Source organism: Hypanus sabinus, chromosome 21, assembly GCF_030144855.1.
Source record: "Hypanus sabinus isolate sHypSab1 chromosome 21, sHypSab1.hap1, whole genome shotgun sequence".
Lineage (NCBI taxonomy): Eukaryota > Metazoa > Chordata > Chondrichthyes > Myliobatiformes > Dasyatidae > Hypanus > Hypanus sabinus.
In genome coordinates this window covers 37,923,136-37,987,243 of record NC_082726.1, presented here as the reverse complement: position 1 = coordinate 37,987,243, position 64,108 = coordinate 37,923,136, and the positions used below count along the sequence as shown (strand labels likewise).

Below are 64,108 nucleotides of genomic sequence, written 5' to 3'. Positions count from 1 at the left end.
AAAGTAAAACCTGGTCTGTATTTTATCTTCAGTACACTGGACTTCTTAATCCATCTTTGGATCTTCTGAATTATATTACAAATCATTTTACAAGAGTATTAGCTTGTCATTCCATAACATTCTAAATGCACTATAGTCAGTCTGTAAGCTTTATTCCACCTTTGCTCATTTTGCAAATACAAAGTGCACTTAACTAATGCATGATTGCTCCATTTGAACAATCGCTGAAGGGTGGATAAAAACAACGAGTTTGTAGTGAAGCATATAGTTTTGCAGTTACTGAGATTCTGGATTGTGTTGGCATAATCAAAGACATCTTGCAAAATTAGGCAGCAAAGTAATTTGCTGTTGTATTAATTTATAAATTTGTCTGGCAAACTTCAGTTACTGAAGGAGATCTCATGCTGAAATGTAACCAAACTACGCTGGAGTGGAGCCTCAGGATATTTAACACGTGTGCGTTGAAACTGTAATTATGTTTTTCTATGAACTAATTATCGGACTGTACAGTATTCTATTGTCTAACTAGTTCACTGCTTCAGGGATATTTTGTCATCAAGCTCTGTTACACCTGTTTAAAAAGGTCCTTGGTGCTACTGATTTACATAACTTGAAGAACCAGCTTTGAACAAGATATCACAATATTTATTTACAGTTCTCTCACTTCTATTAGATCCAGGATGTTTAATCTAAATGTAGGAAAACACAAACATTGTAAATTGTTCAGCCACTTTCGAGGGTGTATGCCAGTATCAGGATCTTCTCCAATAATTCAACCAAACATGATGCCGGATTATGATGTCTTTGGTGTCAGATATTTTCAGCACATGCACTTTCCATGGGGTCACTAGGTTCAGAAGATATGGATGACAAAGTGATGATTTCTCCTCCATCCCTAGAAAAGCACTCCAATATTCCGTAGCTTGACTGACTGAGGGTTAGTTAGCACAAATCAGGAGACGTAATCATCTCGCAGCGTGTAATTCACTTCCATTTTACAGAAGGCTACTGAGGCTCAGTGTGCATTTTGCAGTTTCATTCAGAGATTTATCCAACTCCTTTTTTTTGAAACTGGAAGGAAGAAGCTGCCCAGCCTTGTTTCTCATTTGATATGCTCACATCTACTGGTGGAGAATTGACCTGAGCAGTAGTCCTTTGGGAGGGGGAGAGGCATTGCTATGCTCAGGGATCCATGTGGGAGCTCTGCATTCCTATATATCAAAGAGAAATCCAGTTTACTTGAGCAGCACTCTTCTGCCTTCCATCTAGTTATTTAATTATTTGTTGAGATATAGTGCAGAATAGGCCCTTCCAGCCACGCTGCCCAGCGTCCCCTCAATTTAATCCTAGCCTAATCACTGGACAATTTGCAGTGACAAATTAACCTGTCAACCAGTATGCCTTTGGACTGTGGGAGGAAACCAGAGCACCCAGAGGAAACCCACATGGTCACAGGGAGAACGTACAAACTCCTTACAGGCAGTGGTCTCTAAGGACTGTAAAGCTAACCACTCTGTTACCATGCCTTCATCAGCATCTTGCTGTGGAATGACACACCTATGGTGTAGCTCCATTCAAACCATTCCATTTGTAGAGCTGTTCATACTAGGTCTGTCCCTTCCTGTTTAGGCTCCTTCTTTTCCTTTGAGCATTTCAGCTTGTTCCACCCGCCCTCCCCCCAGTTTATCATCTACTAAAGTACAGTAAACATTTTCTGAATGAGATATCATCATTTTCTTAGTTTCTACTGCAAGTGGCTTCTCAGCTTCAATTTCAACATCCGTGTCTCAATTCACCATCTCCTCATACTTCAATATTCTTCTACCCTCTGTTAATTTCTCCATTGGTTTCAGTTCAGCTTTCTATATTCACCATCAGTCTGTTGACCTCATCAACTCTGAACCAGCTTCTTTTCCCTCCTTCCCATTTTTGATGACAGATTTTTGACTGGAAACATTAATTCTATTTCTCTTCCCATAGATCTGGCCTGACCTATGAAGTATTACCAGGATTTTCAGTTTTTTAAATTTTAGACTTCCAGCATCTGCATTTTTAAAAACATTTTGATGCTGTGGGTGGTCAAGGATTAAGTAGGTCAGGCAGCAGGGTGGAATTGATGCCAGCGATGATTGAAGCTATGATCTTATTGAAATGCAGAGCAGACTTGAGGGGCTGGGTGACCTACTTATGCTCTTATTCATTGTGCTTTTATCTCATATGATCTCATTATTTCCATGGTCTCCATCACAGATAGAGCTATTTCTGCTCGCTTTCTGTATCTTCCTTGGAGGTGCATTCCTGGAAAATGACTTTTTCAATAACCTTCACCAACCAAACTACATTGTCTTTAGCTTTCCTTTTATTCTGACACATTGCAGCTGCCGATCTGCACAACCACATCCATGTCTCCAGTTAGGATCCTCCAAAGTAAATTTTAGTATCAAAGTACATACATGTCACCATATACAACCCCAACATTCATTTTCCTGCGGGCATACTCAGCAAATCTGTAGAATAGTAACTATAACAGGATCGATGAAGACAACAAATGGTGTAAATGCAAATAAAAATAAATAGCAATAAATAATGAGAACCCAAAATAATGAGATAAGGAGTCATTGAAAGTGAGATCATTGGTTCTGGGAACATTTCAATAATGGGGCATGTGAAGTTGAAAGCAGTATCCCCTTTTGTTCAAAAGCCTGATAGTTGAGGGGTAGTAACTGTTCTTGAACCTGCTTTTAGACTCCTCTGAAACCATTAGTCTCCCTCCGTATGGCTGTTACAACGCTGTTAACCTCACCCCTCCTCTCAGTCTAGGAGATGGACATACAATGGAAAACTAGTTGTTATCTGACTAGTCTGTGAGTCCCCTTTCCCAGACCCAGAGAACCATCCTGGAAAACTGGCAAACACGAGGAAATCTGCAGATGCTGGAAATTCAAGCAACTCACACAAAATGCTGGTGGAACACAGCAGGCCAGGCAGCATCTATAGGAAGAAATACAGTTGACGTCGACAGTGCTTCTCCCTATAGATGCTGCCTGGCCTGCTGTGTTCCACCAGCATTTTGTGTGTGTTGCTGGAAAACTGGGTAAGGTTTACCTTACCTGATCATTGCTTGAGTTGATGCTGGGTTTATTCCAACCAATTTTATTCTATATTTCATAGTAAGTAACTTAGTACAACTAATTGTTTACTAGGCCATTTTAAAGGGTAGTTAAGAATTAATCACTTGTTGTGGGTCTTATGCTCCGTATAAACCAGTTTGGACACAATGATAGCACATTTTCTTCCTTTAAGACTTGAACGAAATAGGTTTTTCATTACTCATCCCAGTCTGATATTGCAGACAGTGAAGTGGAAAGTGTAGGAAACGATGATGGAGTTTGTGCATATCTAAACACCAGTATGGATCCATTAGGGGGATTCATTTGATTCTGCAACGGCGTGACTTTCTCCTTTTCCTCTCTATAAAATAACGTTCAAAGACAAATGTATCATTGTTAAATGAAGAATATTAAATAAAAAGTCATATGATGATTTGAGGCATTGACTTATTTCAGAGGGTGATAACATTTTGTGGGATTTGTGAGTTCAATCAAAATAAGGATCATATTTCCATTTTCTTCTCCCTTTTGTAAAGGTGCAAACTTTTCAACTATGGCATACTATCATTTAGTCTTTGTATCAGAAATGATGGCTGCTGGGAGAACTGTTCCACCTTTGGCACCATGAATTATTTTACAACGATAGTATGATTCGGTGCTGGTTTTATCTGCAACCACTGAGGTTTTTGCAATGGTAGCTTCTCATTGGCTAACTTGTTTCTATGACTAAATTATTCAAATATGTTTCCAGTTTCTCCACCAATCCATACGCAGACTCCGGAGTCTTTCCTCGGAGAAAAGGCAAGTGTTCTTTTCCGAGTTTTTCTGAGCCGTATACCACACTGGAAATAATTTTATAGTAGGTTTAAATTTAATATCTATTTGGTTTTGTCATGTTAATGTGTTATTTAAGTATTTTAAGAAAAGTGGAGACGATACAGTAAATTATCTTTTTTTTTGTTTTAAACAGAATATTTTACTGAGCTATGGCAGCCAAAGGCGTGGTAAGTGGTACCAGAATTCAGTTGTCAGAAATAGCAATTTGTACACTGCTAGTCTGCAGTGATTCATCAGATTCTGGTAGGCGTAGTATTTCTACACATCGCTCTTTTACAATCTTTAACTACTCCACCTCATTTCCAGAAAAAAAATGCTGCAATTATTACAGGCAAAGCAGCTACTATTAACACTCCTTAATTTGAAAACAACCTTTTATTTTGCAACACACACTCAAAATTCTGGAGGACTTTAATTTGGTTGACACTCATCATTAATAAATTAGGCTTAAAAGCAGGGTTCTCTTGAAACTGCTGTTACAGAAAACTACTTGTGTGATGCAAGGTGCAGTGTTAACAATTACCTGTTTATTTGCCTTTCAAAAGTAATAATTATGCTGGCACTATTAAATCATGGTGAGTATACACTTGATTGCTTGTGTGTAGTTAGGCTGTCTATTTCTGATTTTGGTCCTACTGAATCGCGTAGAAACTAGGTGACGAATACTCAGTGGCGAGTCTCTCACCCCAGCCTGCACTGTTGCTACCAAACCTGTTCTGTCTCCCTACACTCTGCCCTAACAGTGAAATACTGAGTTGTATGTTTGCTGATGAAGTGGGCGGTAAATATTAACAGGGCTATGTATAAAGAAGACTTTAACAATTGGAACGCTTGGAAAACGTGGTGGGAAACCGGTGGTTGGGCCACACCCAAAATACTTCACAATCTAAAGACAATTTCCTGATTGCCAATTCCCAACATTGGAGAGAAAAGCTTATGACTTTGAAAATCATTCAGTCTGGGTATTTTTTTTTTGGGGGGGGGTTAATGACCTATTCTTTAAAGTTTTTAACAATACTGCCATTGATGGGATATAAATAACTGTTTTTGCTTTTGGCTTTCAGTATGAGGGCAGTACACAATGCAGTCAGATGAGTTGTGAGCAGAATTAGGATAAGAATCAAGAATGAATTCCTGCTTCTTGTCATTACCCACATCATGGATTTTCTTTGCTTCAGATGTTTATGCAGCAGCTAAATCTAGTTTAATCAAAACTTTAAAGGTCTGTAGAATGAAATGTTCCCATGTGTCATTTAGCAAATGACTAAAGTCACAGTTAATGTTTCCCAAATACTGCTTACTTAATAGCTCTTGCACTCTTTCCAGGCAGTTTGCAGCTAGATAGTTGTAGATTTTTTTCAGTTTTAAAAATCAAAACTGCCTGATTTTTTTAAAAACCTAAATGTGGATTGAATCTTTTGATTACAAGCTGGTAAAGATCTTAAGTTTTGTTCTATAAAGTGTGGATAAAGCCTGATCATAGAGCTGATTTTTAAAAAACTTTGGATAGCAATGTTTGTGGACAACCAACTATATTTCCAGTTAGGGATATTGGAATTAATAGAGATAACCAACAAATATGAAAAAATTTAAAGGGCAAATCTGAATTTGCGTGAATTCTCAGGAGTCTGCCATTTAACGAAACATCTTGGATCAGGAATTGTGCTTAGGAAGAAAGACTAGATTGGGTAAACATCGAGATTATAATGTCTGCTGCTGAAAGATAGTAATCAACTTTTTTTTGTTCCACTAATGTACTGGTAACTGGGAGTGATGTAGACACTTTCAAGATATCAAGTAGTTGTGATCTAGACTGTTAAAACATTAGGCAGATTCAGTAAAACTTTGAAAAAGAAGTTGAATGCATACAAGTAAATCTCTCAAGCTACAAGAAAGACCAAGGGAACTGGAATAGAATAACTGTCATAAGGTAAACCTATGAATGATATACTGACATCCCAACATCTGTCAAACTGGAAATATGACACAATTGTATTGGGTAAAGGCTGATTGCCTCAAATATTTTTATCTTTGAGGAGTAGTGACTTCTGATGAAGTTCCAGTCATATTTAAATTGTTGAGTTATAGTCCATCAGCACCATTTCTCCCATGGTATCTTGTAGCATGATGTGCTGAGAATAACAAGAGAAGGCAAGCTGGTGATCTTGATTTGTCCCTAGAGTGTGGGTAGCTCCAGGATGACTTGGTGGTTTCTTTGTTTACTGAGGAGAGAAGTGCTTAGTTTTTTTCATGACCAGTCTCTTGAACTATGAACTTGAACTATGAGAGCTGCATGGCAGAGCGAGGGTCTAGTCACCCTTAGCTCAGATGTGACCACTTGATTTTCTAGAGTAAATGAACAAGGTTGAATGAATGAGGTGGTATGGATTCTTGTAATGGGCAAGCATGAGATGACTATGTTTTGTTTTGAAGGCATGCTCTAATCTACAGTGGACCAAACCATAGGTGAGCCAACGTAGGAACAAAATATGGAAAACAAGTGGTTATAAATGCTGGAATCAGAAACAGAAGTAAACTGCTGCAAAAACTCTGTCTCCATTCTACTCATCATTCTCAAATTCACCCATTGACTACCAACTAGCCTCACTCCTCCCTTTTACTTCTGTGTCTGTTATCTTCCCTCACAATCTGCTGAAAGGTCAAACATCCCCTTACCTCAGCAGATGCTGCCCAGCCCATTGAGTTCTTCCAACAGTTTGATTTGTTTTCACTCCAGGCGCATAGTATGTCTTTGTTTGTGAGCTACCCTGTTGAATAATCTTGTAGAATCTGAAATGAGAAAATCGCTCCCCCTTTCAGGATTGCCCTATTACCTTGTTTTTCACTCTCCTCTTCCCCCCCCCCCCTTAAATCTACTCAACAGCTTTTTTTCTCTTCAAACCTGCCGAAGGGTTTCGGCACAAAACCATCGACTGTACTCTTTTCCATAGATGCTGCCTGACCTGCTGAGTTCCTCCAGCATTTTATGTGTGTTTCTTGCAATCTGAGTTCACCTGGATTGAGAAGGTATCACCTTTGAACAGTTGGATCTTTTATGATCAGGGATGGAGTGATGGCCAGAGAACAGTTTGTAGCCAAAGTGATGTTTGTGGCTTTACTGAAAATAGTTGTTTGCTTGTTGGAGGAGTAACTTTAAGGTAATATGAAAAGTTGGCTTAATTTTTAAGTGCTGTTTGCATTCTCAAATTGCTTTTTTTAATCTAATGAATCAGATTTATTATGACTGTCATATGTAGTGAAATTTATTTTGTGGCAGTAGTAGTGTGATACATTACATGATAATTTACAAAATGTATAAATGAGTAAATATAAGAAGAGAGCAAGACTAATGAAGTAGTGATCCAAGTCCAAGAAGCTGTAGTTGAAACATTGAGTGCCAGTTTTCGGGCTCCTGTACCCCTTGCTGATGGTGGTAATGAGAAGAGTGTCTTTAATTATAGATGGATTTTTGAGACAGAAGCTCTTGGAAGATGTCTTTGACGGTGGAAAGGCTAGTGTCTCTAATTAAACTGACTGAGTCTACAACCCTCTGCTGCTTTTTCCGAGTACTCGTGCTGGAACTTTCCATAAATGACCAGAGGCCCTGTCTTCAGGAGTTCTGCTCCTGGCGGCGGCGGCCGCAGCCCTGGCGTCTACGTTTGAACCCGAACCTACCACTCGGTGTGCAACTCCGATGGGCCTTGCTTCAGAGCCCAAACGGATGTGCGCAGCGTTTTTAAACTGATTTGTTCGGTGCAGCAATTGGAGTAAAGTTTTAAGAGTACGATGTTTAACCGGCGTGCTGTTCGATTATAGTAAATGCGTACGGGGCTGGACTGAATCACACACACACAAACAGTGGGAGCCTGCCCGCTCTCCGCAAGGGTGTGGCGGAAGTGACTGATCCCACGGCGATCTCGCCGCTCCGTCGCGTAGAAGGGTTTTTTTGTTGTCCCGGTTCCCTGCGCCGTGTGCTTCTGTTCGGGGCATTATTGCCCGTTTCCCAGTGCAAGCTGCCTTGTCTTTAGTGGCCAGGCGTTGTCCCGTCGACTGCGCGCTCGCCATCCCCACCTCCCCTTCTACCTTGCGCTGGCAACGGCTTCTCGGTAGAACAATTCGCGTGGCGCTGAGTCTGTGCTCTAGCTCGGGATCCCAGCTCCGATATTGGTCTCGGAGTTAAGAGCCCTTCGACCCAATTCCTCCGTGCCGACTAAGCTGCCTACGTGACCTAGTCCTACATGTCTGCATTTGGTCCATTTCCCTCTCTAAACCGTTGCTAGTCATGTACCAGTTTAAATGTCGTCTTAACGTTGTACAGCATTTATACTGAACACTTCATTCCATTAACCCACCACCCTTGCATTCACTTACTAGGTTTCAGTGTCCCCCCCCCCCGCAATCAGATTTTTGAACGTCAATTAATACAACCTCACTATTATTTATTTCTTTTTAACCATTTACTGTTTATTTTATCGTGACTTAGTCGTATTTTGTCTTGCACTGTACTGCTGCCAAAAAACAAATTTCATTACATACACCAGTGAGAATAAATCTTATTGTTGTCACCATACACTTGTTTCAGCTCAATCAGCTTCCCAGACTGAATGGGACTTTTGACATTTCACTAATTTGGTTGCCAGTTAACATTGTGACACCTGAAATTGAGAGGATGGGGATGGTTTATAGAACCTGCTGAGTGCTTACAGGTCTGCATTTTTGCAGATGTGGTGCAGTAGGAGTATTAGAAAACTTGGCCCACTTATGAGAACTAGTTATTTCGCAATTTTCACAATAGGCAGTTGAATGACTTGGCACAATTATACCAACCAGCAAGTGTTTAATGCACTCCAAAATACAGAATTGGGACTATTTGTTTATCAGAAATAAATGGGGCATATGTGATACCTGCTAACATTTTGGATCGGTTGAAACTCTTGAAGGATCATTGGCCTGAACTGTTAGTTGGTTTCTCTTTCCACAGATGTTGCTTGATAACTGAATTCTTAGTTTTGGTTGCCAGGTTTGATTCTTGCTTGGCTAAGCCAGTAGTCTGAAATAGGACTCATGATTTTTTTCCCCATAGATGCTACCTGGCCTGTTGAGTTCCTCCAGCATTTTGAGTGTTTTGCTTGGATTTCCAGCATCTGCAGATTTCCTCTTGTTCATGATTTTTTTTTGTGATGCCATTTTAAGGATGCCTCACTTCCTAAGCACCACAATAGTTATTCCACACAGTGGTGGTATTTGAATGTGGGTTATACACTACACTCCCCTTAGGGCTAGGAACCTTGATCCTCCAATTATACCCTGTAGTACAGCCACCTTCCATTTGTGAATGCTTTCAGCTATGACAGCTAAATTGTGACATGATTTTCAATGTTACTTTGAAATATTTTAAGACCTGTTTGCTTTATTACCACTTTGAAATCTAACGCTGGGTGTGGCGTAGTTCAAGATAATTGATTGTTTAATGTCTTTTCCAGTATGCAAGTGTAAAGGAAAATGAAATGATTGCTGCCCTGGATCTGATGGAGCACAAAAAAAACTCAACAAGATAAAGAACGCAAAAATAAAAAAAATCACAACAAATATAAATACATAAAGTAACAATACATATGTTAATTGTATGTACGCAAAGTGATGCTCGGCACAAGAGTGTCTGTAATAAGGTGACTGGCAGGAAGTGATAAAGTAGTGGTGGTTGGGGGTGCGGAGGGGTAGATTAGTGGGTTGAAGTGTTGATTAGCCCTACTACTTGAGCAAAGTTTGGTGATCCTGGCGTGGATGCCACATAGCCCCCTTCCTGATGGGAGTGGGATAACCAGTTCATGAGTAGGGTGGGTGGGATCGTTCATGATGTTACTGGCCCCTTTCCGCATCTTTCTGTGTATTTACCCTTGCTGGTGTCGGTAATACTTTGGGTATGTCAAACTCAAATTATTAACCTGCTCAGTTAAGGAAAAACACCAGAGACACGAAATCACCTCTGAAACAGTTTTTATTCAGAGAGGAGTTCGCAGCCCCACGCACTTCGGGCGTAAGGTAGCCAACTCCCAATTTGTCGGTTTACAAAGGTCATACTTATACCCAAAAGCAGGGTACTACATTCGCAAATATGGTTACCGATTCGAATTCATCAATTGATTGGCTATTGCATAGCTAAGCATGCGAAATACTCAGAATTAGCAAATGTTAAAGCGTAATACTTGGAATTAATATTGACGCACTTCAAAACACTTGAAATAGGTATCCTCAAAATACCTTGCCAAGCACATTGTCTTGTGGTCGCAGGTTCCCTTTTCCTTGTGGTCTCCACATCTGGCCCGACACCTTATTCTAGCTCTCTCTCCTTACTTCCCCAATGACGTACCTCTCTCTTGTCCTGTCTACATATTTTGCTACACTTACCACTCGCCCACCCCCTCTACACGTACCCCTTACCCTTTTCACATTCTCAGGTAGTTTTCACTACACGTATGCCCTTCTTGTCTGCTGTGGTGAAGTTTCCATACCATGCCATGATGCAGCTTGTTAGCTCTGTACTGCGCATCTGCAGAATGATGTGAGTATAGATGTGCATAGTCCAGTTCTCCTCAGCTTCCTCAGAAAGTAGAGGTGTTGGTGACCTTTCCTGATTGTGTAGGATGTGTTTTGGGACCATGGGAAATTATGCAAGATGTGCAGTCCAGGAGTTTGAAACAGTTTGCAGTTTCCACTCCTGTGCTCCCGATGTAGAGATTGTTGCAAGTTCTTCCGAAGTCAATAACCATCTCCTTTATCTTGTTAACATTGAAGAAGAGGTTATTTTCTTGGCTCTTCCACCTCCTTTCTGTAGCCGTCTCATTATTGTCGGTGATGAACCCCACTATTGTTGTGTCATCAGCGAAGTTGACAGTGTGATTATTCGGCTGTTTGGCTGTGCAGTCATTGGTGAGCAGAGTGTACAGCCATAGGCTCAGCACACAGCCCGGGGGCGGGGGGGGGGGACCCATATTGACGATGATGGGGAACGAGAAGCAGTTGTGCATCCTGACTATCTGAGGTCTGTTGGTTAGGAAGTTCTGAACATGTATTGTCTACGTGAATCCCAGAATTGTCCATCTGCCTCTCCCTGCAGCTTTTGCCATGATTGTTCTTGACATAAAAAATAAAATGAGTTCTAACAAATGTACTTGACCTGAAACGTTGATTCCATTTCTCTTCCCACAAATGCAGTTTAAGGTGTCTAGTTCCAGGTTTTGTATTTTTGTAATGTCCTTGAGCTAACAAATGTTAGGACTGTAGTTTATAGCTGGAGTAAGATTTAAAACAAAAAAACTTACCTTTTGTAGTATTGCACAAATGTCTATTATTTCATAGATTTGCAACATGTGAGACAGTTTGTTTTGATATTGGTTCAAAGAAGTAGGACCAGCTGTTTCATTATTCAAATATAGGGTAGTGGATCGAGAAGTTGTTTAATTGTTTTGTGACCATCAATGTAATACTTGCCCTGCATCACCTTTGGAGAACAGAAAATTTCTTGTGTGTTATGAATTTAAATCTGGAAGCTTGCGCAGTAATTACACTTTAGTTACCCAGTGAATAATATGGTTTTGGAAACTGCGTGCTTTAATCTGTGTACTTCAGTGCTCTTTTCACAATAGTGTTTTACTTTGAGATGCAACATTTCAATGATTGGTCTGTTCTTAGGGTAAGACCAGAGGCACAGTCCATGATTTTCCTGACTTTGATGCCAATCAAGATGCTGAGACGCTACACAAGGCCATGAAGGGATTTGGTAAAGAGACAATGTTTTATTTTTCAGTGTTTTATTTGTGCACAGTGAATGATGTCAGGAGTTGTTGTTTGACTCAAAGAGCTTATTTATGTTCCATGCTCCGCATCTTGCTCTGTTGATTAGAGTCTGTTTTCCCGCATGGATTGCCCATTGATTTGCCCATCAGTGCATCTTTTCTATTAATGGGAATATAATGAGATTTAAGGAACTTGCTGATCTCTAGGTAATAATTCCCCTCCTGAATTCCTTAATTTATATTGTTTAAAACCATGGATCAAAATGTAGGAACCTTTTTTGATCTGGTTTGTTTTTTTTTTGGAGAGTAAGATAGACCAGTTAAATTGTAGTATCTATTGAACCACTTGCTTTGTTAGAATGTTTAAAACCAATTGGACCCTCTGCTAATCTGTTCCTGTTTAGCTTAATGTCCCACTAAACTATCACTGGGTAGACACTTCCAAAAATGGAGTCCAAGTGGAAATTACCCAATAAATATTATATCCAAGAATAAAATATGGAAGTTTTAAGTATTTTTACCAATTGCTGCAGGAAGAGACTTTTTTTCCTTTATTCACAACAATAGAAGCAGGTGTTCAGATGCCTCAGAGGAAACTTGTTGACTTTAAAATAGTTGAAAGTATTTGCACTCCTTCAAGTGAGAGTTGGTATTGGAATATGAAGCGAGCAGCCTCTGTTGACAAGTCAAGAATGGGTATAACCAGGCCAGGTAGTAGGTAAAGCTCCTCTGCTCCTGTCTGAGAAACACATTCACATTTTCTTTATAACAGTAATTCTTGAGTGGCTCAAAAGGTACAGATATGCAAATGCATATATATTTTTGGATAATTTTGATTCTTCAGTGATTGTTTGGTATGAATTATTTGCAAGTGTATTTTAAAATGTTATACTTGTTATTGGCAGGAACTGATGAAGATGCCATATTGAACCTACTGACGCAGAGAAGTAATGCCCAGCGGCAGCAAATTATTGCTGGCTATAAAACTGTGATTGGAAAGGTAAAGTAAAACCAACCATGGATTCACAGCTATCTGTATATTCAGAAACTGACTTGGAATTTGCTTTGCACCAAGGATTCCATGAAGGTCGATGTTACAACAGATACAAATGGTCTGGTTATTTTGGGATTTTCAGAAAGCCTTTGACAAGGTGCTGCACCTCAGTCTGCTTGACCAGATAAAGCCCACGGTATTGCAGGAAAGATAGAAAGATAGCTTGGATAGAAGACTGGCTGACTGGCAGGAGGCAAGAAGTCAGAATAAAGGTTCTTTTCAGGTTGGATGCGGGTGACAAGTGCTGTTCTGGAGAGGTCGGTATTGGGGCAGCATCTTTTTACGTTATATGTCAATGATCTGGATGATGGAATTGGTGGCTTTGTGGCCAAGTTTGCAGACAATAGAAAGATAGGTGAATGGGCAGGTAGTGTTGAAGCAGGGAATCTGCAGAAGGACTTGGTTAGATTGGGGAAAATAGGCAAAGAAGTGGCAGATGGAATATAATGTAGTGAAGTGTATGGTCATGCACTTTGGTAGAAGGAATAAACTTATGGACTATTTTCTAAATGGGCAGAAAATCAGAGGTGCTATAAGGATTCCCCGAAGGTTAACTTGCAGGTGGTGAGGAAGGCAAATGCAATGTTGGCATTCATTTCGAGAAGACTGGAAAACAAGAGAAAGGATGTGAAGCTGAGTCTTTATAAGGCGCTGGCAGACTAGACTCGGAGTATTGTAAGTAGTTTTGGGCCCCTTATCTACGAAAAGATATGCTGGCATTGGGGAGGGTCCAGAGGAGATTCACAAAAATGATTCCAGGAATGAAAAGGTTAACATATGTGGAATGTTTAGTTCTGAGCCTGTATTTGCTGGGTGTGCAAAGAATTAGGAAAGATCTCATTGAAATCTGTGGAACATTGAAAGGCCTAGATAGAATGGATGCGAAGAGGAGGTTTCCAACATGGGTGAATTTAGGACCAGAAGGCACAGCCTCCGAATAGAGGGACATTCACTTACAACAGATTCTTTAGCCGGAGGGTAGTGAATCTGTGGAATTCATTGCCACTGACTGTTTTGGAGGCAAAGTCATTGGTTATATTTAAAGCAGAGGTTGATTGGTTCTTGGTTAGTCAGGGTATCAAAGGTTATGGGAAGAAGGCAGGAGAATGGGGTTGCGAAGGATAATAAATCATCTCTGATGGAATGGCAGAACAGACTTGATGGGCCGAGTGGGGTGGCGGGCGGATGAGATGATCTCTCCCATTTCCCGCAGATCTGCCCTCACCACATCCGCCCGCCACCCCTTTCGGGATAGGGCTCCCCTTGTCCTCACCTACCACCCCACCAGCCTCCAGGTCCAGAGTATAATTCTCCGTAACTTCCGCCACCTCCAACGGGATCCCACTACCAAGCACATCCTTCCCTCCCCCCCCTTCTGCTTTCTGCAGGGATCGCTCCCTACGCGACTCCCTTGTCCACTCGTCCCTCCCATCCCTTCCCACCGATCTACCTCCTGGCACTTATCCTTGTAAGCGGAACAAGTGCTACAACTGCCCTTACACTTCCTCCCTCACCAACATTCAGGGCCTCAGACAATCCTTCCAGGTGAGGTGACACTTCACCTGTGAGTCAGCTGGTGTGGTATACTGTGTCTGGTGCTCCCGGTGTGGCCTATTATATATTGGTGAGACCCGACGCAGACTGGGAGATCGTTTCGCTGAACACCTATGCTCAGTCTGCCAGAAAAAGCAGGATTTCCCAGTGGCCACACATTTTAATTCCACGTCCCATTCCCATTCTGATTTGTCTATTCATGGCCTTCTCTACTGTCAAAATGAATCTAAACTCAGGTTGGAGGAACAACACCTTGCATACCGGCTGGGTAGCCTCCAAGCTGATGGCATGAACATTGACTTCTCTAACTTCCGTTAATGCCCCTCCTCCCCTTCTTACCCCATCCCTGACATATTTAGTTGTTTGCCTGTACTCCACCTCCCTCTGGTGCTTCCCCCCGCTCCGTTCTTTCTCCCGAGGCCTCCTGTCCCATGATCCTTCCCCTTCTCCAGCTCTGTATCACTTTCACCAATCACCTTTCCAGCTCTTAGCTTCATCCCACCCCCTCCGGTCTTCTCCTATCATTTCGCATTTCCCCCTCCCCCCACTACTTTCAAATCTCTTACTATCTTTCCTTTCAGTTAGTCCTGATGAAGGATCTCGGCCCGAAACGTCGACAGCCCTTCTCCTTATAGATGCTGCCTGGCCTGCTGTGTTCCACCAGCATTTTGTGTGTGTTGTTTGAATTTCCAGCCTCTGCAGATTTCCTCGTGTTTGCTCTATCATATCATTCCTGCTTTGACTAGATGTTCGTGTTGTTTCAGGTTTTGTGTGTTATTTGGTATGGTTTGGTAGGTTATTTTTTGGGATTAGGAACACTCAAATTTTTCCCATATAAATTAATGGTAATTGCTGCTTCACTTTATGGCATTTCAGATTACAAATGGTTTCATAGGAACGCTCTACCTTCGGAAAGCCGGGGTAAACCTGTAACCACATTGTCACCACCAAATTCAGTACATTAATTTTGGAGGAAAAGTGAATTACTCCTATACCTGATTGGTCTGATTTCATCCTGGATGGTGGAAAAGGAGGAGAAGTTGCATTAATGTTATATGGGGAAGGTGTGGTATGTGGGTCAGGAGTGTAGACCAGGGAGTCATGCTGAGAGCAATTCTCTCAGTACAGAAGGGGAAAGTACGTCTGCTGATGGAATCTTGTTGAAGCCTGCGTACTTTGTGAAAGGGTATCCGTTTAAATGTTGGGGTGGAAGGTAAGGACTTGCAGAAGGATGATTAAACCACTGTACTATCTGCACTTGGCCTTGTCCTTTTATAAGGAGTTTGTGCATGTGTACAATTGTTGGAACTGCTGAATGGACTGGATCTAGGAACTAGAAGTGATCATTTTTAAAACTTGAGACCTCCAATTTCAAATGTCTCTGAATAGCAGAACCAGGCATTGTCAATCCAAAGGGAATTCTGAAGAAACTTATTTCAGTGGTGAGAATACGTGCCATCGCAGAATAGTTGAGGTAATGCAATATAGATCTGTTTTGTGCACTTGATCAATACTTGTAGTTGGAGGCTTGTATTACACTTTGGTGAAGGACTGGTCTGTCTTTGTTGACAAGGCAATTGGGATTTCAGTAAAGAACAGCTGCAGCCTAGCACTTCACCTGAAAAAATGAAACAAAAATTCCATATGAAGCTGGTTCTGAAATGAGCAAACATCGTGCTTTAAAGAATATTCTTTGCCACCACCCCCAATGGTTTTGTAATGAATTTAATTACTTTCTTAAGACTTTGCAGCTAGATACAGAATAAGACACAATATTTGTAGGTTAGTTTTCCCAACTCTGAAACATTAGTGGAAGCAAAACTTGCCAGGTTGTGAATAGCATTAAACTTGGATTTTTGTGCATTTGTTTTGTTCTTGAAATATTGGCTTGGATCCTTTATCAAAGCTCAGAGAATACAAGACTTGAAGTCAGAAATTTGATGTTCCTAGTAAGCACTATCCTAACTTTCCTCTATCCTCCATTCCACTCTGCCAAACTACTGCCACTGCAGCTAAAGCCCAGGATGCAACCAAATTTGAATTGTACTTTTAAGCTTAAAATATGGACCACTGCAGGTAGGGAGGGTGGAGGACTGGACATTGGAAAGGAGGGGGGAATCTGCGAGGATTTTAGCACTGTTGTGCACCAAGATACCCTTCAGTTCTCAAATGGAGGTATTGCATATAGAATAATTTCATCCCCACCTCTGTCACAAATTACGCCAAGCACATACTGCTTGCTGAAATCTTTGCAAATATTTCAGTGACAAGAATTTCTAGGAATGGTGGTAATCATACTTCCCTAAGAGAAAGATCGAGAGGGGAGATTGAGGAAGGGGGAAATTTGATGCTTTTGTAGATCAGTAGAAAAGTACCAAAAACGCTGCATTTCCACATCCTTCTTGAATGTAAAATAGAATATAATTAGACTGAAATCACTTGCTGTCTTTTATGTCATTTTGTCTGAGGTATTCCATCTGACATGCCACAGCACTAATCTGTCCTGTTTGTTCCATAGGACCTGGTTGATGATCTGAAGTCTGAGCTGTCAGGAAAGTTTGAGTCACTAATTGTTGCTCTCATGCTCCCTCCTGATCACTACGATGCCAAGGAGCTGCACGATGCCTTAAAGGTAACCCGAATTTTACTTGTTTTCAATCTTCTAATTGGTCCATTCTCAATCAACAAGTGATGGAAAGTGTTGTTGACTTTACTGTCATGTGCACTTGTTCAGAAAAACAGTTTGGGTTTTGCATGTGGTGCAGAATTAACCTGGCAATCATAGCAATGAAAGCTAAAAATTGGTGAGGAGAGAATCTCTGCCCTCAGCATCAAGCCTGTGCTTGACCAAGTGTGGCATTGAGGAACCCTGGTGAATCTGAAGTTTGTGGGTATCCAGAAGCAAACATTTCCTATGCATAGCCCTGCCTTGCAAATGCTGTTGTTGGGTTTCAATCAACCCAATCCAAAGGCACCATTTTAAAATTTTCCTGGTGCAGTGCTCCAGGTTCAAATGTCTATTAACTTCTCTAGATGTGTAGTGGAGAGTATATTGACTGGCTGCAAACAGACTGGAATGGAAACAGCAATGCCCTTGAACGGAAAACCCTATAAAAAGTAGTGGATACAACCCTGTTCATCATGGGTAAAGCCATCCCAGCCATTGAGAACATCAACGTGAAATACTGTCACAGGAAAACAGCTTGCCCCATGAGGAACCCCCACCACCCAGGTCATGTCCCCTTCTCACTGCTGCCATCAGGAAGAAGGTACAAGAGCCTCGGGACTCTCCACCGTGTTCAGGATCAGATACTACTCCTTGGAGCATTGCCTCAGGCTCTTGAACCAAAGAGGATAACTTCATTCAATTTCACTTGCTCCATCAATGAAATGTTCCCACAACCGATGGACTCATTTTCAAAGGTTCTTCAGCGCATGTCCTTGCTAATTATTAATTTATTTATTACTATTTCTTTTTATATTTGTACAGTTTGTTGTCTTGTGCACTCTGGTCAAACACCGGTCTTTCATTGGGTGGTCTTTCATTGATTCTATTATGCTATAGATTTATTGAGTATGCCCACAAGAAAATTAATCTCAGAGTTATTTGGTGAGATATACTTTGATAATAGAATTTACTTTGAACTTTCATTTGCTTCATTGACCTTCAACTCTTAGGTTGGAAGAGGTTTTGTGGATGCAATATAGGTGAAGGACTTGATGGACTAGATATATAGGGAGTATGTTTTCTTTAGGTTCAGTCTCGGACTGTGAAGCACAGTCTTGAAGCAAAGGATGAGTCATTGAAGAGAGGTTTCTGCTTTAACATAATATTTTGAAAGCTGGGTGAGGAAATATGAAGTGCCAATGGTTATGATATGTCACATGGAACAGAAGCTTGCCTATTAACCCACTGTACCATTTGCACTGCTCCCATTCAGCAGCCCTTGGCTCATAATCTTCCAGATGTTAGTGATCCAAGTGCTTGTCTAGATGCTAAAATGTGATCTATCTTGACTACCTCAGGCAGTGTGTTCCAGATTGCAGATTTATTGTGTTTCAGAGTGGGGTGAAAGTCCTTACTTCCCTCCCAACCTTTACCTGTCATGAGGAAAAAGTTTTTCAATCCTGCCTACCTAGTCCCCTTAGTTTTGGATAGTTTCTTCCCAGGCAAAGTCCTGATCAGCATTCTTTGTACCCCTTCCTTTCAGATTGGGATTAATTGAGGAGATCCTGTCAAAAGGTTGACCCATTTTCCACCCCCACAATGTAAGAGAGCAGATTATTGGCAATAAATGGATTTTTTAAACATCAGGTGAATCAAGAGTTGAGGCCTTCTCTGTTAAGCAGATAGCAACTACAGATAACTGATATCGAGCAGCATTGCAGTGAGGTTTATGCCCTTAACACCTGGTCTGAAATCCAATCTCAGTTATGTAATAACGCTTAGAATTTGGAAAATGTTTATGTGGGGACACTTTTTATTTGTCTTTCCAGTGTAAAGAATGCACATTTATGTTGGGCAAATACATGATTGCTATACTTTGGCTTGAGATGAGGGTATAATTTGTTTATTTGATTTTTTTTTTTGCTTTCCTCAACAGGGTGCTGGGACATCTGAGGATGTTCTGATTGAAATCTTAGCATCGCGTAATAATGAACAGATCCACCGGATTGTGGCAGCTTATAAAGAAGGTATGCTAGTATTTAATAACAGGAATCTGTTAATGAAGTCTAGTCAATCATGAAAATATTTCTTCTGGCACTTTTCAGTTCAGGGAAGATGTGAGTATAGGAGAAGTGATTAGATGTCTGAAGTTATACTGAGATGCATGTTTTCTTGTATTTGGAATGAATGCTAGCATTTTAGGAAATATAAACCAGATCCTAGTAAACACAAAGTACACTACAGCTGCCGTGGTCAAATCAAGATGTACAAACAAGCTGGATGAACTCAGAAGGTCGGGCAGCATCCGTTGAAAGGAGCAGTCAACGTTTTGGGCCAAGACCCTTTGTCATACTTTGGTATGAACATTGAATTCTCCAACTTCCGGTAATTCCCTCCCTCTCCCTTCCCCCATCTCACTTTCACTCTGCCTCCTCTTCTAGCTGCCTATCACCTCTCTCATGATTCTGCCGCCTTCTACTACCGGTAGTGCTTTCCCCTTCATTCCTTCTTCACCGCTCTGGCCATTCCCCTCCCTGCTTCCCCTCCCCCACCCCTTGATTTTTCCTCTGATTGGTTTTTCACCTGGCACCTTCCACCCTCCCCCCACTTCTTTATAGGGCCCCTGCCCCCTCCCTCTTCAGTCCTGTCGAAGGGTCTCGGCCCGAAACATTGACTGCTCCTTTCAATGGATGCTGCCCGACCTGCTGAGTTCCTCCAGCTTGTTTGTATGTGTTAACAAGATCCTAGGTTTGATTCCTGCATCTGCTGTGAGCTGGTTAATCATGGTCAAAAGGCTTTTTGATATTCTAGTCTAAGCAACTTGTTCTCTTTGTAAGAAAAGTCTCCTAGGACTCCGGCCTCTAATGCATATCTGAACACTGGATAACTGGTCAGGTTAAATGGAATTTCAGACACTTATGTTCTTTGCTCTTGATCTGATAGGTTGCCAGTGCTATTTTGTGGTTTGCAAGTCTTAGACACATGTGTTTTAAAAAAAAAATCTGTCAAGCGAAGATGTTTTCAAAAATAATGAAAAGTTTCTATATGTCAAAACATTTACTATAAAGAACAGTAAACTGGGGGGGGGGACCTAAAATTAATATTTGGTGTGATCACCCTTGCCTTTAAAACTGCATCAGTTCTCCTGGGTACACTGTTGTGCACAGCTGTGGGTTGATCCAGGCATCTTAGAGAACTTGGCACATTCTTCTGTAGAGTTTAGCTCCCTTGCTTGCTTCTGTCTCTCCAGGTAATCCGAGACAGTCTCAATGACTTTGAGATCAGGGCTCTGAGGAGGCCATACCATCTGTTGCAGAACTCCTTGATCTTTTTGCTCAAGATAGTTCTTTCTGACCTTAGCCGTGTGTTTGGGGTTGGGACCAATCAGATGCCTCCCAGATGGAAATGCATGATGAATGAGAAACTGCTGTTGCTCCTCAGCCTTGAGGATTCCATTAATTCTGACCACATCACCAACTCCATTTGCCAAAAGTGCAGTCCCAAACCTGCAGAGAACTTCCATCATACTTCAATTTTGATTGCACACACTCAACCATGTGGCACTGTCCAGCTCTTCTACAGACAAACTGCCTCCTGTTTGAGCCAAAAATTTCAAATGTAGTCAGTCCAGAGCAGTTGTTGCCATTGGTTCTGTGCCCCAGTTCTTGTGTTATTTTTTGTGCGTAGGTGATTCTTAGCTTTGGAGGTACAGCTTTTTGGTAGGACTCTTCCATGACAGCCACTTTTGACAAGACTTCCTTACATTGTAGAGGGGTGTACTTGGATTCCAGTGGTTGCTGTGAGTTCAGAGCAGACAGCAGTGCTGGACAACTTTCGATTTTGAAGGGATATCAGTTCTCATTTCCTTGGCTAACCACTGCATTTCTGATCCTCAACCTTGCCTGTGTCTTTGTGCTTCTTTAGAAGAGCTTGGATAACAGATCTTGAAACTCTTGTCTGCCATTAAATTTCTGCTTGGGTGAGACCTTGCTGATGCAGGATGACCACCTTGTGTCTTGTTGCTATGGTGTAAGAATACTGATTTGAAGGTTAAATGGTCATATCTGCCACACCCTCACCTTTCAGTTTGGTTGTTCTTTGCCAAGTCTGATTCCTTCTACACTCATTTCTGTTTCAGTTAATTAGTTTATTCAACTCATTATGTCATAGATCATTAGCATCCTGTTATCTTTGTTTAATCGTGCACTGGGCTATAAAAGTCATGAAACTTTTATTTGAAAAGTGGTCCATTACTTAATGCTACTTTATTTAGGGATTTAAAAAATTCTCTTAAGGCTAATTTTTTTGGAAAATGTAAGTAAATCTAAAATTTGCTCTTTTCTACTGACATCTAAGCTCCTAAAAGAAAATTTATAAAAAAGATCTAGGTTGCCTAAGACACTTGCACAGAACCGTATTAGCAGTGTCATAACTATAATATAAAATGACAAGGTACAGGAAGTCTTTGGACACGAATAACTATTCCAGGTTCTGAAGAATAATTACCTTGTTTTTGTTGCCCTCAAAGTGACTGAGTAGTAACCTGTTCTTGAATATTTGAGCTGATTGTGTTGTGGAAGCTTTGTAACCTGAAGTTGTATTGGAATAAAGGTTGCAAGTTTCCCAAAAAAGTGGTCATCGGATTGAAGCTGTCTCTTTATAGCTTTTTGACTCCTACCTTCTCTATCCTCATTCAAAGCAGAAATGCTTCCTGGGTTAATGCAAAACTTGTCCATTTAACTGTTTTTTATTTCCCTCTTCCTATTTACTTTTGAGTCATTTAAATATTTATTCTACAACTTTCAGGGTCCTGTTATCCCATCAGAGAGCCTCAGTGTGAAAGAGGCCAGGTTTTGATGACCTATGCCACCACTGTTCAAGCTGCCTTTCAGCAGATTTTGATTTGACTGCTTTTCCCCACATCCCTCCCTCCCTCCCCCAACTTGTGAATTTCTATCCACTGACAACTTTAACAACTAACTTCTTAACAGTCTGAATCTGCTTCTAGTAAATCGTCATTTTCTGGAGAAAAATCCAATTTCATCTATTTAAGCCAACTACCTGCTGAGAGTCCGTGTCAGCAAATCCCTTACACATCAAACAAAACAGGGTGCTGAGGTTAATAAACAGACGTAAAAATCCACATTTGAGATGCTACTTGTCAGTTGAGAATTCTCATAAATATTTCTTTCTAGACTTTGAATCTGATTTGGAGGAGGATCTCGCCTCAGACACATCAAGCTACTTTCAACGAGTTCTGGTTTCCCTAGTTCAGGTACAAATTTTTAGTTTTAATTTGGGTTGAATCTCTGAATGATATTTCCACTGTTTTTGAAAAGTTGCTGTATTTACTGCAGTTAGCAGCATTAATTTTTAATTACTTTAAGAAAATGTATCTAATTCAGTTGAGTTGTCAATTCTGGCCTTCATCTCAAATATCCATTCTTTTTCTTAAGCGTTGTAAATGTTCATCAGGTCAGGCAGCATCTGTAAAGAAATGGTTAACTTGTTCAGGTCCATGACAAAGGTTCCCAACAAAGAGCCTTTGATGTGAAGTATAAACATCTGTGGAGGAGTTATTGACCTGGGTATATAGAGCATCTTCAGAATATCTATTTAGCATTCAATGAATGTTTTTCTAGGAGGTGCCTTTTGAGCATCTTGAACTTCAAACCCTCCAGGCATTTCCAAAGTATAATTTCAATTGAGTTGTATATTCTTAAGCTGGAATTTTTTTTTGAAGTGAGTAAAACTTTAATTTTTTTTCATATTTGTTTGTCACAGTCGAAAGATGGTTGCTTTAAGCCCTCTGCTTTCCTTCTATAGAAAGCTGAGATCCCAGCATCTGTATTCTCCTGTTTATGCTTGTCCTGTTAAGTCTAAGTCAGGGGCTCTGTATTTGTGCTAGAATGGTGCACTACCGTTGTGGTGCATAACCATCTCTGAGGGGCATGATTCGGTCAGATTTGTATTTATCACTCGCTGGTCTTGGACCTGTAAGCCTATCTGTTTGGTTTTTTGTCCTGAGCCCAAGTTTAAATGCAGGTTCACATTCCAGTTCTGTACTGATGGAGCAAGGGTCTGATGAAGTGGGCTGGGGTAGGGCTCAGTGAATGGAGGAGCAAGAACATGGATCCAACTACATGGATCTACCACCTAAATTAAACATTGCTCACGATGCTGCAGGATTGATTTGGGTTGAGAGTCTGGCCCTCGCTGCAAAAAGAAATTATTCACCACAGGAGATAGACTTGGATCAGTCTGGGTTTTTAAAAGAAAATAATTTGTAAGTGCTCATTGGGTTATCTCCCTTTAGAATCATCTGTGCAGAGTTAGTATTTTTATTTGCAGAAGTAGGTGTCAGGTAATATCGCAAACAAGAAAATCTGCAGGTGCTGGAAATCCAAAGTAACACACACAAAATGCTGGAGGAGCTCAGCAGGTCAGACAGTATCAATGGATAAGAGTAAACAGTCAATCTGATGAAGGGTCTCAGCTTGAAACATCGACTGTTTACTTGTTTACATAGATGCTGCTTGCTCTGTTGAGTTCCACTAGCATCTTGTGTGTGTTGCTTGGTAATATCTGTCTGAGCTATATTGTCCTCCTCTCCCACTAACCCCTGTACCACCCCCCCCAAACACTTGCTGGTGGGTTTGAGGTCCAGTTTGGAATATTTGCTATCATTTGAGTCATTCATTCAGGTGGAGAAGAAACAGCCTAAGACTTGGCATGACCTGCATCCTGATTTCCCCTTCCACTGCGATCACCATATCCTTTTAGTCAGCAAGCGTGGAAAGTTATCAAACAACATTCTTGTTTTGCATCGTGAAGACGTGCAAGTCTTTCATCACTAAAGATCACATACAATTTAGAGAGATCTTTATCGTGAAGCATCAGTCTTGCCTTTGGGATGGCAGCTTTTGCAAGTGTTACACTGGACTCCAAGAGAAAGTTACTTGCTTGTGTATCTTGGTCTGTTTGCCCAGAAATCCTAAAATCAATGGGCCATGGGCTAAATTGATTTTATGCCCTTTAGTTCTCTAGTTGCCATTAGTGTTGAGCTATTTTAACTAAGCAAAGCAAGAGGATTAAACGTATGCTTGTTTTTAATTCAGGGTAACAGAAGTGTTGCTGAAGCCGATCCTTCTCAAGCAGAAGAGGATGCAAAGGTGAGGAGTGATGATTAATGCAATCCAACTTGCTTCCAATCATCTGTCCTTAAAAATATAACACAAGATCTTTTGCTTAATCCCAGTAGGTATGGGTAGAAACATAGAGAAGTTATGGTCCTTGAAGGGTCACAGCAGTAACTTTTTTTTATGTGGGTGATGTGCATGAGACATGAGTATTTGTTAAATTGTGATCATTTAGACAATGATACTTCAAAACAATGTTCCCTCTAAGTGTGCGCATGCACACAACTTTTGCTACTAGTGCACAAAGGAATTGCACAAAGAATTTGTGTCGTGATGGTCTTTAGGAGCCAGGAAGCTCAGCCCATGGCTGCTGCTGAGTCAAGAGTAGGTCGGCGTAAATATAAATTTGTGGAGAGTAAAACGAACATGATTTAAGAATGATCGATTATTAATTTTAATGTGTTAATGGCACCTGTCAATGGAACAGGAATACTGTGGATTCAGTAGCGGCTGTGGGCAGCAGTTCCTGAGCTCCCGGCTCCCTCGGGTCCTAAAGTCCATCCTTATTATGCAGATTCTTTGTGCGCTAGCAGCAAAAGATGTGTGCGCTGCAAACGCCTGAAAAGGGACATTGCTTCAAAATGCCAGTTAGTTTTTTTTTGTTTGACAGGATTTCTTGGTGACGCTTCAAGCTACTCAATGATTTTGTAGAATTAAGGAAATAATCTTCATTAAAATTGACTTCTTTCTACTTGCTCAAATCTGCTAGATTTATGTTTAATTATTTTGAGCTGTGGGCATTGCTGGCAATGCCAGCACTATGTGGTGTATTGAAAAGGGCAGTTCTCATGAGATGTGAGGATTTGTTGATCTTGCTTGACCTGAGGGAAAAACTTGCAGGTGGTGTCATGCCCATTTGGCTCATGCTGTTTGCTTGAAGAAGTCATTTGTTTGGCGGGTACTATCAGACGATCTCAGTTGAGCAACTGCAACACATTTTGTAGATCCATGTACTTTATTCACTATGTAGCAGTGGTGTGGACAATAAATGGGTAAGGTGGTTGATGGTGTGCCAGCTAAACGGGCTGCTTTGTCCTAGATAGTTTCAAGCTGCACGTGCTGTTGGCTGTGCAGCTGCTAAGACGAGGGTGTTTTGTCACACTGTTGTCTTGTGCTTTGTAATCCAAAGAAACGCTTGTTATTAGGAACCAAGGTAATGTGATGTGGAACACCTAACCTTCGACCTGCTCTTGTAGCCACTGTGTTTGTAGCTGGTCCAGTAGTTATGGATGGTGGGGTCTTGGTCGCGGTAATTATCATTGCATGTCAGGAAGAGTGGTGAAAAGTCATTGCCTGACTCTTCTGGCACAAAGTTCTGGCCACTTGCCAGCATTCAAGCACGGGTAGATTATCTTGTTCCATGCATGCATGGGTTCCTTTGCTTGCTATCAGTAGAATTGGATATCACACACTATCATCAGAGAAGGTTACCAGTACTGACATTCTGATAGAAGGTTATTGATGGAGTGGAAGGTGTTTGTTGGACTGGTTCTTGGTGGGATGCCCCCATTGATGCCCTTGTAAGGACTTGATATCCATAATCCTTTGGACCGAGACTTCAACCATTGAACTGTTTTCTTTCCTCCTTGCTGCCCTTTGACTTTGGATTTGGTGAGCTGCAGCCTTGATGTCAAGAGGTTAATGATCTGAACCTGAACTTCCTTCAATGGAAAAGCTTCCAGAGCTGGTCTCCCCATCCAGACTGCAAGTGAACAGTTTGGATGGTAATAATTAATCATCCAAACTCTAAACCTGCAGGCCATATTTCTAGATGCCCCCTGGTTTGACAATGCCCCAAATAAGCGCATTTTTTTGTATGTCTCTGTATTTTTTCAAAAGAACCTCATTTGTGGACTTGCATGGTATATCCCTTTGACCCCAGACTCCTAGCATATAGGACAATTAGTAACTTTCATACAGGACAGTAAGTCACTTTCAAACTACACTATTATCCATTATCACTTTAGTCCACTGTGAAGTGTCTGGAGAGATTGGTGATAAAGCATCAGCTCCTGCCTGAGGAGTGACTCGGATCTGCTGCAATTTGCCGACCGTCACAACAGGTCAAACGGATGCCATTTCATTGGTTCCTCACTCAGCCCTGGAACATCTGGATGGTGAAGATGCACACATCAGGATGCTCTTCATTGGCTACATCTGCATTCAACACTGCCATCCCTCTGCACCTGTGGAACTGGATCATCTAGTCCTACCCTTGCAGACCGCAGTCAGTTCAGATTGACAACAACCTCTCCTCCACAATCATCAGTGCAAGTGCATCACAAAGCTGTGTGCTTAGCCCCTGCTCAGCCTACTTTACATTTATGACTGTGAGGTCATAATGCCATATTTAAGATGGCTGACGACACCACTGTTGTTGCCCAAATCAAAGGTGGTGATAAATCAGAATACAGGAGGGAGACTAAAAATCTGGTTCAGTGCTGCCACAACACCAAAGTTTCACTCAGTGTCAGCTAAAATGAGAGCTGATTGTTGACTACAGGAGGGAAGAACTGGAGGTCCAGGAACCAGTCCTCATTATGAGATTGGAGGTCAGAGATGGAGAGGTTCAGCGACTGCTGTTATTCAGAGAGTCTGTCCTGTACGTAAGTGCCATTACAAGGAAGGCATACCAGTGCCTCGATTTTCTTAAAAGCTTGCAAAGTTTTGGCATGACATCTAAAACTGTGATAGATTTGTATAGATGCACGGAGAATATACTAACTGTTTACATCACTGCCTGATAGGGAAACACAAATACCCTTGAAGGGGAAATCTTACAAAAAGTAGTGGATATGGCCTAGTCCATCACGGATAAAACCCTCCCCACCATTGAGCACACCTACAAGGAGTGCTGTTGCAGGAAAACAGCATCCATAATTGAGCACCTTCACCATCCAGGCTACGCTCCCTTCTTGCTGCTGCCATCAGGAAGAAGGCACGAGAGTCTCGGGTCGGGCTGCCAGGTGCTGGAACAGCTATTACCCCCCAGCCATCAAGTTCTTGAACCAGGGGGATAACCTCTCAACTTCAGTCACCCCATCATGGAACTGATTCCACAACCTATGGACTCACTTTCAAAGACTCTACAACTCATCTTCTCAGCATTTATTATTGTTTATTTTTGTATTTCCACTGTTTGGATTTTTGTACATTTGTTGTTTGTCAGTCTTTATTATGAGCAGTTTTTCATGACTCTACAATGTTTCTTTGTATTTACTGTGAATGCCTTCAAGAAAATGAATCTCAGGGTGATAAGTTTACTTTTATCTTTGTAGCTACTGAGAGCAGAACATTTCTTTTCAAATGTTGAGAGAACCTGACACAGATTTTAAAGTGTAGTATTTGTACCCTACCCTAATAAGTGGTTATGGCGTTGGTCTAGTGATCTGAAGATCGCTAGTTCGAGCCTCAGCTAAGGCAGCTTGTTGTGTCCTTGAATAAGGCACAACCACACGTAGCTTGACACCAGTGTTGTTGCAGAGCTGTATCGGCCCTTGCCCTTCCCTTGGACAACATTGGTGGTTTGGAGAGGGGAGTCTTGCAGCATGGGCAAACTGCCGTCTCCCATACAACCCTGCCCAGGCCTGCGCCCTGGAAACTTTCCAAGATGCAAATCCATGGACTAATGGATGCCTATTATTAATATTTTTCATGTATATTCATAAATTTTGAAATAGTTTTCTCAAAGTCACACTGGTGACATTTTAATCCTTTCAGTTGACTTGACCAAAAAATGAGAGGAATGCTCTGCACTGGAATATGTCCCTTGTAAAAATTGTTGAAGTCACTAAAATACAAGTGTTTTGAGCAGCTTCTCACTCATGTAAAAGCATTAATGAACTTGCTGAGTGATTTGTTACTTGAAATGAAACTGTTCTTTTTAAGGCTCTTTATGAAGCTGGTGAAAATGCCTGGGGTACAGATGAAGAACGATTCATTGCCATTCTCTGCTCCAGAAGTGTCCCTCATTTGTTGGCAGGTAACAGTAACCAGTGTTTCTTGCAAAAATTGAGTCAGTTCCCTCTTGCAAATTTGATATTTCCGAGTGCAGGACAGCTGGTTGTCATCCTGTCAGTTGACACACTATTAGTGAATGTAGTTGCAATCTGAGTAACATATCACAAAATACCTTTAATTGATTTTGATGAAATTTACAACTGACAGTTAAAATGATCAGCATTCTTCAAATGTTGCACAATTTCCTCCAGTTGTGGTGAAACGTGGCCCACACTCAAACACTTTGTCCTTTTATGTCATTCCTTCCATACAGTGTTCGATGAGTACCAGAAGATAAATGACATTGATCTTGAAGACAGCATTGCAAGCGAATGTTCAGGAAGTCTCCAGTGTGTTATGTTGGCCATTGGTAAGGCTGCTAATGTTTCTTGAAGGGTGTAGTGAGGGAGAAAAGGAAGGTGAACAGTCTACCAGTTTAGTTTTGGTCTAAGAACTGCCATTAGCAATGAAGTAATTGTTGTCAAGTTAACCTACAATTCCATGCAAAGGTCTTGGGCACATATATAGCTAGGGTGCCTAAGGCATTAGTATTGTATTTGTCAATGTGGAGTGATGAGCAAGTTTGTAAATCAGACGGAAGCAAAAAATGTTGGGAATGGCAAGGGTGAAACACCACGGGAGGGGTGTGGGACAGCTGTCAGAGAAGTAGCGCCAGGAGTGTTGGTGCAAACCCACCCAGCCCCTGAGACACCAGGCAAAGTCATTTGATTCCAAATAATTGGTTTAGTAATCATTACAGAATGTCCCTCTAGTGCTTCCCCTTTCCTCAACCATGATTTCCCCTCCCCCTTCCCACTCTTTCTACACTAGAGGCTGATATTAGAATCACTTTTATAATCACTCGTCATGAATTTTGTATTTTGTAGGGGTTGCAGTACAAGGCAATACATAAAATTACGACTGTACTATGGGAAAGTTTGAGCCACCCTAGCTATATGTATGTGCCTAAGACTTTTGCACAGTTCTGTGCTTTTCCACAACTGACCAAGAGAGCTCCCATGAGAATCTAGTGATCTGCAACAGGGCTGTCATTTTACCAGTGTCTTATCATCAGCAATTAGTTCTAGGAATCCATGGAATCTACTCATTGTCAAAAAGGTGACTGAGTAGTATTTGTTGAGGAAAGTGCAATTGATAATTACTGGTGGCATGCTCATGATTAAGATATTGGTGAAGGTAATTTTAAAAAATAGCTTATTATTTCTATTTTCCTGGAAATTAGACGGTCAAGGCAGTTGTGAACTACACAGTTGCCGGGAAGAGTAAAATCTCAAATCATGCTGTGCTGTCTGTATTTTCCATGATATTGCTGCAAGTGTGCTTTTGTAATATCTGCTTCTGAGACTTGGGGGAACCTTCCTGAGTAGATCACAAGCCAGGCACTGGAATCCTGACTTGAGCAAGGTATTCATCATTGCTCTTTGACTACTAAAGCTCTCCCATTTAAAGAGCTTGATTCTACCTCTTTCAGTCCCTCCATTTACCACCCCCCCCCCCAAACAACCACAAACAGCCAGTGATTTTCCTTTTGCAAGCACAATGAGGAATATCTTGGCAATAGTTTGACAATTCCTGCTCAGGAAATACTTGGTTAAAAGTTTTCTGAAATTGGTAAGCAATTCTAGGAGTACTAAGTCAGACTTTTTGCAATATGGGCTTTTCATGATTAGGTTGATGGCATTACTCATTTGGAAAGGCACACTGTTACAATGTAGGAGTCCATGTGACATTATTCTGACCGGGGAATTCGCTTCCCCACCTTCCAAAACATCAGTGCTTGTCATTATAGAGGATTTTATAACTCCTGATCATTATGCCAGTTAATGCTTAAACCGCACCAGCTCTGTTTGTGGAAACTGCAGGATGTGCTATACGGTGTTTTAGAGTCATATCTGTTTAATACATTTTTAAGACGAAAGAAAATGTATAAATCGACCTGAACTGAAATGAAGGTTGGCAAGTCCGTGGATATTGAAAAACTAGGACAACTGGCATTGCTCAGTACATTCTGCAATGGCAGCCCAGTGAGGCTGGCCATGATAGCATTTGTCCAGAGCACGTGATTGCTTCCACTATCCTGTGTAAATATGGGTCAAGAGTTGATTGAGCATTGGGAACTCGTTTCATAGGGCCATCGCTACATTGGAGTTTGACTAGGCTTGATACTTCACTGCTATTTGCAGAACCCTTGTCCACCAGTCAAAAGCAGTTTCTCCACTGCACCCAATTCCCACAGCAGCGGTAACAAATTGATTGCATGATACCTTGGCTGAGGCTAGGAATACATGGGTGTAATTTCATTCCTTTGTAGTGTTTTCTACCTTTATTCCACAGAATCTGCAACAATACCAATGTTTTGATATATTAATTTGTATTACTGTCACTTTCCAAAAGAGGTTTTATTTCATAAATGACTCTTTCCTCAGTCAAATGCGTGAAGAACACACCAGCCTATTTTGCAGAGAAACTTTACAATGCTATGAAGGTATGGTATATTTGGTCTACCCATCCCTTTGCTGAGTTGCACCCTGCTCTAGAGCTTGCCTTCCTGTTTGGGGATCCTCTTGACTCTCTTTCGTGTTGCAACTTTCACGCTTGGCTTTCTCACATGCTCACCCTAGTTGCTTAAGCAAATTCAACATACTCTAGAAATTTGGGGTCTGCGCCTGATCAATTGGTGCAACATCACCAAATTTCAGCACACTTGGTCGCTGAAGTCCCACAGTGTAAAATATCCCAACTTTCATCTTTCACCAGCTCTTGAACTATATTGGCTGTTGGTTTAATATTTGTTCCTTGCCAACCTTCAGCACTCATGACTCTCAATTCTGATACTCCAATTTCCCTTCTGCTTAAACTCAAAAGTGATAAATTACAGTTCCAAATGTACAATATACAATGTACTTCCGCTTGTAAATTCCTTCCTCTGATTTCCTTATTGTGCTTTATCACTTGAGCAGTCTTCAAAAAAATTAACTGAAGTCACCTTTGGTATTAGTTTTAAGGTTATGGTCAGAACAGTGCCAGAAATCCCAGTCATTTGACAGCAGTGCATAAATGTGGAAGCTTGGATCTTAATTACCAGTTGTCAAACAATACAGGCAATCCTCGTTGAGCTTGTACTGGTCAGATACTATACAGGTGGGAGAGCATTTGGTAGATAGTTTTTCTGACTAGAAAAGGGCCCTGGTTGGGAGCAGATATATGCCCATTCTGTTTAAAAGGGGCTTGGAGCAGATACCTTGAACCTACAAGGAGTTCAGTTGTTGATTCTGATGCGATGACACTCTTTCTGATCTCGTGCACAGAATTGCCACTGTCTTCACTGCCTTTGCCTGTCTTTTTTTTAAAATATATTCCAGCTGCTGCTTTGGAGGGATGTGGGTGATGTGTCCTAGTTTATACTCATTGCTCTATACTTCATTCTTGCTGAATGAAGACTAGTGATTGGATTAAGTGAATAATTCAGAATATTAACCTTGGAGGATGTGCTTTCTTTATTTCTTACTAGGGTGCTGGCACAGATGACAGTACTTTGATGAGAGTTATAGTGTCTCGCTCTGAAATTGATCTTGCGGACATCAAGGATGCTTACAAAGCCAAGTATGATGAGGTTGTCCACTTAGCAATTATGGTACGTTGACAATTTCTTTTTGAGAGCAGACAATTTATTTAATAAAACATTTACTGTCTGATCAAATTTGGATGGATCTGCCCTTCGGTAGTCTTGTATTTGAAATCAAATATTCTTGAATATATGCATTGATTTAGTGTAACTTGTTTAGGACAATAGCTTAAAATCTGTGGATAGCTCATTTTTAATTAGCTTCTATCTTTGAGTAGTTTTTCCCCATTATCTGTTGGATTTTTGTTCTACTGTGAATGCCTGTAAGAAAGTTCATCTCAGGGTAGTGAAAGTATATGGGGACGTATGTACTTTGATAATTTACTTTGAACCTTCTTAAATCCTAAAGGCAGTACAATTAGATGAATGTGTATAGCTATGTTGATAGTCCAATGTCATTATTAGGTGTTAAGATTTCTTAGACAATTTCTTTGATGTGTGTCGCTGTTCATATTGGCAGGAGAGAAGGCATGTGCAAAGGTGCAGATTTCAGTTTTTTTTAACATAAAGTATAAGTCCTGATGGTAGAAAAAACTTTTGGGCAATTTTTATTTTGTATTCCAACTTTGGCCTGGGATTTTAAGGTTAGTTGCATTAATTGATTTTACTGAGGTATCTTGATATCTGCCTGTATTCTGTCATTAGTACCAGCAAAAGTTTAAAATCTTTCCTATTTCATATTTGTGCATGACTGCCAGCTTCTGTTCAGAGCTTATTTAACAGTACATTTGTGCACACTTTAAAGAGCTGACTGCTGGAAATGTGCAGATAGAAAATGTGGCATTGAATTTCAGTGTCACTAGTGACTGTGAAGACGAACAAAAGCACGGATATGAAGTCATCCATTGTGTGCACCATATTTATATGAAGAAGTAATGGAGGAGAAAAACAAAGTGAAATTGCTAAAATCTATTATTGCTTCCACAGGGAGATACAAGTGGAGATTATAGAGATTCTCTGTTGAAGATCTGTGGTGGAGAAGACTGAAGCTTCCCTGTTCTTGGAGAATGGACCACAAATGTTTTGACTATCACATGTTTTAGTTGCCATGCTTTCTATATACAGTGTTTTGTAAAGGCATTCAGCCCCCAACTCTTCATTCACATAAATATTACAACCAGGGATTTTGATCAATTTAACTGAGAATTTTTATTCATGAATTGCATGCTGCTTTTTCCCCCCAGAGTAGAGCTGAAAGAACAGTAAAACTGAAAAGCTTGAAAAATTAAAAATTCAAAAACTGAAATGCCAGCAGTTCCAAAGTATTTATCCCCTTTGTTCAGTTTTTTAGTTGAACCATCTCTCGTAGCTACTACAGACAACAAAGCCTCTAGTAGCTTTGCACAACATAATGGAGCAAGATTTTCCCACACTTCCTTGGAAAAATAGCTCAAGTTGTGCCAGGTTAATTTGGGGGCGGTGGTGGTCGGCAATCTTGAGGTCTTGCTGGAGATGTTTGATCGGGTTAAGATCGGGACTCTTACTAGACCACTCAAGGACACAAATTTTCTACATTTGAAGTCACTCCATGCTTCCTCTGGCTGTGTGCTTTGGGTCGTTGTCCTGCTGAAAGATGAACTTCCTCCCCAGTTTAAGCTTTCTGGAAGATGCAAGCAAGTTTGTGTCCATGGTCTCTTTTGTATTTAGCAGCATTCATTTTCCCATCAATCCTGACCAGATTTTCAGTCCCCATGACCTGATGCTACCCCCACCGTACTCTACCCTAGGGATGATACACAGTGTTAGATTTATGCCTCATGTACCGGTTAGTGTTGAGGCCAGAAAGTTCCACTTGTTCTCATTGGGCTGCAAGACCTTTTTCCACATCTTGAGAGTATCTTCTAAGTGACAGTTGGCAGTCTTTATGGGTAAGGATGTTTTTTTCTCAAAGCCAGGGCTTATTTCTTCTCACTCTTCCATAAATACTCTTTTTGTGCAAGGCTTTAGAAATTACGGAGCTATTAACTTCATCTGCACTTGCAGCCACGGACTTCTGCAGCTCACCCAGAGTGCCTGTTGGCATCCAGTCATTCTTCTCTGCGACTAAGTTTTGGGGGGGGGGGGTGCGCATATGTGGTTTCATATTGTTTCAATTTTTTCACAAAAGACTGCATTGAACTCCGAGGTATATTCAGTGCCTTTGAAATGGTTCTGTATCTTTCCCTGGATCTGTTATTTTCTATTATCATTTCCCTGACGACTTGAATTTTTTTGTCTTTTAGTTTGGTCTGTAGAAATCTACCATACTGTTGGACCTTACAGAGAGGGTGGGTATTTATTCAGGGGATCCTCCAAATTTCTACATCAATTGGGTGAGTTGTAAGGTAATACACAGTATTGCACCTGAAGAAAGTTCGTGCATTAATTACAAATGGGATGATTACTTTGGTTTTTAATTAGTAAATTGTGGACAGATTTTGGAATTTTTGACATGCACAAAATTTTGTAGAGTTAGCTCACAAAAGACCTACTTCAGTATATTTTAAATTTTAGAAATTGAGACAGTAAAATGTGAAAGTAGTTGTGGGGACTGAATACTTATTCAATTCACTGTAGCTTGAGCAACAGTCATGCTTTGTATAAATTATAACATTAGATATTTCCAGTAAATAACACCAGGCTCTCAATTACAATACTGAGGTGGGCTTACATGTATTTGTAAAATCTTGAAGCTCATTTAAAAAATTTTCATAAAGTTTTGTAATGTCTCTATCCACACTAATCCATTTTGATGTAATTTTGTTTTAAATAATTTGTTCTTCCCACAACCAGTATCAACTTTACAGAGCATACCTTGTAACCATGCTTTTCAGAAAGCAAATTTTAAATTATGAGTTGATATATTCCAAATTAAATTTGATTTTCTTTATTACAAATGCTACTGGCCATATTAACCGGAATTGTGTGGAATGAATCATGAGATAACTTTGGCTTGGTGTATTCTCTGGTGCACCTCCCTTGTCCTAAATCACTGATTAAAGAATGTAATTAATACTACAATGCATTTACTATTAAATGGCTTCAATCCTCTGTGTTAATGTTACGTTGAGCAAAATGCAGAAGACATAGTCAGTACAGAAATGATAGCAGTGTGGGCCAAGCCTTGCTAAACTTCAACAATTGAGCCTGCTAGTTTTCTAACATCCAAAATTCCAGTATCAGTCTTACCCAGCCAAAGGAGAATGTACATAGGAAGCAACATTTATCCTAAAAGTATAGCGGAGTCCCATTTAGTAGAACTGTTTCTCCCCCACCCCTGCTTTTTATAGTTGGAAGCCAGTTTGAACCTAAAAATCAGTTTAATTGGAATCCATCTCGTTTAATTCTCTACTGAAGTAGTGGGTAAGATTTTAATTTAAAACATCTTTTCCTTGCCTGAGTGAGTTTAAATTTACTCCCTTTTCTCATTCCTTAAATGCTTTCTAGGGCAAAGTAGATTGATATTTAAAACAGAGCATTTGTTATAGAAGTGGCTTGTGCACATTGTCAATTGAACCCTGGTCACTGCTACGATGCACATGGTCCTGCTGGAACAATTTGACATTGAGTAGTGTGTTTAATTGATGGTAATGCAGAAACAAGTAACATACTAAAGGTTTTGTGATAACTATTTTGAAAAATCCCAATTGGATGGTTTTGAAGGTTGCTTTTCTTCAGAGGGCTACTATAACTTGCTCATATTGCACATTGTCAGGAAATATTTATTTTTGTGCATCTATGAATCAATCCCTGCTGCTACAGAAGAAAAATTAAAAAAAAATTCTACCCTAAAGTCTTGTTCTCTGCTTCATGTTACCTTTCTGTCTGTGGCTTTCACTGACCTTAGTGTGTTGGAATCAAACCCTTTTACTTTTTACTCTTAATGTCTCATGTTTCTGTTATAGACGATTGGTATGTGTTGGGGTTTTATTTGTCTGCTGTGCCTCTTGGATGTGGAGAAAGTGTAATGGGCTGATTAGCCCGAGCTTCTGGGCAAAGTGTGGCTGAGGGAGTTGAGGAACCAAGGTCTGAGGCTGAAAAGCAGTGTGGAACATTGGACCATTGCCAGACTCACCTCTTGTCTACAAGAACGATAACGGAGCACAATTAGATCAATGACTCCCTCACCAAAAGACCAGAGTCTGTGCAGAACAGAAATAACATCTCATCCTCACTGATAATTAACACTGGCACACCTCTAGGATATGTGCTTAGCCCACTGCTCTAAACTTCAGATGGTGACAAGGTGTCCAGGAGGGAGATCAATTAGTTGAGTGGTGTCACAGCAACAACCTTGCACTCAATGTCAGTAAGACCAAATGATTGTGGATTTCAGAAAGGGTATGACGAGAGAACATAGAGGGATCAGAAATGGGAAGAATGGGTAATTTTAAGTTCCTGGATGTTAAAATCTCAGGGTATTGATGCAGTTACAAGGGAGATATGGCAGTGGCTGTATTTCATAGGAATTTGAGGAGAGTTGATATGTCACTAAAGCCAGTGGCAAATTTCTACATATGATTGTGGAGAGCATTCTAACTGCCTGCATCACTATCTGGTATGGAGGAGGGAACTACACAGGATTAAAATCAGCTGCAGAAAGTTGTAAATGCAATCAGCTCCATCATGTTCACTGGCCTCCCCTGCAACCAGGACTGATGACATGAACATTGACTTCTCTAACTTCTGTTAATTCCCCTCCTCCCCTTCTTACCCCAATCCCTGATATATTTAGTTTCTTTTCTTCCTCTTTTTTTCCCTCTGCCCATTACTCTGCCTGTTTTCCATCTCCCTCTGGTGCTCCCCTCCCACTTTCTTTCTCCCTAGGCCTCCCGTCCCATGATCCTTTCCCTTCTCTCGCTCTGTATCCCTTTTGCCAATGACCTGTCTTGCTCTCAGCTTCACCCCTCTCCCTCCGGTCTTCTCCTATCATTTTGCATTTTTCCCTCCCCCTCCTACTTTCAAATCTCTTACTATCTTTCAGTTAGCCCTGACAAAGGGTCTTGGCCCAAAATGTCGACAGTGCTTCTCCCTATTGATGCTGCCTGGCCTGCTGCGTTCCACCAGCATTTTGTGTGTGTTGCTCGAATTTCCAGCATCTGCAGATTTCCTCGTGTTTGCATCTTCAAGGAGTGATACCCCAAAAAGGTGGCATCCATCATCCATCCCATCACTCAGGGCATGCCTTGTTCTCATTGCGACCATCAGGAAGGAGGTACAGGAACCTGAAGGCACACACTTAATGATTCAAGAACAGCTCCTTTCCTTCTACCATCTGATTTCTGAATGGGCATTGAACTCATGAACACAGTCTCACTTTTTTTTTTGCATTACTTGTTTAATTTAACTTTTTAATATAGATAATTACTGTAATTCAGATTTTATTATGTACTGCAAGGTAATATCACTGCATAACAACAAATTTCATGACCTAGGCTGGTGATATTAGATCTAATTTTGATTCTCAAAAATACCAAGAAGCCTGGGAACAATATACCCTTTAATTTGTAATGATCAGTGTGCACAAAAATCCGGTGCTGTGCAATTTTTTGCCCAGTGACAAAATGTGCGCACTGAATTTTTAAGTGGAAGCTACTCTCAGGATAATAAACCCCCAAGTCCAGTTTGTTCAAGCAATGCACACAAAATGCTGGTGGAACGCAGCAGGCCGGGCAGCATCTGTAGGAAGAAGCACTGTCGGCGTTTCGGGCCGAGACCCTTCTTGAATTTCCAGCATCTGCAGATTTCCTCGTGCTTGTGTTTTTGAAGACCAGTTTGTAGTTCATTGTTTAAAAATTAAAATATTAGACATCAGTGAGTCTTATTTCTCATACACTGTACAGCAGCCTGTAATAATATCAGTCTTCTCACATGTTATCAAAGTTGTTTGAAATGGTCACTTTAAATTAACTAGCAGTTCTTCGTGTTGCATGCCCTTTGTTTCTTTGGAATTCAACAGTGTAAATCAATAATTCCTTCAATAAAATTATATAAGCCAGTTAAAAAATCTGCAGACAAATCACTGCCAATTCCAGGTTATCAATATTGTCCACATCAGAAACTGGAAAAGGAAATATCTTGTATTTTGAGATATTATTATCCTTGTTTCTAGACTAATTCAGGGCAAACATCCTTTCTGCTCTGGGCGGCCCTTTTATTTATCTCAGAAAATGAACGTTTAAATCTGACCTTTTTTCTAAATTAGAGAATTTCGGCCCACCTATTCATTCCTAAGACAAACCTGGTATCCTGGAAACGAGTCTAGTGAGCCTTTGCTGCACTCCCTGTATGGCAAGGGGAACACAAATTGTATTTGGAATGGTACATAATGCATCCTCTCCAAGGTCCTGTATTAAAATCATAAGATATAGGAGCAGAATTAGGCCATATGTCCCATCGAGCCTACTCCCCCATTTCATCATGGCTGATCCAATTTCCTCTCAGCCCTAATCTGCTGGCTTGTCCCTGTATCACTTCATGCCCTGAACAATCAAAAATCTATCAATCTCTGCCTTAAATATACATAAAGATTTGGCCTCCACAGCTGCCTATGGCAAAGAATTCCACAGATTCACCACTCTCTAGCTAAGGAAATTCCTCCTCATCTCAGCTAAAAGGATACCCCTCTATTCTGAGTCTGTGTCCTCTGATCTTAGGCTCTCCTGCCACCGGAGGCATCCTCTCCATATCAACTCTTATCAAGGTCTTTCACCATTCAATAGTTTTCACTGAGGTCAATGCTCATTCTTCTGAATTCTGATGAATACAGACCCACAGCCATCAAACGCTTTTCATATGACAAGCCATTTAATCCTGGAATTATTTTCATGAACTTCCTTGAATTGAATTCAATTTCAGTTTATTGTCATTTAGAAAGCACAAATGCAATGCAGTTAAAAAATGAGACAATGTTCCTCCAGAACGATATCACAAAAGCACATGACAAAACAGACTACACCAGAAAATCCACATAACGTTTGGTAATCCCCAAATCCAGAGTCCGGAGAGGCTGCTGCGTATTAATATCGCGCTACCATCTTAGCGCGTTCCCCGTAAGGGAGCTCCAAATCCACCAGATAAAACAAGAATACCCAGACACACCAAGTCAGGAGACCAACTCTACCACCCAAGAAACCAAAAACTAAAGCTACAAGATCTACACAAAATCACATAGTTGCAACAGTGCAAACAATACCATAATTAATAAAAAAAAAACAGACCATGGGCACAGTAAAAATAGTCCAAAGATGTTAAAAGACTATAAGTTCAAAAGAAACCACCACACAGTTTCCACAAGTCCTCAGGGTCCCGATAGACTCGTCATCCCACACAGGCGGCAGAAGGGAATACCGCCGCTATGGACCTCCACGGTGCCGCCAGACCCAGCCTTGCAGACACAGCACACTGTGAAAGCGCCGCGACTGCAGCGGACTCCGAGTCCATCGAACCTCCGAGCCTCCGACCATCCCCTCCGGCACAGCCTCTCTGAGTACCATCCTCTGCCGAGCGCTCTACAACGCTCCCACCACCAGTCACCAGCAACGTGACCCTGAGGACTGGGGGCCTGTACTTCCCAGCAGAGACCCAGACCTCACAACAGCAGCATCAACAAAGAAGGCCTTCCTGGAGATTTCCAGATGTTCCTCCGTGCTCCCACATCCGTTTTTCATCAGATTAGGATTGTGCATGACACCCCGCTTAACAAATAACAGATATCAACTTTGAACTCCTTTGAACTCTCTCCAGTTTCCGCACATCCTTTCTAAGATAATCTGCTCACAATACTCCAAGTGAGGCCTCCCCAGTGCTTTATAAAGTCTCAACATGACTTCCTTGCTTTTATATTCTCATCCTCTTGAAATATTGCACCTTTGTTTTTAAAAAATTTTTCTCCATTTAGAAAATAGTCAACCCTTTCACTTCTTCCACCAAAGTGTAAGACCATACACCTCCCAACACTATATTCCATCCGCCATTTCTTTGCCCATTCTCCTAATCTCTCTGTCCTTCTGTAGCATCTCTATTTCCTCAAAACTACCTGCACCCCCCTCCACCAATCTTCATATCGTTTACAAACTTGCAACAAAGCCATCAATTCCATCATCCAAATCATTGATATATAACATGAAATGATTTGGTTCTAACATGGATTTCTGTGGAACAGCACTAGTCACTGGCAGCAAATCAGAAATGGCTCTATTTATTCCCACTCTTGCCTTCTGCAAATTAACCACTGCTTTATCCATGCTAGAATCTTTCCTGCAATCCCAGGGAATTGCAGCTTGTTAAGCAACTCATGTGTAGCACCTTGTCAAAGGCCTTCTGAAAATCCAAGTACACAACATCAGCCAATTTCCTTTAATATCCTTCCTGTTATTTCTTCAAAGAATTCCAATGGATTTGTCAGGCAAGATTTTCCCTTGAGGAAACCATGCTGACTACGGTCTATTTAATCATGTGCTTCCAACTACCCTGAGCCTCATCCTTAATAATCGACTCCAACATCTTCCCAACTACCGATGTCAGACTAACTGGCCTATAGTATCCTTTCTTCTGCCTCTCTCCCTTCTTGAAGAGTGGAGTGACGTCTGCAATTTTCCACTCTTTCTGAACCATTCTAGAGCCTAGTGATTCTTGAAAGATCATTACTAATCCAGAAATTCCAGCCACTGCTGCCCTGCCATCATCCCTGCCAATGTTGTTATTCAATCAATGCTGACCAACTCCTCCCTCATGCCTCTGTAATTCCCTTTATTCCACTGTAATATTGATATATCTGACTTTAGCTTCTCCTTCTCAAACTTTAGGGTGAATATAATCATATGATCACTTGCTCCAATGGGTTCTTTTACCTTAAGCTCTCTAATCAATTCTGGTTCATTGCACAACACCAAATCCAGAATAGCTGACTCCCTAGTGGGCTCACCAATGAGCTGCTCTAAAAAGCCTCTAGAAACTCCCCTCTAGGAATCCAGCACCAATCTGATTTCCCAATCTACTTGCATATTGAAGTCCCCATGACAATTGTAACTGTCCTTTTGGCATGAAGTTTCTATTTCCCATTGCAATTTAGAGGCCACATCCTTACTACTGTTTAGGGGTCTGGATACAACTTCTATAAGGGTCTTTTTACACTTACCATTCCTTAGCTCTATGCACAATGATTCAACACTACTGTCATGTTACTGTAATATGCTTTTCTTAATTCTGTATTCAAGTCTAGTTATTCAACCAGTAAGGAATCATGATCTTGGTGCTCTCGTCCATGTACAGTGCCTATTAAAATAATTCAACCCCCCCGGAAGCTTTCATGTTTTATTGTTTTACGACATTGAATCATTATGGATTTAATTAGGTTTTTTTGACAGTCATCAACAGAAAAGGACTCTTTCGTGTCAAAATGAAAACAGATCTCTAAAAAGTGATCTAAATTAATTACAAACATAAAACACAAAATAATTGGTTGCAGAAGTTTTCGCTCCCTTTAATATAATGCACCAAATCTCACTGGTGCAGCCAATTAATTTTAGAAATCACATAAATAGTTAAATAGAGATCACCTGTGTGCAGTCAAGGTGTTTCAACTGATTGTAGTAAAAATACACCTGAATCAGGATGGTGCAACTGCTGGTGAGTCAGTATCCTGGCAAACACAACACCATGAAGAAAGAAGAACACTCCAAGCAACTCTGTAAAAAAGTTTTTGAGAAGCAGAAGTCAGGAGATGGATGCAAGAAAATTTCCAAGTCACTAAATGTCCCTTGGTGTACAGGTAAGTCATCAACAGGAAACGGAAAGACTATGGCACAGCTGTAAATCTGCCTAGAGCAGGCTGCCCTCAAAAACTGAGTCACTGAGGGAGGCCTCCTGGAGACCTTTGACAACTTTGGAGGAGTTACAAGCTTCATTGGCTGAGATTGGGAGAGAACTATTGCCTGGGTGCTTCACCAGTTGCAGCCTTATCAGAGTATGGCAAAGAAAAAGCCTCTGTTTAAAAAAAACTCTCATGAAATCTTGGTTAGAATTTGCCAGAAGGCATGTGGGAGACTCTGAAGTCAGCTGGAAGAAGGTTCTCTGGTCTGATGAAACCAAAATTGAGCATTTTGGCCACCTGACTGAACACTGTTTAGCGTAACCCAAACACCGCACATCATCAAAAACATACCTTCCTACCGTGAAGCATAATGGGGCTGCATCAGGCTGTGGGAATGCTTCACGGCAGCAGCCCCTGGAAGGGTAAAATGAATGCAGCAAAATACAAGGAAATCCTGAGGAAAAACCTGATGCAGTCTACAAGAGAACTGACTTGGGAGAAGATTTGTTTTCCAGCAAGACAATGACCCCAAATATAAAGCCAATGCTACACAGGAATGGCTTATAAACAACAAAGTTAGTGTCCAGACTTCAATCCAATTGAGAATTTGTGGCTGGATTTGAAAAGAGCTGTTCTTTCACAATGCCCCTGTGATCTGACAGAGCTTGAACAGTTTTGTAAAGAAGAATAGCAAAAAATTGTAGTGTCTAGATGTGCAAAGATAATAGATACCTATCCACACAGACTCAAGGCTGTAATTACTGCCAAAAGTACATCAACTAAATACTGACTTAAAGAGGGTGAATACTTATGGAATCCATCATTTTGTGTTTTGTATTTGTAATTAACTTAGATCACTTTGTAGAGATGTATTTTCATTTTGGCATGAACAATTCTTTTAGTGAGGTAGTGTTCATCAGCCATTCAGAAATCTGATAGCAGAGGGAAAGGAGCCATCCCTAAAATGATAAAAATCTTCAGGCTCCTGTCCCTTTTTCATGATGGTAGTAGTAAGAAGAGGGTGCGTCCTGGATGGTGAGAGTTCTTTATAATGGATTCCACTTCCTTGATTCACCTTTTGTAGGTGGAGAGTCTAGTGTCCTTTATGGAGTCAAATGAGTCTACAATCTTCTGCGGCTTTTCTTTTGATCCTCTGCATTGGAGCTTCCACACCAGGTGGTGATGCAACCACTCTGTATGTTTTCCATGGTACATCTGTATAAAATTGCAAACATTTTCTGTGTGTTGCTCTGGGTTTCCAGCATCTGCAAAATAACTTGTTTCTCATTTCTCCCTTATTGTTTCCTTATATTCGGACTTTTTGCAAAGCCTATTATCTCAGCCAGAAATTTACTCAAAACACTGACGTAGAAAATTACAAAACCCCTGATTAAAGATTTTCCCCTCATTTACATTAAAAATGGACAGCCCTCTTATCATGAGACAATTACATCCAGTTCCAGCCTCTGCATTCAGAAAACGTAGCAGAATCCTGTATATTTCAATAGTTCCACTTGTTACATACTCATGACACATGACAGTGGTACCCTTGTCACGTGACTGGGGTCGAAGCTATATTGGACTTGAGGTGATGGTCTTGTGATGGTGGAGTGATGTCATTTTCCTGCCAGTAGAGATCATGTGACAGGTTTTTTTTTTACAGGTTATAAAACGAAGACCCCACCTTGTGAGGAGGGGCAGTTTGTGGCTGGATTTGCCAAGTTGACTTCATGTCACTGGGTGATTTAATGTGATGACGCAGTTTAGTTGAAGGATGAAGTTTTTATCTAATGCCTAAAGTTTAAAAGGTCATTGCCAGCAGTTTCTTTACAATACTGCTAGTTCAGAAATCAGTGGAGAGTGAAGATCGGAGTTCAGGAGTTAAAGATCGAGGAGAATCGATTTACGACGGTGAAACGGGTTCGACCTTATTTAATCCTTATTCGGGAAGGAATTCATTGACTGCTCTCGTGTTAATCTCTGCGGGATAGCAGAAGATTGAGGACAGTGTGATAAAGGAAAGGTCAGTGCCTTTAAGCCATTTTGTTTCGTAAATTCTTCGTGGGAAGTTCGATGTCGGGGATCAAAGTAAAATGACGTGAAAGAGAATTTAAATCGTCTTATAATGTCTCTCCTTTTAAATGGACTGTGAGCATTTCTGAACTTTTGGCAATACTACTTTAAAGAACTGTCTGAGCTGCATCGCTTTAAGAACTGTTTGAGCTGCATTGCTTTAAGAACTGTTTAAGCTGCCGCACAGCAGCTGTTTCCGGTTACGTTAGTGTTTGTTTACTTTTGGGGTGTTTGTTTTCAGTGTTTAATAAACGTGTTGTTTGTTATAAAAACCCTTGCTGAACTCATATATTTATTGTTGCCTGAATACGTAACATACTTAATATCGGAGAAATGTGTACAATGTACATCCTGAAATTCTTTTTCTTTACAGACATCCACAAAAACAGAGGAGTGCCCTAAAGAATGAGTGACAGTTAAAGCATTAGAAACCCAAAGCCCCCCCGACTACCCCCTACAAGCAGCAGCAAAGCAACAACTCTCCTTTCTTATTCTAAATTGGATGAGTGAAGGCCATTCTTATTCTACCTCTGTTCACAGGACAATCCTTCGTACTAGGAGCTATTTTGCTGAAATTGGCAAGAGGCAACAGGATTAATTGTGTATAGGACAAAAAATTGATGAAGGTAGAGCGGTACATGTGGTGTGTATGGACACTTGCCAAAGTTCCCTTCCAAAAGTCATGAGGCATGGGAGCTAAGAAAACTTGCCTATGTGGATTTAGAACTGGCTTGCCCACAGTAGCAGAGGGTGGTAGTAGAAGGAGCACGTTTTGTCTGGAGGGGAGTGACTCATTGTGTTCGGCAAGGATCTATTCTGAGATGTCAACTCTTTGTGACTTTTTTTGTAAATGATTTGGATAAGGTAGTGGATGGGTGGGTTAGTAAGTTTGCAGATGACATGATGGTTGGCACTGTGGATGGGGTCGAAAGCTGTTTTAGGTTAAAAAGGGATATAGACTGGATGCAGAGCTGTGTGAAAAAATGGCAGATGGAATTGAATTGAATTGACGTTATTTCTTACATCCTTCATATACATGAGGAGAAAAAAATCTTTGTTACATCTCCATCTAAATGTGCAATCATAGTCATTTATAATAAATAGAACAGTCAATGTAATATAGAGTACACTCAGATCAGTGTGAGTTCATCAGTCTGATGGCCTGGTGGAAGAAGCTGTCCCGGAGCCTGTTGGTCCCGGCTTTTATGCTGCAGTACTGTTTCCCAGATGGTAGCAACTGGAATAGATTGTGGCTGGGATAGCTTGGGTCCCCAATGATCCTTTCGGCCCTTTTTACACACCTGTCCCTGTAAATGTTCTGAATCATGGGAAGTTCACAACTACAGATGCGCTGGGCTGTCCGCACCACTCTCTGCAGGATCCTGCGATTAAGGGAGGTACAGTTCCCATACTAGGCAGTGATGCAGCCAGTCAGGATGCTCTCAGTTGTGGCCCTGTAGAAGGTTCTTAGGATTTGGGGGCCCCATATCAAACTTCCTCAATCATCTAAGGTGACAGAGGCACTTTTGTGCCTTTTCCACCACACAGCTGGTGTGTACAGATCATGTAAGGTTCTTGGTGATGTTGATGCCGAGGAACTTGAAGCTGTTTACCTTTCAACCCCAGATCCATTGATGTCAATAGGGGTTAGCCCATCTCCATTCCTCCTGTAATCCACAACCAGTTCCTTTGTTTTTGCAATATTGAGAAAGAGTGTGAAGTGATCCACTTTGGAAGATTGAACTTGAAGGTAGAGTACAAAGCTAATGGCAGAATTCTTAGCAGCATGGAGGAGCAGAAGGATCTTGGGGTTTGAAATCCATAGATCCCTCAAAGTTGCCACTCAAGTTAATAGGGTAGTTAAGAAGGCATATGGTGTGTTGGCCTTCATTAATTGGAAGATTGAGTCCAAGAGCTATGAGGTAACATTGCAACTCTATAAAGTACTGATTAGACCATAATTGGAATATTGTGTTCAGTTCTGGTTGCCTCTTTATAGGAAAGTTGTGCAAGCTTTAGAGAGTGTGCAGGGGAGACTTAACAGGATTTAATATTGACCTTGGATTAGAGAAAATGTCTCAGTGAGCCAGGACTTCACTCTTTGGACCAAAGGAGGATAAGAAGAGACTTAATAGAGATATATTATGAGAGGCATAATAGGTAGAATCGGCAGCCAGCTCTCTATTATTCAGGGTAGTAATGGCCAATATTCGGGTAGATGGACTCGTCAGCCGGGGAAGGCAGTCCATCTAAGAGAGGGAAAACTCTGATTTCAAACCTCCGCTGCTTTGCGTCCATACCCACTTTTGCGAAAGGCTTTGGGAGTAAACTGAAGACAAATCCGGAGCTGGAGTTCCTAAGGCAGTCCGACATTGTCTTCAACCTCACTCTGGCAATTCCTGCGACGTCACTGGTGCCAAGCTGTATCGGCCCTTGCCCTTCCCTTGGACAACATTGGTGTCGTGGAGAGGGGAGACTTGCTGCATGGGCAACTGCTGGTCTCCCATACAACCCTGCCCAGGCCTGCGCCCTGGAAACCATTCCAGGTGCAGATCCATTGTCTCACGAGACTAACGGATGCCACCACCAACCGCCAATACCAGAAGACATGTTTTAAGGTGAGTGGTGGGAAGTTTAGAGAAGATATCAGAGTGATATTCTACACAGAGTGACAGGTATCTGAACTAGGTACTACCAGGGGTGGTGGTAGATGCTGACCTAATAGGGACATTAAAGAGTCTCTTAGATAAGCAAATAGATGTTAGAGAAATGGAGATTTATGGGCTGTGTAGGAGTGAGGCATAAGATTGATCATTGGGTAGGTTTGTAGAGTTCAGCATATCATGGGCTGAATGGCTTGTACTGTGCAATCCTGTTCTTTGTTCTACAACTAGAAACAGGAATATTTTGCTTCACTTCTTTTGCCAGCCTGAAAATGGGCCAGGAGTGCAAAACTGATAGCATCTGTGATTATAATAATCCTGATATCCTTGTTTTGGCCATGTTTAACAGCTGTCATACGAGCTATGTCTATTCTAGGATCCCTTTATTGACTGATGATCACCCAAAGCATTCTTTCCCATTGAGATACATAGGGCAATTTCTCTTTCTCTGGATTTGATCTCTTGCCAAAGGGGCCTTTACTTATTCTTACCCCTACTTCATAGGTATTCACAACGTGTACTCACTCGCCATTCTCTCAGAACACACTACAAGGGCAATGATAACTAAAGCAGGCCGTCTGGGTGCAGTAGGATTTTGTGCAAAGATTGAGATGAAGGTATGCAATGCTTCTCTCTGGTCAAACTATTTCCTGTAGATTTAAAAGAAATTTGATAATGTCTGAAAATGCCAGATGGTACATTAGTCCATCCATAAGATGCCAAATGAGAGGATGGTCTCTTTCCTGCTGCTTGAACGCATAAGCACAGATGTATCTTCAAATCAGTATTGATGGAGTTCTGCAAAAATGCAATTACTTCAATGGCTCCATTTAATATCAGAGTGTTACGTACTCGTGACACATGACAGTGGTACCCTCGTCACGTGACTGGGGTTGAAGCTGTACTGGACTTGAGGTAATGGTCTTGTGATGGTGGAGTGACGTCATTTTCCCACCAGTAGAGATCATGTGACAGGTTTTTTTTACTGGGTAGAAAAGGAAGACCCCACCCTCTGAGGAGGGGCAGTTCGTGGCTGGATTTGCCATGTTGACCTCATGCCACTGCGTGATTTAATGTGATGACACAGTTTAGCTGAAGGATGAAGTTTTTATCTAATGCCTAAAGTTTAAAAGGTCATTGCCAGCAGTTTCTTTACAATACTGCTAGTTGAGAATCAGTGGAGAGTGAAGATAAAGAGTTCGGGAGTTAAAGATTGAGGAGAATCGATTTTCGACGGTGAAACGGGTTCGACCTTGTTTGATCCCTATTCGGAAGGAATTAGTTGACTGTTTCTCATGTTAATCTCTGCGGGATAGCAGAAAAGATTGAGGACAGTGATAAAGGAAAGGTCAGTGCCTTTAAGCCGTTTCATTTCGTAAATTCTTCGTGGGAGAAGTTCGACGTTGGGGATCGAAGCAAAACAACGTGAAAGAATTTAAATCGTCTTATAAAGTCTCTCCTTTTAAATGGACTGAGTACTTCGAACTTTTGGCAATACTACTTTAAATAACTGTTTTTGCAACATCGCTTTAAGAACTGTTTGAGCTGCATCGCTTTAAGGACTGTTTGAGCTGCCGCACAGCAGCTGATTTCCGGTTACATTAGTGTTTGTTTACTTTTGGGGGGTTTGTTTCAGTGTTTAATAAACATGTTATTTGTTATATAAACCCTTGCCTGACTCATATATTCATTGTTGCCTGAATACGTAACATAAATATGGGGGCTCGTCTGGGATTTAAATGGAGCTTGTGTTTAAATGCTTGCTAACTTTTGAATCGGTGTTTTGGAAAAGGGGAATACTTGATTCTTTTGTTTGATTGGTGTGAGTGGTATTCGGCAACAATGAATATTGATGAGTTTCTGGTTTCGCCAGATGTGGAGTTGTTAGCGAAGGCGAAAAGGACTGAGGTGTCTGAGATAGCTAGTAAATTGCAACTTAAAGGTATTTTGCAGACTACTTCTAAGGCTGTTATACAGAGAAAAATCGTGTCACACTATGTGGATTCGGGTGTTTTTGATGAATCGATTTTAGGGTCGTTTCCAATAAGTAATCTGGAGATGCAGTTGCAAATCGAACAAATGAGGTTGGAACAAAGTAAAGCAGAATTGGAGTGTTGTAAGTTAGAAGCTGATCAAAAGAAGAGGGAATTTGAATATGCAATGTCTGGGAGTAAGGTCTGGGAATCAGTCTTCTGGTTCTAGAAAACCGTTTGTTGCTAGTCAAGAAATTAAATTGGTCCCTCCATTTAGTGAAACAGAAGTGGAAAGATATTTTCAACATTTTGAAACTATTGCTCAGATGTCAGAATGGCCGAGAGATAAATGGTCAGTGTTGTTACAGAGTGTAATTAAAGGTAAAGCACAACAAGTTTACACAGCTTTAACTGCTGCGCAAGCACTTGATTATGATATTGTGAAAATGCATATGCTAAAAGCATACAAATTAGTCCCAGAAGCTTATAGGGAAAGATTCAGAAGTTTGAAAAAGTCTGTGGGAAAAAAACTGATGTGGAATTTGCCTATGATAAAGCTGTGTGTTTTGAGAGATGGGTTTCTTCTAAAAATGTAAATGGGGACTATGATACATTGAGAGAGCTGATTTTAATGGAGGAATTTAAAAGAAGCATTCTTGTTGAAGTAAGGACCTACTTAAATGAGAGGGATAGTGATAAATTGCAGGACTGTGCTAGATTAGCTGATGAATATGTTTTAATCCATAAGAATAAATTTCCTCAGGGCAGAATTTTTAAGAGGAAAAATAACATGGAGACTCAAGGTAAATCAGAAATTAAATCAGAAGTTAATGAGAAAGGTAAGGAGGAAGGAAAACCTGTGAAGGAAAGACAGTTTGGTCTTATTTGTAACTATTGTAAGAAGCCTGGCTATGTAATAGCTAACTGTTTCAGATTGAAAAAGAAGGAGAAGGAAGCAGTTCCAGATGCTTGTGTGCAACATACTGAAGCACCTGTAAAGTTACAGGGTTTGATAAACACAAATGAGACTTTGTTAGAGTCTGATCATGTTAAAGAGGGATATGATCATTTTATAACTGAAGGGTTTGTATCCTTGAAAGAAGGATCTACTCTGGTGCCAATAAAAATCCTTAGGGATACTGGAGCTTCTGAATCACTGATGTTAGACAGTGTGTTGAAGTTTAATGAAGAGTCCGATACTGGTGAGGTAAATTACATAAGAGGTGTTGGGAGTGATTTTATGCCTGTACATTTACAATGAGTAAATTTAAAGTCAGGGTTAGTTACAGGATTTGTTAAAGTAGATTACAGCATAGCCTACCTGTGAAGGGTATTTCTTTATTGTTAGGTAATGACTTGGCAGGTGGAAACGTTTTTCCTGAAGTGCATTTGACAATGGAGTCAGAGGAGCCAGAGTTGAATTCTAACACAGATTTTTCCTGTGTTGTGACTAGAGCTATGGCTAAAAAGATTAATGCGCAGAATGAGGTTGTTACTCATGACTGTTCAACTCAGGATTCGAGTTTTGAGGATGTGTCAGAGACTTTCTTACCTTCGTTGTTTGAACAATATTCTTGGAGTAAGTCTGACTATGATCTCTGTCTCGGAAGGAGATGATAGCAGAGCAGAATAGAGACCCTGAGATTATAAAATTAAGAGAGCAAGCTTTACTAGGTAGTGAAATTGAGAAGGTGCCAGTAGGATATTACTTGGAAAAAGGAGTGTTGATGAGTAAGTGGAGATCGCCTACAATTCCTGCAAGTGAGGATTGGAATGTTGTTTACCAGGTAGTTGTCCCGAAAGTTTATCGAAATGAGATTTTGACTTTTGCTCATAGAGTGCCTTTAGGTGGACATCAAGGGGTAAGGAAAACTGTGGACAAGATTTTAAAACATTTTTACTGGCCTGGTCTAAGAAAAGATGTGGTGACGTTTTGTAAAACATGCCATACATGTCAAATTGTGGGTAAACCAAATCAGGTTACACCAGTAGCTCCATTACAACCTATTCCAGCATTTGGTGAATCGTTTTCTAAAGTTATTGTAGATTGTGTTGGTCCATTACCAAAGACAAAAACTGGTTATCAGTATTTGTTGACTATCATGAGTACTTCGTCTAGGTTACCAGAGGCAGTACGACTTAGGAATATAAAAGCTAAAACTGTGACAAAAGCTCTTTTAAAGTTCTTTACTTATTTTGGATTACCTAAGGAATTACAAACTGATCAAGGCAGTAATTTTATGTCTGGATTGTTTCATCAGGTAGTTTATAAATTGGGAGCTAAGCAAATCACTTCGTCTGCATACCATCCAGAGTCGCAAGGTGCCTTGGAGGGGTTTCATTCTACCCTCAAGAATATGATTAGGACATATTGTGTGGAAAATAAAAGTGACTGGGATGAGGGTATAAACTTGATTTTATTTGCAGTAAGGGAATCAGTACAGGAATCTTTTTTTTCATTTGAACTTCTGTTTGGGCTTAGAGTTAGAGGACCTTTAGCTTTATTGAAAGAACAGTGGATTAGTAAGGAAGTACACACTAATTTGTTGGACTATGTTTTGAAATTTAAGGACAGGTTACATAAAGCTTGTAGCTTAGCCACGGAAAGATTAAAGTTGGCTCAGGAGAAAATGAAAACTTGGTATGATAAAGAAGCCAGGATGAGGATGTTTAAGCCTGGAGATAAGGTGTTGGTTCTTTTCCCAGTGCAGACAAATCCTTTACAAGCTAGATTTCATGGTCCTTATGAAATTGTGTCTAAAATCAATGATGTGGATTAGTGATAAAAAGTCCAGATTGTAGAAGGTCAACACAACTTTGCCATATAAATATGATAAAACCATATGAGAAACAATCTGATACTGTGACTGTTGTGGTTAATGAGAATGAGTTTGATTTAACTAGGAACCTGATAGATGATTCATCTGAATTTCATTCTAAATCCAACATTGTTTCTGTTAGGTTACCAAATTCAACCATTCTGGAAAATATTGATGAGAAATTAGCACATTTACAGCTAGAGCAGAAACAACAGATGGAGGAATTAATTTTTAAATATAAGCAGTTGTTTCCAGATGTTCCAAGAAGGACTACTATAGCTTCACATGATGTAGATGTTGGAGATGCCAAACCTATTAAACAACATCCATATAGGATGAACATAGAAAAATGTGAACTTGCTGAGAAAGAAATTGAATATATGTTAGAGAATAATATCATTAGACATTCTAACTCGAATTGGAGTTCACCATGTGTTATGGTGCCAAAACCAGATGGTAGTATTAGGTTTTGTACGGACTATAGGAAGGTGAATGCTGTAACGAAAACAGATGCATATCCAATTCCTAGAGTAGATGATTGTGTAGATAAAGTTGGAAAAGCAAAGTTCCTTACAAAGATTGATTTATTGAAAGGGTATTGGTGTGTTCCATTAACGGACAGAGGTAGAGAGATTTCTGCATTTGTAACTCCATCTGGGTTATATGAGTATAATGTTCTTCCATTTGGGATGAAGAATGCCCCAGGTACTTTCCAGAGGATGGTTAACTCTGTGATTCAGGGATTGAAAGATACTCATGCTTATATTGATAATTTAGTGACAGGAAATGATACTTGGGAAGCACACATTATTGCGGTGGAGAAATTGTTTGAAAGGCTTTCAAAAGCTAACTTAACTATTAATTTAGCTAAGAGTGAATTTGGACATGCCACTGTGACTTACCTTGGTTATGTTGTAGGTCAAGGTAAGGTAGCTCCTGTTCAGGCAAAAGTTCAGGCAATTTTAGAGATTCCCACTCCAATGGGGAAAAAAACTCTCAGAAGATTCTTGGGAATGGTAGGATATTATCAAAAATTTTGTAAGAATTTTGCTAATGTTGCCCTTCCATTAACTAACCTTCTGCAGAAGAATGTGAAGTTTGTGTGGACAGTGCCTTGTCAAGAAGCATTTGAAAAATTGAAAACAGTGATATGTCAACAACCTGTGCTCAAGGCACCTGACTTTGAAAAACCTTTTTCATTAGCTGTAGATGCTAGTGATGAGGCTGTGGGAGCAGTATTAATGCAAAGGAATGAGGGTGATGAGGTTGATCATCCAGTAGCTTACTTTTCTAAGAAATTTAATAAGCATCAAAGAAACTATTCGACAATAGAGAAAGAATTGTTATCTCTTGTTTCAGCTTTGGAATATTTTGAGGTATATGTTGGTACAACTCAAAAACCACTTATTGTTTACACTGATCATAATCCGTTAGTTTTTCTGAGTAAGATGAAAAACAGAAACAGAAGACTATTAAATTGGAGTTTGATGTTACAAGAGTACAATATTGTGATAACTCATATTAAAGGTAAAGATAATGTGGTTGCTGATTGTCTATCTCGATGTTGAATGTACAATGTAATTTTTTTTTATGGAGTGGTTTTTTCTTCAATTGTAACACTCCTACTGTATTGAGTTATAAGCTGTTATATGATGGTATTGTATATTATGTATGTTATAAAATTTATACATTTGTTTTTCTTGTAAGCAATTGCTAACAAATTTTGTTCTTGTCAGACCAAAAATGTTTTTTTTTTTTGGAGGGAGGTGTTACATACTCATGACACATGACAGTGGTACCCTTGTCACGTGACTGGGGTTGAAGCTGTACTGGACTTGAGGTAATGGTCTTGTGATGGTGGAGTGACGTCATTTTCCCACCAGTAGAGATCATGTGACAGGTTTTTTTTACTGGGTAGAAAAGGAAGACCCCACCCTCTGAGGAGGGGCAGTTCATGACTGGATTTGCCATGTTGACTTCATGCCATTGCGTGATTTAATGTGATGACGCAGTTTAGCTGAAGGATGAAGTTTTTATCTAATGCCTAAAGTTTAAAAGGTCATTGCCAGCAGTTTCATTACAATATTGCTAGTTGCGAATCAGTGGAGAGTGAAGATAAGAGTTCGGGAGTTAAAGATCGAGGAGAATCGATTTTCAACGGTGAAACGGGTTCGACCTTGTTTGATCCTTATTCGGAAGGAATTCGTTGACTGTTTCTTGTGTTAATCTCTGCAGAATAGCAGAAAAGATTGAGGACAGTGATAAAGGAAAGGTCAGTGCCTTTAAGCCATTTCATTTCGTAAATTCTTCGTGGGGGAAGTTTGACGTCGGGGATCGAAGCAAAACGACATGAAAGAGAATTTAAATCATCTTATAAAGTCTCTCCTTTTAAATGGACTGTGAGCATTTCGAACTTTTGGCAATACTACTTTAAAGAACTGTTTTTGCAACATCGCTTTAAGAACTGTTTAAGCCGCCGCACAGCAGCTGATTTCCGGTTACATTAGTGTTTGTTTACTTTTGGGGGGTTTGTTTCAGTGTTTAATAAACGTGTTATTTGTTATATAAACCCTTGCCTAACTCGTATATTCATTGTTGCCTGAATACGTAACAAGAGAAAGTATACAATGTACAACCTGAAATTCTCACTCTCCGTAAGCATCCTTGAAACAGAAAGCCCCCAAGAATGAGTGACAGAAAAAAAAGTAAGAACTCAAGAGCCCCCCTACCCCCTCTCCTCACACAAAAACAACAGCAAACAGCATCAACCTTAACCCCCCACCCCCTCCACCTTTTAATATCATAAGATATGGGAGCAGAATTAGGCTATTTGGCTCATTGAGTTTGCTCCGCCATTTCATCATGCCCAATCCAATTTCCCTCTCAGCCCCAGTCTCCTGCCTTCTCCCTGTATCCCTTCATGCCCTGTCCAATAAGGAATCTATCAACCTCTGCCTTAAGTATACATAAAAATTTGGCCTCCACAGCTGCCTGTGGCAAAGAATCCCACAGATTCACCACTCTCTGGTGAAAGATATTCCTCCTCATCTCCATTCTAAAAGGATGTCCCTCTATTTTGAGGCTGCGGCCTCTAGTCTTGGACTCTCCCACCATAGGAATCATTCTCTCCACATCCACTCTATCAAGGCCTTTCACCATTCAATAGGTTTCAATGAGGTCACCCCTCATTCTTCAGAATTCCAGCAAATGCAGGCTCAGAACCATCAAGTGCTCTTCATATGACAAGCCATTCAATCCTGGAATGATTTTTGTGAACCTCCTTTGAACTCTCTCCAGTTTCAGCACATCGTTTCTAAAGTAAGGGGCTCAAAACTGTTCACAATACTCCAAGTGACGCCTCACTAGTGCTTTATTCTAGCTTAAAGCATCAGCATTCCCACCACCCACCATGCAAGCAACAGCAAAGCCCCCAAAGACAGACCATGGTCTTTAGCACAACAAAAACTAACTGCCCAATGCCATTACTTGCTGGTTGATCAGTGGTAAGAAGGCAAATGGAAATTAGCATGTATTTTGAGAGAACTAGAATATAAAAGCAAGCAGGTAATGCTGAGACTTGGTCAGACCAAATGTAGAGTACTGTCAGCAGTTTTGAGCCCAATGTCTAAGAAAGGATTGTGCTGGCACTGGAGAGGGTCTAGAGGAGGTTTACAAGAATGACCCTGGGAATGAACGAGCTAACTTCTGAGGAGCATTTGTTGCTCTGGGCCTGAAGTTTTGAAGAATGATGGGGAATCTCACTGAGACCTGCCTAATATTGAAAAGCTTAGGTATGTGGATGTGTAGAAGATGTGTCTTATTGTGGGAAAGTCTAGCACAAAAGGCATAGCCTCAGACTAGAAGGATGCCCCTTTAGAACAGAGATGAGAAGGAATTCCTTTGGCCAGCTGGTGGTGAATCTGTGGAATTCATTGTCACAGATGGCTGTGGAGGCCAAAACATTGAGTACATTTAAAGTGGAGCTAATAGGTTCTTCTTTATAAGGGTGTCAAAGCTTACAGGGAGAAGACAAGGGAATGAAGTTGAGAGGGAAAATATATCAGACATAACTGAGTCACGGCACAGACTCAATGGGCTGAATAGCCTAGTTCTGCTCCTATGTTTTATGGTCTTGTAGGCATTTTCCACCAACTCTGACATCAGTTGTGTCAAACATTGTTCCATTACTCACCTGTCAAACAATCTCTATCAAATGGGACTTCCACTATACCAGACATAATTGCTACATCGCACAGCTGACACATACTTGGAAATGAGAAATAAGAGGAGTAGGCCAATAGGTGGCTGAAGCCTACTCCACTGTTCAATAATGTGCTGGAGAGAGTGCAGAGGAGATGCTGCCTGGATTGGAGTACTTTAGTTATTGAAGAGAGATTGGATCAGTTATGCTTGTTCACCCTGGTGCAAAGGAGGCTGAGGGATGATAGTAATATTTCAGATTATGGCATGCACAGATAAGGTATTAATACTTTTTAAAGAGGTCTTCTAAACTGCTTTATTTATTAAAATCCATCTCTGTTACACTTATTAAAACTGTTTTATGGTGAGAGATTAGTTTTAAAATAGATCTGAGGGGTAGGCTTATTACACCAAGAATAGTTGATATTGGAATGCCCTGCCAGAGGAAGAGTGGAATCAAATACAATTACTCTGTTTCAGTGGCATTGAGACAGACATTAATTTAGGCAAGGCATCAGGAGTACACAGTACTAAAGTGAACAATGGGATTAGTGTAGATGTGCAAAAATGTTCAGCATTAGACGTGGTGGGCCAAATGGACTGTTTCTGTGTTAATATGAATATTATACCTGATCCATATAAACACTTATTTCCTGCTATTTTCTAATATTTCTTGATTCTGTTGATATCCAAAAATCTATTGGTCTCAGTTTCGAATGAAGTTAATAACTGAACATCCACAGCTCCCAGTGGCAGAAAATCCCAAAGGTACACTTTATACTTTTCAAGAATCCCATCCCTCATTCTTCAGACCCTGGTACAGGGGTGACAAACCTCTTGCACATGTGCCCAAGATATCGTGCTCAAACATAGTGTTGCCCTTGATTGCTTAAACCCTATCCATTATAAAAAGACTTGGAATTATTACCTTCACTGCTGAATGAAGTAGCAAATCAATTTTTACAAGCCAAGAGTAGTCAGATGTTTTCATAGGAAGCTTTTCGCACTGGCTTGGTGCTAACTAGTCGGTTGTGAGAACATGTGATATTAGATGATATGTTTTGAAATCCTTGCAGAGCTGTTGTGTACACATTAGTATTTGTATAGTCCATTGTCACAATAACAATACTATTTAGAAAATGATGTTATTTTTCAGTTGTCTTTATAAGATTGATATTAATATTTTTAAAGAGGTCTTCTAAACTGCTTTATTTATTAAAATCTGTGTCTGTTACGCTTAATAATAGTGAAATAATGAAGTCATAAAAAAGCAACAGGATTCATCCTTTTTCCTTAAAAATTCCATAATTATTGTTACTAATTTTTGTTCAAAATGATCATGGCACAGGGGAGAATCTTTTAGAAGATTATCACCAATTTGGGCACGCGTTTTCAAAAAGGTGAACCATTGTCGCTCAGAGGACGCTGGTCTAGCTTGATCAACTGTTACTCCTCCTGTCCTAGTGATGAAACTTCACTCCAGAGTACATATTTTTACATTTCAATGAGTTGGCCAAAACTGCACACATTATTCCAGTTGTGGTATCCCTAGATCCCTCTATAAATAAGCTAAGCCAGTTGGTCAACCATGAGAGAGGCAACACCCAAACATATTGTGCCACACTCCAGCACCATTCCCTTTCTGTTAGAGAAGCAGGAGGTGCCGCAACAAACTAGCTGGAGAAATGAGGCTGTTTTAAGCCATGGTGCAGAGAGTGTTTGGCAATTAATATTGCCATGAGAGTCTGCATCCAGGGATAGACACCAACCTATCAAAACTGTTGACATGCTTGTAATAATTCTTCACACATCTCAGTTTCCCACCCTCCAATCTCTCTAAATTATAAGCTTGAGGTGCTGTGAACTTGTAGTTCCAATCATTCTTTCATTAAAATCCTATCTTCTTCCTCTAACCTTTCAGATTGCTAAGAAACCAAAGCTGGTCAAGCTATGAGTGAAAAAACTTTTTCTCACCATGCGGGACCTACACTCAATGAGACACTGAGTAAGATATGCACAGTTGGCAGCTTTCTAGAGGATCATATTACACACAGTCTCTGATCTCAGGACTTGAAAGAAGTCTGGTGGGTATTCATAATAAAATGCTAGCTGTTAACACAGGACTGCTGGAAAGCTTCAATGCAAAGTCAATGAGAATGGAAGAGTTTGACAACCACCTTGCGCAGGACTTTGTCGAGTAGAGGTAGAGCAACAAAGAGTTGATGGCAGGAATGAGATTGCTTCAAGTGGTACACTGGGCTGTTTTCAAGTACTCATCAGGGGATCTGAACAAATACACCACGTTTGTCACGGAATTTATAAGAACAGTCATAGATGAGTGGGTCCCCACAAAATCATCCAGTCTTTCCTAACCAGAAGCCCTGGATGAACCATGAGATCTGGGCCAGATCAGTGGCATTCACATCTGGTGATCAAGGTAGAGACAAGAGGTCCAGTTAGGATCTCCAGAAAGCTATTTCTCATGCAAAGTGGCAATTCCGGACAAAACCTGAGTAACTGAAGAAAGCATGAAAGCTGTGGCAGGGCACGAAAACTATCACTTCCTACAAAGTAACATAGATAACAACAAGGCTTCGCTCCCAGGTGAGCTCAATGCCTTTTTTTGCTCCCTTTGACCATCAAAACATGGAGTCACCTTCACAAACTCCCCCTCACAGCACCCTCTCCCAATACCCTGTGATTTCAGTCTCTGAGGCTGCAGTGAGAACATCCGTTAGGAAAACTCATGGACTCATGGAAAACATCCCACCGGATGGGGTACCTAGCTGAGCACTAATGACCTGTGCTGATCAATTGGCTGTAGTGTTCGCCAATACCTTTAACCTCTCGCTTCAGCAGTCCGAGGTACCCAACTGCTTCAATTATACCGGTGCCGAAGAAGAATGTGGCAACCTGCCTCAATGACTATCAACAGCAGCACTTACGTCCACCCTGATGAAGTGTTTTGAGATATTGAACCCCTGCCTGAGAAACAACTTAGATCTGTTCCAATTTGCCTACCATCACAACAGATCAGTAGCAAATGGCCCTTCATTGTCACCTCTGGAACATCTGGACAGAGAAGGTGCCTACCTCAGGATGCTCTTCATTGAAACCAGCTTGTCGTTCAATCCTATTACCCCTCAAAACTAATCAATAACCTTCTAGACCTTTAATACCTCCTTGTGGATCCTTGAATTCCTCACTTGTAGACCCAGACAGTTTGGATTAGGAACAACCTCTCCTCCATGATCTCCATCAGCACAGGTGGACCACAAGGCTGTGTGCTTAGCTCCCTGCTCTGCTCGTTTAATTTTATGACTGTGAGGTGAAGAACATCTCCAATGCCAGACTTAAGTTTGCTGATAACACCACTATTGTTGGCTGAACCAAAGGTGGTGATGAATCAGCACTGAGGAGGGAGACTGAACATCTAGTCGAGTAGAGCCACAATAGCAACCTCTCACTGGATGTCAGCAAGACCAAGGAAATGATTATTGACTTCAAGAGGAGGAAACCGAAGGTCTATGAGCCAGTCCTCATTGGAGGATCAGAGGTGGAGAGGGTCAGCAACTTTAAGTTCTTATGTGTTAACATTTCAGAGTTTCTGTTCCAGGTCCTGCCTGTAAGTGCCATTACGAAGAAATCGTGGCAGTGCCTGTACTTTCTTAGAAGCTTGTGAAGATTCAGCACATCATCTAAAACTTTGACAAACTTATATAGGCGCATGGTGGAGAGTATATTGACTGGTTGCACCACAGTCTGGTATGGAAACACAAAAACCCACAAAATGTAGTAGTGAGTGTAGCCTAGTCCATCACAGGTAGAGCTCTCCCCACCATTGAGCACATCTACACGGATTGCTGTAGTAGGAAAGCAGCATCCACCAACAAAGATCCCAGCATCCAGGCCATGCTCTCTTCTCACTGTTGCCACCAGGAGGAAGGTATAGGACCCTCAGGACACACACCACCAGGTTCAGGAACAATTATTACCCTTCAACCATTAGGCTCTTGAACCAGCGGAGACAACTTCACTCATCTCATCACTGAACTGTTCCCAATGAACTTTCAAGGACTCTTCATCTCATGTCCTTGCTTGCTTGCTTGTTTATTTATTGATTTATTTCTCTTTAATTTTATATTTGCACAGTTTGTTGCCTTTGTTTGCACCTTGGTTGTTGTCTGCCTTGTTGGGTGTGCTCTTCCATTGATTCTATTATCTTTCTTGTATTTACTATGATTGTGAGCAAGAAAATGAATCTCAGGCTGGGGTGTGGTGACATTACATATATATATTAAATATCCAGATGGAAAACATGGGCTGAAAAATGGGAGATAGAGTTTAATGCAGACAAGTGTGAGGTGTTACACTTTGGGAGGTACAACCTGAGGAGGCCTTACACAGTGAATGGCAGGACACTAAGGAGTGTGGTAGAACAAAGCGATCCGGAAATGCAGGTGCATAACTCGTGGAAAGTGGCATCACAGGCAGATAGGGTCGTAAAGAAAGCTTTTGGCACATTGGCCGTCATAGATCAAAATACTGAGTACAGGACTTGGGACATTATGTTAAGATGTTAGTGAGGCCTAACATGAGGTATTGTGTGCTGTTTTGGTCACCAAAAGTACCTACAGGAAAGATGAAAAAGAGTACAGAGAAAACTTATAAAGATATTACCAGGACTGGAGAACCTGAATTATAAGAAAAGATAGAATAGAAACATAGAAAACCTACAGCACAATACAGGCTCTTCCGTCCACAAAGTTGTGCCGAACATGTCCCTACCTTAGAAATTACTAGGCTTACCTACAGCCCTCTATTTTACTAAGCTCCATGTACCTATCTAAAAGTCTCTTAAAAGACCCTATTGTATCCACCTCCACCACCGTTGCTGGCAGCCCATTCCACGCACTCACCACTCACTGAGTAAAAAAACTTACCCCTGACATCTCCTCTGATCTAGAACCTAATTCTCTAGAACATAGAAGTCTGAAGGGAGATTTAATAAAGGTATACAAAATTCTGAGCAGTATGACGGTTTTAGATCTGTATTTCCAGATCCCTTTGCTCTACCACACTCCCCTGTGCCCTATCATTCACCATGTAAGAACTACCCAGGCCGGTCCTCCAAAAGTGAGTTTGGGTGAGACTGCTACTAGAAGTGATGGGGTAAGGGTGAAATGTTTAAAGGGAACATGAGGGAAAACTTCTTCACTCAGGGATTGGAGAGAGTGTGGAGCAAGCTGCCAGTGCAAGTGGTGGATGTGATTTTGATTTCAATATTTAAGAGAAGTTTGGAAAGGTACACGGATGGGAGAGGCATGGAGGGCTACGGTCCAGGTGCAGGTTGATGGGACTAGGCAGTTTAAACATTTCAGCATGGCCTAGATGGGCCAAAGGGCCTGTTTCTGTGCTGTAGTTTTCTATGACTCAATGACTTCAACTCTGATGCTCAGTGCTCCTGATGATAACAGAGGGTCCAATGATTAATGGGTCAGCTTCCAATGCAGCAGAAACAAAAATGAAAGGCCAAACTCTGCTGTCAGTGTTTAAAGTAGCTTGTAGCCAACCAACAACGCCCCATCTAAAATACTACAAATATACCAGGATGGAGTACTTGTGGTGATTTGCTCCTTGCAACACAAGTCTGATCTCCTCAGTAAGGCAACATTGATGGGCTTAATATTGTCACAGCACCAAATACTAAACTCAGAAAGCGGGTATTCAGTCATCCTGCTCCACACCTGCTCTAAAGGGATTGATCTCATTAGTCTCACCTTTATTTCCCTATATTACTGCATATTATTCTCTTCCAGACCCGCCCAACATCTCCTTTTTGACTCCTTTTTCTCCTGCACTAATAGGTAATTTTCAGCTGCCTATATGCCTGCTAACAATCCTTTGGGATGTGGGAGGATCCAAGCAGATACATATGGCCTCAGGGTGAGTGTGCAAACTCTACTCAGACAGTAGAGGGGTCAGGATTGAACCTGGGATGGTGGAACTGCAAAGCAGCAGCACCGAATGCAGTGTCACTGTACCGACTCAGTCACCCTGCTGGTGTTTGGGCATAATGTGAACTAATCAGTTTAACTTTAAAATATTTTGTCACTCATGCACTTTTCCAGTTTCTCCCTAAATATATCCTGGGCAAAATATACTCAAATCATACAAGCAGACTTTACTCTTGTCAAGGGTACACGTTTCCTCGACACTAGCAGCTGTGTGCCTCATAACAGCTCACACAAAGCCACGATAAAGCTACAAGAATTAAAACTGGTTTTCATTATGATGGAAGATGCAATATCACAATATTCTCTCATTGAACAGTGGAGATTATACATTTTGAGGCACAGGAAAGAGAAGCACTGTTTTCAGCTCTCTCATAACCCTGAGGATATTCCAAAAGATTTCACAGCCTGTGCTGTCTCGTAGTGAGATGTTCGGTCTCTGTTGGATTGTGCAGGGGAATAATTACGTAGAGATTACATCTCTTGTTCGAGAAGTGCCTAAGGCACATTGGACCAAGAAGTCAGCTTTGACCCTGGGTGACAGTACAAAATTGGTGTTAGTAAATCAGAAACCCATAATCTTATTTGAAATTAGACCTGGGATCCAGTTCACTGGATTCTGCTTTGCTGCACCTTAAAGCAGCAAAACAAATGTCAGTCTGCTGTTTATTGATGGCTGCTTGGTGTTCAACACCATCATCTGCTCTGTATTGATCAGCAGGCTTCAAAATATCGGCCTTGGTGCCTCCCTCTGGAGCTGGATTCTTGACTTCCTTTTTAGAAACATAGAAAACCTACAGCACACTACAGGCCCTTCGGCCCACAAAGCTGTGCTGAACATATCGCTACCTCAGAAATTACCTAGGGTTACCCATACACCTCTGTTTTTCTAAGCTCCATATACCTATCCAGAAGTCCTTTAAAAGACCCTATCATATCCACCTCCACCACCATAGTTGGCAGCCCATTCCATGCACTCACCACACTCTGCATTAAAAAAAAACTAACCTCTGACATCTCCTCAGTACCTACTTCCAAGCATCTTCTCATGGTAGTCATATCAGCCCTGGGAAAAAGCTTTTGACTATCCACATGATCAATGCCTCTCATCATATAATACTCCTCTATTAGGTCACCTCTCATCCTCCGTGTCTCCAAGGAAAGAAAGGCAGAGTTCACTCAACCTATTCTCAAAAGGTATACTTCCCAATCTAGGCCACATCCTTGCACCCTTTCTATGGTTTCCACATCTTTCCTATAGTGAGACATCCAGAAATGAGCACAGTACTCCAAGTGGGGTCTGACCAGGGTCCTATATAGCTGCAAAGTTACCACTCAGCTCCTAAACTCAGTTCCACAATTGATGAAGGCTAATGCACCATATGCTTTCTTAACCACAGAGTCAACCTGCGCAGCAGCTTTGAGTGTCCTACGGACGTGGACCCCAAGATCCCTCTGATCCTCCACACTGCCAAGAGTCTTACCATTAATGTGTGTGGCCTCTGTCAGTTGTGGTCAACTATGGGAACTGCGCCTCTGGTAGTCACTGGTTGGTCGAGCAGTGTCAACCATGGCTAATGAGGCCGATCCTGGAGCAGTAGGCTCTGTCACAGTTGCTACATATGTAGTGCATCGTGGAATTGTTGTCCGCTGTCCGCTGTGCTCTCCGTTTAGCTCTCCACTCCTCAAGCAGACTTTGGATCACTCTTTTGCCTTGCTCTAAGTGTTGCTGAAGAGTACCTCACCATTTGCTGTGTCCTCCCAGCACTGTGTTGATTTTTAAGGCTTTCATGTCGTGCTTGCAGAGGTCCTTGAAACGAAGCTGGGGTCTACCAACCTTCCTCTTGCCTGTTGCTGATCCTCCGTAGAGGATGTCCTTTGGCAGTCTACCATCCTTCATATGACGGACGTGGCCCAGCCAGCACAGTCTGCGCTGTCTTAAAAGCGTGAACATTGTGGGAAGTCAGTGCGGGAGAGGACCTCGGAGTTTGGGACTTTGTCTCTTCAGGTGAAGCCGAGGATGTGGCGAAGGCTGCGCATGTGAAAACTATTGAGTTTCCTCTCCTGTTTGGAGTAGATGGTCCAAGTCTCGCTACTATACAGGAAGGTGCTGATAACACATGCATTGTACGAGGCAGTCTAGTTGGTGCCAGTGTTTAGACTGTGGATGTCACCATGAGACCTTGTACTCCATGCTCTCAGGGCTCGTCTTGGTTCTGTCCCTGCCAGAAAAACGTGTAGTCACTTTCCTTCAGTGTACCGGAATCTGCCAAATGTGTCTTTTGCAGGGCAGCTATATCCACCTTGAGCCTCAGTAACTCATTGTTAATGACTGCTGTTTTTTGTGCATCTTCGATATCCTTGAGGTTTTGGTCAAGTCCAGTCATCATTGTGCGAACATTCCAACATCCCAACTTGAGTGGAGCTGTCTTATTCGATTTGTTTTCTTTCTCGTCTGGTGCAGTAGTTACAGTTAACTCTTTGTGGAATAATCCATTATCCACATGCACCCAATGAGGAAGACTGACTGTGGCGGGACAGCACCTTAGTGGCTGGGGGCTGCCCAGGTTGAGGCGGGCGGTAACTGTCCAGTGAAACGCGATGGTATCTCTCAAAGTCGGAAGCAAACCCTGGCGCCATGCTCTACGCCAATCAAGCATTATGAATTATTACCGACAACTGCTGCTTCTATAAAGCGAAGCTGGAGTGG

The 64,108-nt window shown here is 41.0% G+C and overlaps 1 protein-coding gene across 3 annotated transcripts; it reads left to right on the top strand.

The window, feature by feature from the left end:
* The first annotated feature begins 3,849 nt into the window (after nucleotides 1–3,849).
* Nucleotides 3,850–34,893, top strand: LOC132378974 (annexin A5-like). Of its 3 annotated transcripts, none has more exons than XM_059946373.1 (13): nucleotides 3,850–3,969; nucleotides 4,081–4,114; nucleotides 11,640–11,727; nucleotides 12,649–12,743; nucleotides 16,870–16,983; nucleotides 18,956–19,046; nucleotides 22,215–22,294; nucleotides 24,138–24,191; nucleotides 28,107–28,200; nucleotides 28,492–28,587; nucleotides 30,665–30,723; nucleotides 31,750–31,872; nucleotides 32,791–34,893. In XM_059946373.1, the coding sequence occupies exons 2-13, from the start codon at nucleotides 4,097–4,099 to the stop codon at nucleotides 32,848–32,850; spliced, it is 972 nt and encodes a 323-aa protein (XP_059802356.1). In that variant the 5' UTR covers nucleotides 3,850–3,969; nucleotides 4,081–4,096; the 3' UTR covers nucleotides 32,851–34,893. The 3 variants fall into 3 exon arrangements, with proteins under 3 accessions (XP_059802356.1, XP_059802357.1, XP_059802355.1); XM_059946374.1 differs by having other exon boundaries at nucleotides 3,859–3,911; XM_059946372.1 differs by lacking the exons at nucleotides 3,850–3,969; nucleotides 4,081–4,114 and adding an exon at nucleotides 7,235–7,458.
* The last annotated feature ends 29,215 nt before the right edge of the window (nucleotides 34,894–64,108 follow it).

What these genes read in the sequence shown, in the direction of transcription:
- LOC132378974 (XM_059946372.1), top strand. Translation starts at nt 7,375, where the DNA reads ATGGTGGTAATGAGAAGAGTGTCTTTAATTATAGATGGATTTTTGAGA. An exon ending in TGTGGCAGCTTATAAAGAAG is followed by an intron (nt 19,047 to 22,214) that starts GTATGCTAGTAT and finishes ATTTCTTTCTAG; the next exon opens with ACTTTGAATCTGATTTGGAG. An exon ending in TTGTCCACTTAGCAATTATG is followed by an intron (nt 31,873 to 32,790) that starts GTACGTTGACAA and finishes TTGCTTCCACAG; the next exon opens with GGAGATACAAGTGGAGATTA.